Source organism: Pituophis catenifer, unplaced genomic scaffold (genome assembly GCF_029215685.1).
Source record: "Pituophis catenifer annectens isolate HBS135680 unplaced genomic scaffold, rPitCat1.0.hap2 SCAF_5, whole genome shotgun sequence".
NCBI classification, from domain to species: Eukaryota; Metazoa; Chordata; class Lepidosauria; order Squamata; family Colubridae; genus Pituophis; species Pituophis catenifer.
In genome coordinates, this window is record NW_027256885.1 from 4,721,978 (window position 1) to 4,793,570 (window position 71,593).

Below are 71,593 nucleotides of genomic sequence, written 5' to 3' on the forward strand. Positions count from 1 at the left end.
TGTTCAAAAGACTTGCAAGTTCTGTTTTTGTGCAAAACACTTGCAGGACCTGTTCTTGTGCAATACACTTTCAGACCCTGTTCTTGTGCAATATACTTGCAAGTTCTATTGTTGTGAAAAACACTTGCAGTCACTGTTCTTGTGCAAAACACTTGCAGGCCCTGTTGTTGTGCAAAACACTTGAAGACCCTGTTCTTGTGCAAAATACTTGCAGCCATTTTTCTTGTGCAAAACACTCGCAGTCCCTGTTCCTCTTTAAAAGACTGGTAGGGCTTGTTGTTGTGAACAACACTTGCAGGCCCTGTTCTTGTGCAAAATATTTGGAGGCCCTGTTCTTGCACAAAACACTTGGATACCCAGTTCCTGTGCAATACACTTTTAGACCCTCTTCTTGTGCAAAACATTTGCAGGCCCTGTTCTTGTGCAAACCACTTGCAGGCTCTGTTCTTGTGCAAAACCCTTGCAGGCCCTGTTCTTGTGCAAAACACTTGCAGGCCCTGGTCTTGTGCAATAAACTTTTACACCCTCTTCTTGTGCAAAACATTTGGAGGCCCTGTTCTTGTGCAAACCACTTGGATACCCAGTTCTTGTGCAAAACCCTTGCAGGCCCTGTTCTTGGTCAAAACAATTGCAGGACCTGTTCTTGTGCAAAACACTTGCAGGCCCTGTTCTTGTGCAATACACTTTTACACCCTCTTCTTGTGCAAAACATTTGGAGGCCCTGTTCTTGTGCAAACCACTTGGATACCCAGTTCTTGTGCAAAACCCTTGCAGGCCCTGTTCTTGGTCAAAACAATTGCAGGACCTGTTCTTGTGCAAAACACTTGCAGGCCCTGTTGTAGTGCAAAATATTTGCAACTTCTGTTCTTGTACAAAACACATGCAGGCTCTGTTCTTGTGTAATACACTTTTAGACCCTCTTCTTGTGCAAAACATTTGCAGGCCCTGTTCTTGTGCAAACCACTTGCAGCCTCTGTTCTTGTGCAAAACACTTGCAGGCCCTGGTCTTGTGCAAAACACTTGCAGGCCCTGTTGATGTGCAATACATGTACAGGCTCTGGTCTTTTGCAAAACACTTGCAGGACCTGTTTTTGTGCAAAACACTTGTAGGCCCTGTTCTTGTGCAAAACCCTTGCAGGCCCTGTTATTGTGCAATACACTTGCAGGCCCTGTTCTTGCACAAAACACTTGGATACCCAGTTCTTGTGCAATACACTTTTAGACCCTCTTCTTGTGCAAAACATTTGCAGGACCTGTTCTTGTGCAAAACATTTGCAGGCCCTGTTGTTGTGAAAAACACTTGTAGGACCTGTTCTTGTGCAAAATATTTGCGACTTCTGTTCTTGTGCAAAACACTTGCAGGCCCTGTTCTTGTGCAAAATATTTGCAACTTCTGTTCTTGTGCAAAAAACTTGCAGGCCCTGTTCTTTTGCAAAACACTTGCAGGCCCTGTTCTTGTGCAAAACACTTGCAGGCCCTGTTCTTGTGCAAAACACTTACAGGCTCTGGTCTTTTGCAAACCACCTGCAGGCCCTGTTCTTGTGCAAAACACTTGCAGACCCTGTTCTTGTGCAAAACACATGCATGCCCTGTTCTTGTGCAAAACCGTTGCAGGCCCTGTTCTTGTGCAAAACACTTGCAGGCCCTGTTGTTGTGCAAAACATTTGGAGGCCCTGTTTTTGTGCAATACACTTTTAGACCCTATTCTTCTGCAAAACATTTGCAGGCCCTGTTCTTGTGCAAAAGAATTGCAGGCCCTGTTCTTGTGCAAAACACTTGCAGGCCCTGTTCTTGTGCAAAACACTTGCAGGCCCTGTTCTTGTGCAATACACTTGCAGGCCCTGGTCTTGTGCAATAAACTTTTAGACCCTTGTCTTGTGCAAAACATTTGGAGGCCCTGTTCTTGTGCAAACCACTTGCAGCCTCTGTTGTTGTGCAAAACATTTGGAGGCCCTGTTCTTGTTCAAACCACTTGGATACCCAGTTCTTGTGCAAAACCCTTGCAGGCCCTGTTCTTGGTCAAAACAATTGCAGGACCTGTTGATGTGCAATACATGTACAGGCTCTGGTCTTTTGCAAAACACTTGCAGGCCCTGTTCTTGTGCAAAACCCTTGCAGGCCCTGTTCTTGTGCAATACACTTTTAGACCCTCTTCTTGTGCAAAACATTTGGAGGCCCTGTTCTTGTGCAATACACATTTAGACCCTATTCTTCTGCAAAACACTTGCAGGCCCTGTTCTTGTGCAAAACACTTGCAGGCCCTGTTCTTGTGCAAAATATTTGGAGCCCCTGTTCTTGCACAAAACACTTGGATACCCATGTGTTGTGCAATACACTATTAGACCCTCTTCTTCTGCAAAACATTTGCAGGCCCTGTTCTTGTGCAAAACACTTGCAGGCCCTGTTCTTGCACAAAACACTTGGATACCCAGTTGTTGTGAAATACACTTTTAGACCCTCTTCTTCTGCAAAACATTTGCAGGCCCTGTTCTTGTGCAAACCACTTGCAGCCTCTGTTCTTGTGCAAAACACTTGCAGGCCCTGGTCTTGTGCAAAACACTTGCAGGCCCTGTTGATGTGCAATACATGTACAGGCTCTGGTCTTTTGCAAAACACTTGCAGGACCTGTTTTTGTGCAAAACACTTGTAGGCCCTGTTCTTGTGCAAAACCCTTGCAGGCCCTGTTATTGTGCAATACACTTGCAGGCCCTGTTCTTGCACAAAACACTTGGATACCCAGTTCTTGTGCAATACACTTTTAGACCCTCTTCTTGTGCAAAACATTTGCAGGACCTGTTCTTGTGCAAAACATTTGGAGGCCCTGTTGTTGTGCAAAACACTTGCAGGCCCTGTTCTTTTGCAAAACACTTGGAGGCACTGTTATTGTGCAATGCACTTGCAGGCCCTGTTGTTGTGAAAAACACTTGTAGGACCTGTTCTTGTGCAAAATATTTGCGACTTCTGTTCTTGTGCAAAACACTTGCAGGCCCTGTTCTTGTGCAAAATATTTGCAACTTCTGTTCTTGTGCAAAACACTTGCAGGCCCTGTTCTTTTGCAAAACACTTGCAGGCCCTGTTCTTGTGCAAAACACTTGCAGGCCCTGTTCTTGTGCAATACGCTTTTAGACCCTCTTCTTGTGCAAAACATTTGCAGGCACTGTTCTTGTGCAAAACACTTGCAGGCCCTGTTCTTGTGCAAAACACTTACAGGCTCTGGTCTTTTGCAAACCACCTGCAGGCCCTGTTCTTGTGCAAAACACTTGCAGACCCTGTTCTTGTGCAAAACACATGCATGCCCTGTTCTTGTGCAAAACCGTTGCAGGCCCTGTTCTTGTGCAAAACACTTGCAGGCCCTGTTCTTGTGCAAAACACTTGGAGGCCCTGTTCTTGTGCAAAACAGTTGGAGGACCTGTTCTTGTGCAAAACACTTGCAGGCCCTGTTCTTGTGAAATACACTTTTAGACCCTCTTCTTGTGCAAAACATTTGCAGGCCCTGTTCTTGTGCAAACCACTTGCAGGCTCTCTTCTTGTGCAAAACCCTTGCAGGCCCTGTTCTTGTGCAATACAGTTTTAGACCCTTGTCTTGTGCAAAACATTTGGAGGCCCTGTTCTTGTGCAAACCACTTGCAGCCTCTGTTCTTGTGCAAAACACTTGCAGGCCCTGGTCTTGTGCAATAAACTTTTACACCCTCTTCTTGTGCAAAACATTTGGAGGCCCTGTTCTTGTGCAAACCACTTGGATACCCAGTTCTTGTGCAAAACCCTTGCAGGCCCTGTTCTTGGTCAAAACAATTGCAGGCCCTGTTCTTGTGCAAAACACTTGCAGGCCCTGTTCTTGTGTAATACACTTTTAGACCCTCTTCTTGTGCAAAACATTTGGAGGCCCTGTTCTTGTGCAAACCACTTGGATATCCAGTTCTTGTGCAAAACCCTTGCAGGCCCTGTTCTTGGTCAAAACAATTGGAGGACCTGTTCTTGGTCAAAACACTTGCAGGCCCTGTTCTTGTGCAATACACTTTCGAACCCTTTTCTTGTTCTAAACAGTTGCATGATCTTTTTTTGTTCAAAAGACTTGCAAGTTCTGTTTTTGTGCAAAACACTTGCAGGACCTGTTCTTGTGCAATACACTTTCAGACCCTGTTCTTGTGCAATATACTTGCAAGTTCTATTGTTGTGAAAAACACTTGCAGTCACTGTTCTTGTGCAAAACACTTGCAGGCCCTGTTGTTGTGCAAAACACTTGAAGACCCTGTTCTTGTGCAAAATACTTGCAGCCATTTTTCTTGTGCAAAACACTCGCAGTCCCTGTTCCTCTTTAAAAGACTGGTAGGGCTTGTTGTTGTGAACAACACTTGCAGGCCCTGTTCTTGTGCAAAACATTTGGAGGCCCTGTTCTTGCACAAAACACTTGGATACCCAGTTCTTGTGCAATACACTTTTAGACCCTCTTCTTCTGCAAAACATTTGGAGGCCCTGTTCTTGCACAAAACACTTGGATACCCAGTTCCTGTGCAATACACTTTTAGACCCTCTTCTTGTGCAAAAGATTTGCAGGCCCTGTTCTTGTGCAAACCACTTGCAGGCCCTGTTCTTGTGCAAAACCTTTGCAGGCCCTGTTCTTGGTCAAAACACTTGCAGGCTCTGTTTTTGTGCAAAACGCATGCAGGCACTCTTCTTGTGTAAAGATTTGCAGGCACTCTTCTTGTTCAACACACTTGCAGGTCATGTTCTTGTGCAAAACACTTACAGGCCCTTTTGTCGTGCAAAACACTTGCAGACCCTCTTCTTCTGCAACACACTTTCAGGCTTTGTTCTTGTTGAAAACACTTGCAGGCCTTGTTCTTGTGCAAAACACTTGCAGGCCCTGTTCTTGTGCAAAACACTTGCAGACCCTGTTCTTGTGCAATACACTTTTAGACCCTCTTCTTGTGCAAAACATTTGGAGGCCCTGTTCTTGCACAAAACACTTGGATACCCAGTTCTTGTGCAATACACTTTTAGACCCTCTTCTTGTGCAAAACATTTGAAGGCCCTGTTCTTATGCAAACCACTTGCAGGCCCTCTTCTTCTGCAAAACATTTGCAGGCCCTGTTCTTGTGCAAACCACTTGCAGCCTCTATTCTTGTGCAAAACACTTGCAGGCCCTGGTCTTGTGCAAAACACTTGCAGGCCCTGTTGATGTGCAATACATGTACAGGCTCTGGTCTTTTGCAAAACACTTGCAGGACCTGTTATTGTGCAAAACAATTGCACGACCTGTTCTTGTGCAAAACACTTCCAGGCCCTGTTCTTGTGCAATACACATTTAGACCCTGTTCTTGTGCAAAACATTTGGAGGCCCTGTTTTTGTGCAATACACTTTTAGACCCTATTCTTCTGCAAAACATTTGCAGGCCCTGTTCTTGTGCAAAAGAATTGCAGGCCCTGTTCTTGTGCAAAACACTTGCAGGCCCTGTTCTTGTGCAAAACACTTGCAGGCCCTGTTCTTGTGCAATACACTTTTAGACCCTTGTCTTGTGCAAAACATTTGGAGGCCCTGTTCTTGTGCAAACCACTTGCAGCCTCTGTTCTTGTGCAAAACACTTGCAGGCCCTGGTCTTGTGCAATAAAATTTTAGACCCTTGTCTTGTGCAAAACATTTGGAGGCCCTGTTCTTGTGCAAACCACTTGCAGCCTCTGTTCTTGTGCAAAACATTTGGAGGCCCTGTTCTTGTGCAAACCACTTGGATACCCAGTTCTTGTGCAAAACCCTTGCAGGCCCTGTTCTTGGTCAAAACAGTTGCAGGACCTGTTGATGTGCAATACATGTACAGGCTCTGGTCTTTTGCAAAACACTTGCAGGACCTGTTCTTGTGCAAAACACTTGCAGGCCCTGTTCTTGTGCAAAATATTTGCAACTTCTGTTCTTGTGCAAAACACTTGCAGGCCCTGTTCTTTTGCAAAACACTTGCAGGCCCTGTTCTTGTGCAAAACACTTGCAGGCCCTGTTCTTGTACAAACCACTTGCAGGACCTGTTCTTGTGCAAAACACTTGCAGGACCGGTTCTTGTGCAATACACTTTTAGACCCTCTTCTTGTGCAAAACATTTGGAGGCCCTGTTCTTGCACAAAACACTTGGATACCCAGTTCCTGTGCAATACACTTTTAGACCCTCTTCTTGTGCAAAACATTTGCAGGCCCTGTTCTTGTGCAAAACCCTTGCAGGCCCTGTTCTTGGTCAAAACACTTGCAGGCTCTGTTTTTGTGCAAAACGCATGCAGGCACTCTTCTTGTGTAAAGATTTGCAGGCACTCTTCTTGTTCAACACACTTGCAGGTCATGTTCTTGTGCAAAAGACTTTCAGGCTTTGTTGTTGTTGAAAACACTTGCAGACCCTGTTCTTGTGCAAACCACCTGCAGGCCCTGTTCTTGTACAAAACACTTGCAGACCCTGTTCTTCTGCAAAATACTTGCAGCCATTTTTCTTGTGCAAAACACTCGCAGTCCCTGTTCCTCTTTAAAAGACTGGTAGGGCTTGTTGTTGTGAACAACACTTGCAGGCCCTGTTCTTCTGCAATACACTTTCAGACCCTGTTCTTGTACAAAATAGTTGAAAGCTATGTTCTAGTGCAAAACACTTGCAGGCCCTCTTCTTCTGCAAAACACTTTCAGGCTTTGTTCTTGTGCAAAACACTTGCAGGCCCTGTTCTTGTGCAAAACACTTGCAGGCCCTGTTTTTGTGCAAAACGCATGCAGGCACTCTTCTTGTGTAAAGATTTGCAGGCACTCTTCTTGTTCAACACACTTGCAGGTCATGTTCTTGTGCAAAACACTTACAGGCCCTTTTGTCGTGCAAAACACTTGCAGACCCTCTTCTTCTGCAAAACACTTTCATGCTTTTTTCTTGTTGAAAACACTTGCAGGCCCTGTTCTTGTACAAACCACTTGCAGGACCTGTTCTTGTGCAAAACACTTGCAGGACCTGTTCTTGTGCAAAACAATTGCAGGACCTGTCCTTGTGCAAAACACTTCCAGGCCCTGTTCTTGTGCAATACAAATTTAGACCCTGTTCTTGTGCAAAACATTTGGAGGCCCTGTTTTTGTGCAATACACTTTTAGACCCTATTCTTCTGCAAAACATTTGCAGGCCCTGTTCTTGTGCAATACACTTTTAGACCCTCTTCTTCTGCAAAACATTTGCAGGCCCTGTTCTTGTGCAAACCACTTGCAGCCTCTGTTCTTGTGCAAAACACTTGCAGGCCCTGGTCTTGTGCAAAACACTTGCAGGCCCTGTTGATGTGCAATACATGTACAGGCTCTGGTCTTTTGCAAAACACTTGCAGGACCTGTTATTGTGCAAAACAATTGCACGACCTGTTCTTGTGGAAAACACTTCCACGCCCTGTTCTTGTGCAATACACATTTAGACCCTGTTCTTGTGCAAAACATTTGGAGGCCCTGTTGTTGTGCAATACACTTTTAGACCCTCTTCTTCTGCAAAACATTTGCAGGCCCTGTTCTTGTGCAAACCACTTGCAGCCTCTATTCTTGTGCAAAACACTTGCAGGCCCTGGTCTTGTGCAAAACACTTGCAGGCCCTGTTGATGTGCAATACATGTACAGGCTCTGGTCTTTTGCAAAACACTTGCAGGACCTGTTATTGTGCAAAACAATTGCACGACCTGTTCTTGTGCAAAACACTTCCAGGCCCTGTTCTTGTGCAATACACATTTAGACCCTGTTCTTGTGCAAAACATTTGGAGGCCCTGTTTTTGTGCAATACACTTTTAGACCCTATTCTTCTGCAAAACATTTGCAGGCCCTGTTCTTGTGCAAAAGAATTGCAGGCCCTGTTCTTGTGCAAAACACTTGCAGGCCCTGTTCTTGTGCAAAACACTTGCAGGCCCTGTTCTTGTGCAATACACTTTTAGACCCTTGTCTTGTGCAAAACATTTGGAGGCCCTGTTCTTGTGCAAACCACTTGCAGCCTCTGTTCTTGTGCAAAACACTTTTAGACCCTTGTCTTGTGCAAAACATTTGGAGGCCCTGTTCTTGTGCAATACACTTTTAGACCCTTGTCTTGTGCAAAACATTTGGAGGCCCTGTTCTTGTGCAAACCACTTGCAGCCTCTGTTCTTGTGCAAAACACTTGCAGGCCCTGGTCTTGTGCAATAAAATTTTAGACCCTTGTCTTGTGCAAAACATTTGGAGGCCCTGTTCTTGTGCAAACCACTTGCAGCCTCTGTTCTTGTGCAAAACATTTGGAGGCCCTGTTCTTGTGCAAACCACTTGGATACCCAGTTCTTGTGCAAAACCCTTGCAGGCCCTGTTCTTGGTCAAAACAGTTGCAGGACCTGTTGATGTGCAATACATGTACAGGCTCTGGTCTTTTGCAAAACACTTGCAGGACCTGTTCTTGTGCAAAACACTTGCAGGCCCTGTTCTTGTGCAAAATATTTGCAACTTCTGTTCTTGTGCAAAACACATGGAGGCACTGTTATTGTGCAATGCACTTGCAGGCCCTGTTGTTGTGAAAAACACTTGTAGGACCTGTTCTTGTGCAGTACACTTTCGAACCCTTTTCTTGTTCTAAACAGTTGCAGGCCCTGTTCTTGTGCAAAACACTTGCAGGCCCTGTTCTTGTGCAAAACACTTGCAGGCCCTGTTCTTGTGCAAAACACTTGCAGGCCCTGTTCTTGGTCCAAACACTTGCAGGCTCTGTTTTTGTGCAAACCACTGGCAGGCTCTGTTCTTGTTTAAAACATTTGTAGGCACTGTTTTTGGGCAAACCACTTGCAGGCCCTGTTCTTGTGCAAACCACTGGCAGGCCCTATTGTTGTGAAAAATACTTGCAGGCTCTGTTCTTGTGCAAAAAACTTGCAGTCCCTGTTTTTGTGCAAAACACTTGTAGGCCCTGTTGATGTGTAATCTATGTACAGGCTCTGTTCTTGTGCAAAACACTTGCAGGCCCTGTTGTAGTGCAAAATATTTGCAACTTCTGTTCTTGTGCAAAACACATGGAGGCACTGTTATTGTGCAATGCACTTGCAGGCCCTGTTGTTGTGAAAAACACTTGTAGGACCTGTTCTTGTGCAGTACACTTTCGAACCCTTTTCTTGTTCTAAACAGTTGCAGGCCCTGTTCTTGTGCAAAACACTTGCAGGCCCTGTTCTTGTGCAAAACACTTGCAGGCCCTGTTCTTGTGCAAAACACTTGCAGGCCCTGTTCTTGGTCCAAACACTTGCAGGCTCTGTTTTTGTGCAAACCACTGGCAGGCTCTGTTCTTGTTTAAAACATTTGTAGGCACTGTTTTTGGGCAAACCACTTGCAGGCCCTGTTCTGGTGCAAAATATTTGCAACTTCTGTTCCTCGGCAAAACACATGCAGGCCCTATTCTTGTGCAAACCACTTGCAGGCCCTGTTCTTGTGCAAACCACTGGCAGGCCCTATTGTTGTGAAAAATACTTGCAGGCTCTGTTCTTGTGCAAAAAACTTGCAGTCCCTGTTTTTGTGCAAAACACTTGTAGGCCCTGTTGATGTGTAATCTATGTACAGGCTCTGTTCTTTTGCAAAACACTTGTAGGATATGTTGATGTGCAATACATGTACAGGCTCTGGTCTTGTGCAAAACACTTGGAGGACATGTTCTTGTGCAAAACATTTGGAGGCCCTGTTCTTGCACAAAACACTTGGATACCCAGTTCTTGTGCAATACACTTTTACACCCTCTTCTTCTGCAAAACATTTGCAGGCCCCATTTTTGTGCAAAACAATTGCAGGACCTGTTCTTGTGCAAAACAGTTGCAGGCCCTGTTGTAGTGCAAAATATTTGCAACTTCAGTTCTTGTGCAAAACACTTGCAGGACCTTGTCTTGTGCAAAAAAATTGCAGGCCCTGTTCTTGTGCAATACACTTTTAGACCCTCTTCTTGTGCAAAACATTTGGAGGCCCTGTTCTTGCAGAAAACACTTGGATACCCAGTTCTTATGCAATACACTTTTAGACCCTCTTCTTGTGCAAAACATTTGAAGGCCCTGTTCTTGTGCAAACCACTTGCAGGCTCTGTTCTTGTGCAAAACACTTGCAGGACCTGCTCTTGTGCAAAACATTTGGAGGCCCTGTTCTTGCACAAAACACTTGGATACCCAGTTCTTGTGCAATACACTTTTAGACCCTCTTCTTCTGCAAAACATTTGGAGGCCCTGTTCTTGCACAAAACACTTGGATACCCAGTTCTTGTGCAATACACTTTTAGACCCTCTTCTTCTGCAAAACATTTGGAGGCCCTGTTCTTGCACAAAACACTTGGATACCCAGTTCCTGTGCAATACACTTTTAGACCCTCTTCTTGTGCAAAAGATTTGCAGGCCCTGTTCTTGTGCAAACCACTTGCAGGCCCTGTTCTTGTGCAAAACCTTTGCAGGCCCTGTTCTTGGTCAAAACACTTGCAGGCTCTGTTTTTGTGCAAAACGCATGCAGGCACTCTTCTTGTGTAAAGATTTGCAGGCACTCTTCTTGTTCAACACACTTGCAGGTCATGTTCTTGTGCAAAACACTTACAGGCCCTTTTGTCGTGCAAAACACTTGCAGACCCTCTTCTTCTGCAACACACTTTCAGGCTTTGTTCTTGTTGAAAACACTTGCAGGCCCTGTTCTTGTGCAAAACACTTGCAGGCCCTGTTCTTGTGCAAAACACTTGCAGACCCTGTTCTTGTGCAATACACTTTTAGACCCTCTTCTTGTGCAAAACATTTGGAGGCACAAAACACTTGGATACCCAGTTCTTGTGCAATACACTTTTAGACCCTCTTCTTGTGCAAAACATTTGAAGGCCCTGTTCTTATGCAAACCACTTGCAGGCTCTGTTTTTGTGCAAAACGCATGCAGGCACTCTTCTTGTGTAAAGATTTGCAGGCACTCTTCTTGTTCAACACACTTGCAGGTCATGTTCTTGTGCAAAACACTTACAGGCCCTTTTGTCGTGCAAAACACTTGCAGACCCTCTTCTTCTGCAAAACACTTTCAGGCTTTGTTCTTGTTGAAAACACTTGCAGGCCCTGTTCTTGTGCAAAACACTTGGAGGCACTGTTATTGTGCAATGCACTTGCAGGCCCTGTTGTTGTGGAAAACACTTGTAGGACCTGTTCTTGTGCAATACACTTTCGAACCCTTTTCTTGTTCTAAACAGTTGCATGATCTGTTTTTGTGCAAAAGACTTGCAAGTTCTGTTTTTGTGCAAAACAATTGCAGGACCTGTTCTTGTGCAATACACTTTTAGACCCTCTTCTTGTGCAAAACATTTGCAGGACCTGTTCTTGTGCAAAACACTTGCAGGCCCTGTTCTTGTGCAAAACACTTGCAGACCCTGTTCTTGTGCAATACATTTTTAGACCCTCTTCTTGTGCAAAACATTTGGAGGCCCTGTTCTTGCACAAAACACTTGGATACCCAGTTCTTGTGCAATACACTTTTAGACCCTCTTCTTGTGCAAAACATTTGAAGGCCCTGTTCTTATGCAAACCACTTGCAGGCTCTGTTTTTGTGCAAAACGCATGCAGGCACTCTTCTTGTGTAAAGATTTGCAGGCACTCTTCTTGTTCAACACACTTGCAGGTCATGTTCTTGTGCAAAACACTTGCAGGCCCTGTTCTTGTGCAAAATATTTGGAGGCCCTGTTCTTGCACAAAACACTTGGATACCCAGTTGTTGTGCAATACACTTTTAGACCCTCTTCTTCTGCAAAACATTTGCAGGCCCTGTTCTTGTGCAAACCACTTGCAGCCTCTGTTCTTGTGCAAAACACTTGCAGGCCCTGGTCTTGTGCAAAACAGTTGCAGGCCCTGTTGATGTGCAATACATGTACAGGCTCTGGTCTTTTGCAAAACACTTGCAGGCCCTGTTATTGTGCAATGCACTTGCAGGCCCTGTTGTTGTGAAAAACACTTGTAGGACCTGTTCTTGTGCAATACACTTTCGAACCCTTTTCTTGTTCTAAACAGTTGCATGATCTGTTCTTGTGCAAAACACTTGCAGGCCCTGTTCTTGTGCAAAATATTTGCAAATTCTGTTCTTGTGCAAAACAGTTGGAGGACCTGTTCTTGTGCAAAACCCTTGCAGGCCCTGTTCTTGTGCAATACACTTTTAGACCCTCTTCTTGTGCAAAACATTTGGAGGCCCTGTTCTTGCACAAAACACTTGGATACCCAGTTCCTGTGCAATACACTTTTAGACCCTCTTCTTGAGCAAAACATTTGCAGGCCCTGTTCTTGTTGAAACCACTTGCAGGCTCTCTTCTTGTGCAAAACCCTTGCAGGCCCTGTTCTTGTGCAATACACTTTTAGACCCTTGTCTTGTGCAAAACGTTTGGAGGCCCTGTTCTTGTGCAAAACACTTGCAGGCCCTGGTCTTGTGCAATAAACTTTTACACCCTCTTCTTGTGCAAAACATTTGGAGGCCCTGTTCTTGTGCAAACCACTTGGATACCCAGTTCTTGTGCAAAACCCTTGCAGGCCCTGTTGTAGTCCAAAATATTTGCAACTTCTGTTCTTGTGCAAAACACATGAAGGCCCTGTTTTTGTGCAAAACACATGCAGGCCCTGTTTTTGTGCAAAACACTTCCAGGCCCTGTTCTTGTGCAAAACACTTCCAGGCCCTGTTGTAGTGCAAAATATTTGCAACTTCTGTTCTTGTGCAAAACACATGCAGGCCCTGTTTTTGTGCAAAACACATGCAGGCCCTGTTTTTGTGCAAAACACTTCCAGGCCCTGTTCTTGTGCAAAACACTTCCAGGCCCTGTTGTAGTGCAAAATATTTGCAACTTCTGTTCTTGTGCAAAACACTTGCAGGCCCTGTTGATGTGCAATACATGTACAGGCTCTGGTCTTTTGCAAAACACTTGCAGGACCTGTTATTGTGCAAAACAATTGCACGACCTGTTCTTGTGCAATACACATTTAGACCCTGTTCTTGTGCAAAACATTTGGAGGCCCTGTTTTTGTGCAATACACTTTTAGACCCTATTCTTCTGCAAAACATTTGCAGGCCCTGTTCTTGTGCAAAAGAATTGCAGGCCCTGTTCTTGTGCAAAACACTTGCAGGCCCTGTTCTTGTGCAAAACACTTGCAGGCCCTGTTCTTGTGCAATACACTTTTAGACCCTTGTCTTGTGCAAAACATTTGGAGGCCCTGTTCTTGTGCAAACCACTTGCAGCCTCTGTTCTTGTGCAAAACACTTGCAGGCCCTGGTCTTGTGCAATAAACTTTTAGACCCTTGTCTTGTGCAAAACATTTGGAGGCCCTGTTCTTGTGCAAACCACTTGCAGCCTCTGTTCTTGTGCAAAACATTTGGAGGCCCTGTTCTTGTGCAAACCACTTGGATACCCAGTTCTTGTGCAAAACCCTTGCAGGCCCTGTTCTTGGTCAAAACAATTGCAGGACCTGTTGATGTGCAATACATGTACAGGCTCTGGTCTTTTGCAAAACACTTGCAGGACCTGTTCTTGTGCAAAACACTTGCAGGCCCTGTTCTTGTGCAAAATATTTGCAACTTCTGTTCTTGTGCAAAACACTTGCAGGCCCTGTTCTTTTGCAAAACACTTGCAGGCCCTGTTCTTGTGCAAAACACTTGCAGGCCCTGTTCTTGTGCAATACGCTTTTAGACCCTCTTCTTCTGCAAAACATTTGCAGGCCCTGTTCTTGTGCAAACCACTTGCAGGCCCTGTTGATGTGCAATACATGTACAGGCTCTGGTCTTTTGCAAAACACTTGCAGGACCTGTTCTTGTGCAAAACACTTGCAGGCCCTGTTTTTGTGCAAAACGCATGCAGGCACTCTTCTTGTGTAAAGATTTGCAGGCACTCTTCTTGTTCAACACACTTGCAGGTCATGTTCTTGTGCAAAACACTTACAGGCCCTTTTGTCGTGTAAAACACTTGCAGACCCTCTTCTTCTGCAAAACACTTTCAGGCTTTGTTCTTGTTGAAAACACTTGCAGGCCCTGTTCTTGTACAAACCACTTGCAGGACCTGTTCTTGTGCAAAACACTTGCAGGACCGGTTCTTGTGCAATACACTTTTAGACCCTCTTCTTGTGCAAAACATTTGGAGGCCCTGTTCTTGCACAAAACACTTGGATACCCAGTTCCTGTGCAATACACTTTTAGACCCTCTTCTTGTGCAAAACATTTGCAGGCCCTGTTCTTGTGCAAAACCCTTGCAGGCCCTGTTCTTGGTCAAAACACTTGCAGGCTCTGTTTTTGTGCAAAACGCATGCAGGCACTCTTCTTGTGTAAAGATTTGCAGGCACTCTTCTTGTTCAACACACTTGCAGGTCATGTTCTTGTGCAAAAGACTTTCAGGCTTTGTTCTTGTTGAAAACACTTGCAGACCCTGTTCTTGTGCAAACCACCTGCAGGCCCTGTTCTTGTACAAAACACTTGCAGACCCTGTTCTTCTGCAAAATACTTGCAGCCATTTTTCTTGTGCAAAACACTCGCAGTCCCTGTTCCTCTTTAAAAGACTGGTAGGGCTTGTTGTTGTGAACAACACTTGCAGGCCCTGTTCTTCTGCAATACACTTTCAGACCCTGTTCTTGTACAAAATAGTTGAAAGCTATGTTCTAGTGCAAAACACTTGCAGGCCCTCTTCTTCTGCAAAACACTTTCAGGCTTTGTTCTTGTGCAAAACACTTGCAGGCCCTGTTCTTGTGCAAAACACTTGCAGGCCCTGTTTTTGTGCAAAACGCATGCAGGCACTCTTCTTGTGTAAAGATTTGCAGGCACTCTTCTTGTTCAACACACTTGCAGGTCATGTTCTTGTGCAAAACACTTACAGGCCCTTTTGTCGTGCAAAACACTTGCAGACCCTCTTCTTCTGCAAAACACTTTCATGCTTTTTTCTTGTTGAAAACACTTGCAGGCCCTGTTCTTGTACAAACCACTTGCAGGACCTGTTCTTGTGCAAAACACTTGCAGGACCTGTTCTTCTGCAAAACAATTGCAGGACCTGTTCTTGTGCAAAACACTTCCAGGCCCTGTTCTTGTGCAATACACATTTAGACCCTGTTCTTGTGCAAAACATTTGGAGGCCCTGTTTTTGTGCAATACACTTTTAGACCCTATTCTTCTGCAAAACATTTGCAGGCCCTGTTCTTGTGCAATACACTTTTAGACCCTCTTCTTCTGCAAAACATTTGCAGGCCCTGTTCTTGTGCAAACCACTTGCAGCCTCTGTTCTTGTGCAAAACACTTGCAGGCCCTGGTCTTGTGCAAAACACTTGCAGGCCCTGTTGATGTGCAATACATGTACAGGCTCTGGTCTTTTGCAAAACACTTGCAGGACCTGTTATTGTGCAAAACAATTGCACGACCTGTTCTTGTGGAAAACACTTCCACGCCCTGTTCTTGTGCAATACACATTTAGACCCTGTTCTTGTGCAAAACATTTGGAGGCCCTGTTGTTGTGCAATACACTTTTAGACCCTCTTCTTCTGCAAAACATTTGCAGGCCCTGTTCTTGTGCAAACCACTTGCAGCCTCTATTCTTGTGCAAAACACTTGCAGGCCCTGGTCTTGTGCAAAACACTTGCAGGCCCTGTTGATGTGCAATACATGTACAGGCTCTGGTCTTTTGCAAAACACTTGCAGGACCTGTTATTGTGCAAAACAATTGCACGACCTGTTCTTGTGCAAAACACTTCCAGGCCCTGTTCTTGTGCAAAACATTTGGAGGCCCTGTTTTTGTGCAATACACTTTTAGACCCTATTCTTCTGCAAAACATTTGCAGGCCCTGTTCTTGTGCAAAAGAATTGCAGGCCCTGTTCTTGTGCAAAACACTTGCAGGCCCTGTTCTTGTGCAAAACACTTGCAGGCCCTGTTCTTGTGCAATACACTTTTAGACCCTTGTCTTGTGCAAAACATTTGGAGGCCCTGTTCTTGTGCAAACCACTTGCAGCCTCTGTTCTTGTGCAAAACACTTTTAGACCCTTGTCTTGTGCAAAACATTTGGAGGCCCTGTTCTTGTGCAATACACTTTTAGACCCTTGTCTTGTGCAAAACATTTGGAGGCCCTGTTCTTGTGCAAACCACTTGCAGCCTCTGTTCTTGTGCAAAACACTTGCAGGCCCTGGTCTTGTGCAATAAAATTTTAGACCCTTGTCTTGTGCAAAACATTTGGAGGCCCTGTTCTTGTGCAAACCACTTGCAGCCTCTGTTCTTGTGCAAAACATTTGGAGGCCCTGTTCTTGTGCAAACCACTTGCAGCCTCTGTTCTTGTGCAAAACACTTGCAGGCCCTGGTCTTGTGCAAAACACTTGCAGGCCCTGTTGATGTGCAATACATGTACAGGCTCTGGTCTTTTGCAAAACACTTGCAGGACCTGTTTTTGTGCAAAACACTTGTAGGCCCTGTTCTTGTGCAAAACCCTTGCAGGCCCTGTTATTGTGCAATACACTTGCAGGCCCTGTTCTTGCACAAAACACTTGGATACCCAGTTCTTGTGCAATACACTTTTAGACCCTCTTCTTGTGCAAAACATTTGCAGGACCTGTTCTTGTGCAAAACATTTGCAGGCCCTGTTGTTGTGAAAAACACTTGTAGGACCTGTTCTTGTGCAAAATATTTGCGACTTCTGTTCTTGTGCAAAACACTTGCAGGCCCTGTTCTTGTGCAAAATATTTGCAACTTCTGTTCTTGTGCAAAAAACTTGCAGGCCCTGTTCTTTTGCAAAACACTTGCAGGCCCTGTTCTTGTGCAAAACACGTGCAGGCCCTGTTCTTGTGCAATACGCTTTTAGACCCTCTTCTTGTGCAAAACATTTGCAGGCACTGTTCTTGTGCAAAACACTTGCAGGCCCTGTTCTTGTGCAAAACACTTACAGGCTCTGGTCTTTTGCAAACCACCTGCAGGCCCTGTTCTTGTGCAAAACACTTGCAGACCCTGTTCTTGTGCAAAACACATGCATGCCCTGTTCTTGTGCAAAACCGTTGCAGGCCCTGTTCTTGTGCAAAACACTTGCAGGCCCTGTTGTTGTGCAAAACATTTGGAGGCCCTGTTTTTGTGCAATACACTTTTAGACCCTATTCTTCTGCAAAACATTTGCAGGCCCTGTTCTTGTGCAAAAGAATGGCAGGCCCTGTTCTTGTGCAAAACACTTGCAGGCCCTGTTCTTGTGCAAAACACTTGCAGGCCCTGTTCTTGTGCAATACACTTGCAGGCCCTGGTCTTGTGCAATAAACTTTTAGACCCTTGTCTTGTGCAAAACATTTGGAGGCCCTGTTCTTGTGCAAACCACTTGCAGCCTCTGTTGTTGTGCAAAACATTTGGAGGCCCTGTTCTTGTTCAAACCACTTGGATACCCAGTTCTTGTGCAAAACCCTTGCAGGCCCTGTTCTTGGTCAAAACAATTGCAGGACCTGTTGATGTGCAATACATGTACAGGCTCTGGTCTTTTGCAAAACACTTGCAGGCCCTGTTCTTGTGCAAAACCCTTGCAGGCCCTGTTCTTGTGCAATACACTTTTAGACCCTCTTCTTGTGCAAAACATTTGGAGGCCCTGTTCTTGTGCAAAACACTTGCAGACCCTGTTCTTGTGCAATACACTTTTAGACCCTCTTCTTGTGCAAAACATTTGGAGGCCCTGTTCTTGCACAAAACACTTGGATACCCAGTTCTTGTGCAATACACTTTTAGACCCTCTTCTTGTGCAAAACATTTGAAGGCCCTGTTCTTATGCAAACCACTTGCAGGCTCTGTTTTTGTGCAAAACGCATGCAGGCACTCTTCTTGTGTAAAGATTTGCAGGCACTCTTCTTGTTCAACACACTTGCAGGTCATGTTCTTGTGCAAAACACTTACAGGCCCTGTTCTTGTGCAAAACACTTGCAGGCCCTGTTGTAGTGCAAAATATTTGCAACTTCTGTTCTTGTGCAAAACACATGGAGGCACTGTTATTGTGCAATGCACTTGCAGGCCCTGTTGTTGTGAAAAACACTTGTAGGACCTGTTCTTGTGCAGTACACTTTCGAACCCTTTTCTTGTTCTAAACAGTTGCATGATCTGTTCTTGTGCAAAACCCTTGCAGGCCCTGTTCTTGTGCAAAACACTTGGATACCCAGTTCCTGTGCAATACACTTTTAGACCCTCTTCTTGTGCAAAACATTTGGAGGCCCCGTTCTTGGTCAAAACACTTGCAGGCCCTGTTCTTGTGCAAAACACTTGCAGGCCCTGTTCTTGGTCCAAACACTTGCAGGCTCTGTTTTTGTGCAAACCACTGGCAGGCTCTGTTCTTGTTTAAAACATTTGTAGGCACTGTTTTTGGGCAAACCACTTGCAGGCCCTGTTCTGGTGCAAAATATTTGCAACTTCTGTTCCTCGGCAAAACACATGCAGGCCCTATTCTTGTGCAAACCACTTGCAGGCCCTGTTCTTGTGCAAACCACTGGCAGGCCCTATTGTTGTGAAAAATACTTGCAGGCTCTGTTCTTGTGCAAAAAACTTGCAGTCCCTGTTTTTGTGCAAAACACTTGTAGGCCCTGTTGATGTGTAATCTATGTACAGGCTCTGTTCTTTTGCAAAACACTTGCAGGATCTGTTGATGTGCAATACATGTACAGGCTCTGGTCTTGTGCAAAACACTTGCAGGACCTGTTCTTGTGCAAAACATTTGGAGGCCCTGTTCTTGCACAAAACACTTGGATACCCAGTTCTTGTGCAATACACTTTTACACCCTCTTCTTCTGCAAAACATTTGCAGGCCCCATTTTTGTGCAAAACAATTGCAGGACCTGTTCTTGTGCAAAACAGTTGCAGGCCCTGTTGTAGTGCAAAATATTTGCAACTTCAGTTCTTGTGCAAAACACTTGCAGGACCTTGTCTTGTGCAAAACACTTGGATACCCAGTTCTTGTGCAATACACTTTTAGACCCTCTTCTTGTGCAAAACATTTGAAGGCCCTGTTCTTATGCAAACCACTTGCAGGCCCTCTTCTTCTGCAAAACATTTGCAGGCCCTGTTCTTGTGCAAACCACTTGCAGCCTCTATTCTTGTGCAAAACACTTGCAGGCCCTGGTCTTGTGCAAAACACTTGCAGGCCCTGTTGATGTGCAATACATGTACAGGCTCTGGTCTTTTGCAAAACACTTGCAGGACCTGTTATTGTGCAAAACAATTGCACGACCTGTTCTTGTGCAAAACACTTCCAGGCCCTGTTCTTGTGCAATACACATTTAGACCCTGTTCTTGTGCAAAACATTTGGAGGCCCTGTTTTTGTGCAATACACTTTTAGACCCTATTCTTCTGCAAAACATTTGCAGGCCCTGTTCTTGTGCAAAGGAATTGCAGGCCCTGTTCTTGTGCAAAACACTTGCAGGCCCTGTTCTTGTGCAAAACACTTGCAGGCCCTGTTCTTGTGCAATACACTTTTAGACCCTTGTCTTGTGCAAAACATTTGGAGGCCCTGTTCTTGTGCAAACCACTTGCAGCCTCTGTTCTTGTGCAAAACACTTGCAGGCCCTGGTCTTGTGCAATAAAATTTTAGACCCTTGTCTTGTGCAAAACATTTGGAGGCCCTGTTCTTGTGCAAACCACTTGCAGCCTCTGTTCTTGTGCAAAACATTTGGAGGCCCTGTTCTTGTGCAAACCACTTGGATACCCAGTTCTTGTGCAAAACCCTTGCAGGCCCTGTTCTTGGTCAAAACAGTTGCAGGACCTGTTGATGTGCAATACATGTACAGGCTCTGGTCTTTTGCAAAACACTTGCAGGACCTGTTCTTGTGCAAAACACTTGCAGGCCCTGTTCTTGTGCAAAATATTTGCAACTTCTGTTCTTGTGCAAAACACTTGCAGGCCCTGTTCTTTTGCAAAACACTTGCAGGCCCTGTTCTTGTGCAAAACACTTGGATACCCAGTTCTTGTGCAATACACTTTTAGACCCTCTTCTTGTGCAAAACATTTGAAGGCCCTGTTCTTATGCAAACCACTTGCAGGCTCTGTTTTTGTGCAAAACGCATGCAGGCACTCTTCTTGTGTAAAGATTTGCAGGCACTCTTCTTGTTCAACACACTTGCAGGTCATGTTCTTGTGCAAAACACTTACAGGCCCTTTTGTCGTGCAAAACACTTGCAGACCCTCTTCTTCTGCAACACACTTTCAGGCTTTGTTCTTGTTGAAAACACTTGCAGGCCCTGTTCTTGTGCAAAACCCTTGCAGGCCCTGTTCTTGTGCAATACACTTTTAGACCCTCTTCTTGTGCAAAACATTTGGAGGCCCTGTTCTTGTGCAATACACATTTAGACCCTATTCTTCTGCAAAACACTTGCAGGCCCTGTTCTTGTGCAAAACACTTGCAGGCCCTGTTCTTGTGCAAAATATTTGGAGCCCCTGTTCTTGCACAAAACACTTGGATACCCATGTGTTGTGCAATACACTATTAGACCCTCTTCTTCTGCAAAACATTTGCAGGCCCTGTTCTTGTGCAAAACACTTGCAGGCCCTGTTCTTGCACAAAACACTTGGATACCCAGTTGTTGTGAAATACACTTTTAGACCCTCTTCTTCTGCAAAACATTTGCAGGCCCTGTTCTTGTGCAAACCACTTGCAGCCTCTGTTCTTGTGCAAAACACTTGCAGGACCTTGTCTTGTGCAAAACACTTGGATACCCAGTTCTTGTGCAATACACTTTTAGACCCTCTTCTTGTGCAAAACATTTGAAGGCCCTGTTCTTATGCAAACCACTTGCAGGCCCTCTTCTTCTGCAAAACATTTGCAGGCCCTGTTCTTGTGCAAACCACTTGCAGCCTCTATTCTTGTGCAAAACACTTGCAGGCCCTGGTCTTGTGCAAAACACTTGCAGGCCCTGTTGATGTGCAATACATGTACAGGCTCTGGTCTTTTGCAAAACACTTGCAGGACCTGTTATTGTGCAAAACAATTGCACGACCTGTTCTTGTGCAAAACACTTCCAGGCCCTGTTCTTGTGCAATACACATTTAGACCCTGTTCTTGTGCAAAACATTTGGAGGCCCTGTTTTTGTGCAATACACTTTTAGACCCTATTCTTCTGCAAAACATTTGCAGGCCCTGTTCTTGTGCAATACACTTTTAGACCCTCTTCTTCTGCAAAACATTTGCAGGCCCTGTTCTTGTGCAAACCACTTGCAGCCTCTGTTCTTGTGCAAAACACTTGCAGGCCCTGGTCTTGTGCAAAACACTTGCAGGCCCTGTTGATGTGCAATACATGTACAGGCTCTGGTCTTTTGCAAAACACTTGCAGGACCTGTTATTGTGCAAAACAATTGCACGACCTGTTCTTGTGGAAAACACTTCCACGCCCTGTTCTTGTGCAATACACATTTAGACCCTGTTCTTGTGCAAAACATTTGGAGGCCCTGTTGTTGTGCAATACACTTTTAGACCCTCTTCTTCTGCAAAACATTTGCAGGCCCTGTTCTTGTGCAAACCACTTGCAGCCTCTATTCTTGTGCAAAACACTTGCAGGCCCTGGTCTTGTGCAAAACACTTGCAGGCCCTGTTGATGTGCAATACATGTACAGGCTCTGGTCTTTTGCAAAACACTTGCAGGACCTGTTATTGTGCAAAACAATTGCACGACCTGTTCTTGTGCAAAACACTTCCAGGCCCTGTTCTTGTGCAATACACATTTAGACCCTGTTCTTGTGCAAAACATTTGGAGGCCCTGTTTTTGTGCAATACACTTTTAGACCCTATTCTTCTGCAAAACATTTGCAGGCCCTGTTCTTGTGCAAAAGAATTGCAGGCCCTGTTCTTGTGCAAAACACTTGCAGGCCCTGTTCTTGTGCAAAACACTTGCAGGCCCTGTTCTTGTGCAATACACTTTTAGACCCTTGTCTTGTGCAAAACATTTGGAGGCCCTGTTCTTGTGCAAACCACTTGCAGCCTCTGTTCTTGTGCAAAACACTTTTAGACCCTTGTCTTGTGCAAAACATTTGGAGGCCCTGTTCTTGTGCAATACACTTTTAGACCCTTGTCTTGTGCAAAACATTTGGAGGCCCTGTTCTTGTGCAAACCACTTGCAGCCTCTGTTCTTGTGCAAAACACTTGCAGGCCCTGGTCTTGTGCAATAAAATTTTAGACCCTTGTCTTGTGCAAAACATTTGGAGGCCCTGTTCTTGTGCAAACCACTTGCAGCCTCTGTTCTTGTGCAAAACATTTGGAGGCCCTGTTCTTGTGCAAACCACTTGGATACCCAGTTCTTGTGCAAAACCCTTGCAGGCCCTGTTCTTGGTCAAAACAGTTGCAGGACCTGTTGATGTGCAATACATGTACAGGCTCTGGTCTTTTGCAAAACACTTGCAGGACCTGTTCTTGTGCAAAACACTTGCAGGCCCTGTTCTTGTGCAAAATATTTGCAACTTCTGTTCTTGTGCAAAACACTTGCAGGCCCTGTTCTTTTGCAAAACACTTGCAGGCCCTGTTCTTGTGCAAAACACTTGCAGGCCCTGTTCTTGTGCAATACGCTTTTAGACCCTCTTCTTCTGCAAAACATTTAAAGGCCCTGTTCTTGTGCAAACCACTTGCAGGCCCTGTTGATGTGCAATACATGTACAGGCTCTGGTCTTTTGCAAAACACTTGCAGGACCTGTTCTTGTGCAAAACACTTGCAGGCCCTGTTTTTGTGCAAAACGCATGCAGGCACTCTTCTTGTGTAAAGATTTGCAGGCACTCTTCTTGTTCAACACACTTGCAGGTCATGTTCTTGTGCAAAACACTTACAGGCCCTTTTGTCGTGTAAAACACTTGCAGACCCTCTTCTTCTGCAAAACACTTTCAGGCTTTGTTCTTGTTGAAAACACTTGCAGGCCCTGTTCTTGTACAAACCACTTGCAGGACCTGTTCTTGTGCAAAACACTTGCAGGACCGGTTCTTGTGCAATACACTTTTAGACCCTCTTCTTGTGCAAAACATTTGGAGGCCCTGTTCTTGCACAAAACACTTGGATACCCAGTTCCTGTGCAATACACTTTTAGACCCTCTTCTTGTGCAAAACATTTGCAGGCCCTGTTCTTGTGCAAAACCCTTGCAGGCCCTTTTGTCGTGCAAAACACTTGCAGACCCTCTTCTTCTGCAAAACACTTTCAGGCTTTGTTCTTCTTGAAAACACTTGCAGGCCCTGTTCTTGTACAAACCACTTGCAGGACCTGTTCTTGTGCAAAACACTTGCAGGACCTGTTCTTGTGCAAAACACTTGCAGGCCCTGTTCTTGTGCAAAACACTTGCAGGCCCTGTTCTTGTGCAAAACCCTTGCAGGCCCTTTTGTCGTGCAAAACACTTGCAGACCCTCTTCTTCTGCAAAACACTTTCAGGCTTTGTTCTTGTTGAAAACACTTGCAGGCCCTGTTCTTGTGCAAAACACTTGCAGGCCCTGTTCTTGTGCAAAACACTTGCAGACCCTGTTCTTGTGCAATACACTTTTAGACCCTCTTCTTGTGCAAAACATTTGGAGGCCCTGTTCTTGCACAAAACACTTGGATACCCAGTTCTTGTGCAATACACTTTTAGACCCTCTTCTTGTGCAAAACATTTGAAGGCCCTGTTCTTATGCAAACCACTTGCAGGCTCTGTTTTTGTGCAAAACGCACGCAGGCACTCTTCTTGTGTAAAGATTTGCAGGCACTCTTCTTGTTCAACACACTTGCAGGTCATGTTCTTGTGCAAAACACTTACAGGCCCTGTTCTTGTGCAAAACACTTGCAGGCCCTGTTGTAGTGCAAAATATTTGCAACTTCTGTTCTTGTGCAAAACACATGGAGGCACTGTTATTGTGCAATGCACTTGCAGGCCCTGTTGTTGTGAAAAACACTTGTAGGACCTGTTCTTGTGCAGTACACTTTCGAACCCTTTTCTTGTTCTAAACAGTTGCAGGCCCTGTTCTTGTGCAAAACACTTGCAGGCCCTGTTCTTGTGCAAAACACTTGCAGGCCCTGTTCTTGTGCAAAACACTTGCAGGCCCTGTTCTTGGTCCAAACACTTGCAGGCTCTGTTTTTGTGCAAACCACTGGCAGGCTCTGTTCTTGTTTAAAACATTTGTAGGCACTGTTTTTGGGCAAACCACTTGCAGGCCCTGTTCTTGTGCAAACCACTGGCAGGCCCTATTGTTGTGAAAAATACTTGCAGGCTCTGTTCTTGTGCAAAAAACTTGCAGTCCCTGTTTTTGTGCAAAACACTTGTAGGCCCTGTTGATGTGTAATCTATGTACAGGCTCTGTTCTTGTGCAAAACACTTGCAGGCCCTGTTGTAGTGCAAAATATTTGCAACTTCTGTTCTTGTGCAAAACACATGGAGGCACTGTTATTGTGCAATGCACTTGCAGGCCCTGTTGTTGTGAAAAACACTTGTAGGACCTGTTCTTGTGCAGTACACTTTCGAACCCTTTTCTTGTTCTAAACAGTTGCAGGCCCTGTTCTTGTGCAAAACACTTGCAGGCCCTGTTCTTGTGCAAAACACTTGCAGGCCCTGTTCTTGTGCAAAACACTTGCAGGCCCTGTTCTTGGTCCAAACACTTGCAGGCTCTGTTTTTGTGCAAACCACTGGCAGGCTCTGTTCTTGTTTAAAACATTTGTAGGCACTGTTTTTGGGCAAACCACTTGCAGGCCCTGTTCTGGTGCAAAATATTTGCAACTTCTGTTCCTCGGCAAAACACATGCAGGCCCTATTCTTGTGCAAACCACTTGCAGGCCCTGTTCTTGTGCAAACCACTGGCAGGCCCTATTGTTGTGAAAAATACTTGCAGGCTCTGTTCTTGTGCAAAAAACTTGCAGTCCCTGTTTTTGTGCAAAACACTTGTAGGCCCTGTTGATGTGTAATCTATGTACAGGCTCTGTTCTTTTGCAAAACACTTGTAGGATATGTTGATGTGCAATACATGTACAGGCTCTGGTCTTGTGCAAAACACTTGGAGGACATGTTCTTGTGCAAAACATTTGGAGGCCCTGTTCTTGCACAAAACACTTGGATACCCAGTTCTTGTGCAATACACTTTTACACCCTCTTCTTCTGCAAAACATTTGCAGGCCCCATTTTTGTGCAAAACAATTGCAGGACCTGTTCTTGTGCAAAACAGTTGCAGGCCCTGTTGTAGTGCAAAATATTTGCAACTTCAGTTCTTGTGCAAAACACTTGCAGGACCTTGTCTTGTGCAAAAAAATTGCAGGCCCTGTTCTTGTGCAATACACTTTTAGACCCTCTTCTTGTGCAAAACATTTGGAGGCCCTGTTCTTGCAGAAAACACTTGGATACCCAGTTCTTATGCAATACACTTTTAGACCCTCTTCTTGTGCAAAACATTTGAAGGCCCTGTTCTTGTGCAAACCACTTGCAGGCTCTGTTCTTGTGCAAAACACTTGCAGGACCTGCTCTTGTGCAAAACATTTGGAGGCCCTGTTCTTGCACAAAACACTTGGATACCCAGTTCTTGTGCAATACACTTTTAGACCCTCTTCTTCTGCAAAACATTTGGAGGCCCTGTTCTTGCACAAAACACTTGGATACCCAGTTCTTGTGCAATACACTTTTAGACCCTCTTCTTCTGCAAAACATTTGGAGGCCCTGTTCTTGCACAAAACACTTGGATACCCAGTTCCTGTGCAATACACTTTTAGACCCTCTTCTTGTGCAAAAGATTTGCAGGCCCTGTTCTTGTGCAAACCACTTGCAGGCCCTGTTCTTGTGCAAAACCTTTGCAGGCCCTGTTCTTGGTCAAAACACTTGCAGGCTCTGTTTTTGTGCAAAACGCATGCAGGCACTCTTCTTGTGTAAAGATTTGCAGGCACTCTTCTTGTTCAACACACTTGCAGGTCATGTTCTTGTGCAAAACACTTACAGGCCCTTTTGTCGTGCAAAACACTTGCAGACCCTCTTCTTCTGCAACACACTTTCAGGCTTTGTTCTTGTTGAAAACACTTGCAGGCCCTGTTCTTGTGCAAAACACTTGCAGGCCCTGTTCTTGTGCAAAACACTTGCAGACCCTGTTCTTGTGCAATACACTTTTAGACCCTCTTCTTGTGCAAAACATTTGGAGGCACAAAACACTTGGATACCCAGTTCTTGTGCAATACACTTTTAGACCCTCTTCTTGTGCAAAACATTTGAAGGCCCTGTTCTTATGCAAACCACTTGCAGGCTCTGTTTTTGTGCAAAACGCATGCAGGCACTCTTCTTGTGTAAAGATTTGCAGGCACTCTTCTTGTTCAACACACTTGCAGGTCATGTTCTTGTGCAAAACACTTACAGGCCCTTTTGTCGTGCAAAACACTTGCAGACCCTCTTCTTCTGCAAAACACTTTCAGGCTTTGTTCTTGTTGAAAACACTTGCAGGCCCTGTTCTTGTGCAAAACACTTGGAGGCACTGTTATTGTGCAATGCACTTGCAGGCCCTGTTGTTGTGGAAAACACTTGTAGGACCTGTTCTTGTGCAATACACTTTCGAACCCTTTTCTTGTTCTAAACAGTTGCATGATCTGTTTTTGTGCAAAAGACTTGCAAGTTCTGTTTTTGTGCAAAACAATTGCAGGACCTGTTCTTGTGCAATACACTTTTAGACCCTCTTCTTGTGCAAAACATTTGCAGGACCTGTTCTTGTGCAAAACACTTGCAGGCCCTGTTCTTGTGCAAAACACTTGCAGACCCTGTTCTTGTGCAATACATTTTTAGACCCTCTTCTTGTGCAAAACATTTGGAGGCCCTGTTCTTGCACAAAACACTTGGATACCCAGTTCTTGTGCAATACACTTTTAGACCCTCTTCTTGTGCAAAACATTTGAAGGCCCTGTTCTTATGCAAACCACTTGCAGGCTCTGTTTTTGTGCAAAACGCATGCAGGCACTCTTCTTGTGTAAAGATTTGCAGGCACTCTTCTTGTTCAACACACTTGCAGGTCATGTTCTTGTGCAAAACACTTGCAGGCCCTGTTCTTGTGCAAAATATTTGGAGGCCCTGTTCTTGCACAAAACACTTGGATACCCAGTTGTTGTGCAATACACTTTTAGACCCTCTTCTTCTGCAAAACATTTGCAGGCCCTGTTCTTGTGCAAACCACTTGCAGCCTCTGTTCTTGTGCAAAACACTTGCAGGCCCTGGTCTTGTGCAAAACAGTTGCAGGCCCTGTTGATGTGCAATACATGTACAGGCTCTGGTCTTTTGCAAAACACTTGCAGGCCCTGTTATTGTGCAATGCACTTGCAGGCCCTGTTGTTGTGAAAAACACTTGTAGGACCTGTTCTTGTGCAATACACTTTCGAACCCTTTTCTTGTTCTAAACAGTTGCATGATCTGTTCTTGTGCAAAACACTTGCAGGCCCTGTTCTTGTGCAAAATATTTGCAAATTCTGTTCTTGTGCAAAACAGTTGGAGGACCTGTTCTTGTGCAAAACCCTTGCAGGCCCTGTTCTTGTGCAATACACTTTTAGACCCTCTTCTTGTGCAAAACATTTGGAGGCCCTGTTCTTGCACAAAACACTTGGATACCCAGTTCCTGTGCAATACACTTTTAGACCCTCTTCTTGAGCAAAACATTTGCAGGCCCTGTTCTTGTTGAAACCACTTGCAGGCTCTCTTCTTGTGCAAAACCCTTGCAGGCCCTGTTCTTGTGCAATACACTTTTAGACCCTTGTCTTGTGCAAAACGTTTGGAGGCCCTGTTCTTGTGCAAAACACTTGCAGGCCCTGGTCTTGTGCAATAAACTTTTACACCCTCTTCTTGTGCAAAACATTTGGAGGCCCTGTTCTTGTGCAAACCACTTGGATACCCAGTTCTTGTGCAAAACCCTTGCAGGCCCTGTTGTAGTCCAAAATATTTGCAACTTCTGTTCTTGTGCAAAACACATGAAGGCCCTGTTTTTGTGCAAAACACATGCAGGCCCTGTTTTTGTGCAAAACACTTCCAGGCCCTGTTCTTGTGCAAAACACTTCCAGGCCCTGTTGTAGTGCAAAATATTTGCAACTTCTGTTCTTGTGCAAAACACATGCAGGCCCTGTTTTTGTGCAAAACACATGCAGGCCCTGTTTTTGTGCAAAACACTTCCAGGCCCTGTTCTTGTGCAAAACACTTCCAGGCCCTGTTGTAGTGCAAAATATTTGCAACTTCTGTTCTTGTGCAAAACACTTGCAGGCCCTGTTGATGTGCAATACATGTACAGGCTCTGGTCTTTTGCAAAACACTTGCAGGACCTGTTATTGTGCAAAACAATTGCACGACCTGTTCTTGTGCAAAACACTTCCAGGCCCTGTTCTTGTGCAATACACATTTAGACCCTGTTCTTGTGCAAAACATTTGGAGGCCCTGTTTTTGTGCAATACACTTTTAGACCCTATTCTTCTGCAAAACATTTGCAGGCCCTGTTCTTGTGCAAAAGAATTGCAGGCCCTGTTCTTGTGCAAAACACTTGCAGGCCCTGTTCTTGTGCAAAACACTTGCAGGCCCTGTTCTTGTGCAATACACTTTTAGACCCTTGTCTTGTGCAAAACATTTGGAGGCCCTGTTCTTGTGCAAACCACTTGCAGCCTCTGTTCTTGTGCAAAACACTTGCAGGCCCTGGTCTTGTGCAATAAACTTTTAGACCCTTGTCTTGTGCAAAACATTTGGAGGCCCTGTTCTTGTGCAAACCACTTGCAGCCTCTGTTCTTGTGCAAAACATTTGGAGGCCCTGTTCTTGTGCAAACCACTTGGATACCCAGTTCTTGTGCAAAACCCTTGCAGGCCCTGTTCTTGGTCAAAACAATTGCAGGACCTGTTGATGTGCAATACATGTACAGGCTCTGGTCTTTTGCAAACCACTTGCAGGACCTGTTCTTGTGCAAAACACTTGCAGGACCGGTTCTTGTGCAATACACTTTTAGACCCTCTTCTTGTGCAAAACATTTGGAGGCCCTGTTCTTGCACAAAACACTTGGATACCCAGTTCCTGTGCAATACACTTTTAGACCCTCTTCTTGTGCAAAACATTTGCAGGCCCTGTTCTTGTGCAAAACCCTTGCAGGCCCTGTTCTTGGTCAAAACATTTGGAGGCCCTGTTCTTGTGCAAACCACTTGGATACCCAGTTCTTGTGCAAAACCCTTGCAGGCCCTGTTCTTGGTCAAAACAATTGCAGGACCTGTTGATGTGCAATACATGTACAGGCTCTGGTCTTTTGCAAAACACTTGCAGGACCTGTTCTTGTGCAAAACACTTGCAGGCCCTGTTCTTGTGCAAAATATTTGCAACTTCTGTTCTTGTGCAAAACACTTGCAGGCCCTGTTCTTTTGCAAAACACTTGCAGGCCCTGTTCTTGTGCAAAACACTTGCAGGCCCTGTTCTTGTGCAATACGCTTTTAGACCCTCTTCTTCTGCAAAACATTTGCAGGCCCTGTTCTTGTGCAAACCACTTGCAGGCCCTGTTGATGTGCAATACATGTACAGGCTCTGGTCTTTTGCAAAACACTTGCAGGACCTGTTCTTGTGCAAAACACTTGCAGGCCCTGTTTTTGTGCAAAACGCATGCAGGCACTCTTCTTGTGTAAAGATTTGCAGGCACTCTTCTTGTTCAACACACTTGCAGGTCATGTTCTTGTGCAAAACACTTACAGGCCCTTTTGTCGTGTAAAACACTTGCAGACCCTCTTCTTCTGCAAAACACTTTCAGGCTTTGTTCTTGTTGAAAACACTTGCAGGCCCTGTTCTTGTACAAACCACTTGCAGGACCTGTTCTTGTGCAAAACACTTGCAGGACCGGTTCTTGTGCAATACACTTTTAGACCCTCTTCTTGTGCAAAACATTTGGAGGCCCTGTTCTTGCACAAAACACTTGGATACCCAGTTCCTGTGCAATACACTTTTAGACCCTCTTCTTGTGCAAAACATTTGCAGGCCCTGTTCTTGTGCAAAACCCTTGCAGGCCCTGTTCTTGGTCAAAACACTTGCAGGCTCTGTTTTTGTGCAAAACGCATGCAGGCACTCTTCTTGTGTAAAGATTTGCAGGCACTCTTCTTGTTCAACACACTTGCAGGTCATGTTCTTGTGCAAAAGACTTTCAGGCTTTGTTCTTGTTGAAAACACTTGCAGACCCTGTTCTTGTGCAAACCACCTGCAGGCCCTGTTCTTGTACAAAACACTTGCAGACCCTGTTCTTCTGCAAAATACTTGCAGCCATTTTTCTTGTGCAAAACACTCGCAGTCCCTGTTCCTCTTTAAAAGACTGGTAGGGCTTGTTGTTGTGAACAACACTTGCAGGCCCTGTTCTTCTGCAATACACTTTCAGACCCTGTTCTTGTACAAAATAGTTGAAAGCTATGTTCTAGTGCAAAACACTTGCAGGCCCTCTTCTTCTGCAAAACACTTTCAGGCTTTGTTCTTGTGCAAAACACTTGCAGGCCCTGTTCTTGTGCAAAACACTTGCAGGCCCTGTTTTTGTGCAAAACGCATGCAGGCACTCTTCTTGTGTAAAGATTTGCAGGCACTCTTCTTGTTCAACACACTTGCAGGTCATGTTCTTGTGCAAAACACTTACAGGCCCTTTTGTCGTGCAAAACACTTGCAGACCCTCTTCTTCTGCAAAACACTTTCATGCTTTTTTCTTGTTGAAAACACTTGCAGGCCCTGTTCTTGTACAAACCACTTGCAGGCCCTGTTGTTGTGCAAAACACTTGCAGGACCTGTTCTTCTGCAAAACAATTGCAGGACCTGTTCTTGTGCAAAACACTTCCAGGCCCTGTTCTTGTGCAATACACATTTAGACCCTGTTCTTGTGCAAAACATTTGGAGGCCCTGTTTTTGTGCAATACACTTTTAGACCCTATTCTTCTGCAAAACATTTGCAGGCCCTGTTCTTGTGCAATACACTTTTAGACCCTCTTCTTCTGCAAAACATTTGCAGGCCCTGTTCTTGTGCAAACCACTTGCAGCCTCTGTTCTTGTGCAAAACACTTGCAGGCCCTGGTCTTGTGCAAAACACTTGCAGGCCCTGTTGATGTGCAATACATGTACAGGCTCTGGTCTTTTGCAAAACACTTGCAGGACCTGTTATTGTGCAAAACAATTGCACGACCTGTTCTTGTGGAAAACACTTCCACGCCCTGTTCTTGTGCAATACACATTTAGACCCTGTTCTTGTGCAAAACATTTGGAGGCCCTGTTGTTGTGCAATACACTTTTAGACCCTCTTCTTCTGCAAAACATTTGCAGGCCCTGTTCTTGTGCAAACCACTTGCAGCCTCTATTCTTGTGCAAAACACTTGCAGGCCCTGGTCTTGTGCAAAACACTTGCAGGCCCTGTTGATGTGCAATACATGTACAGGCTCTGGTCTTTTGCAAAACACTTGCAGGACCTGTTATTGTGCAAAACAATTGCACGACCTGTTCTTGTGCAAAACACTTCCAGGCCCTGTTCTTGTGCAAAACATTTGGAGGCCCTGTTTTTGTGCAATACACTTTTAGACCCTATTCTTCTGCAAAACATTTGCAGGCCCTGTTCTTGTGCAAAAGAATTGCAGGCCCTGTTCTTGTGCAAAACACTTGCAGGCCCTGTTCTTGTGCAAAACACTTGCAGGCCCTGTTCTTGTGCAATACACTTTTAGACCCTTGTCTTGTGCAAAACATTTGGAGGCCCTGTTCTTGTGCAAACCACTTGCAGCCTCTGTTCTTGTGCAAAACACTTTTAGACCCTTGTCTTGTGCAAAACATTTGGAGGCCCTGTTCTTGTGCAATACACTTTTAGACCCTTGTCTTGTGCAAAACATTTGGAGGCCCTGTTCTTGTGCAAACCACTTGCAGCCTCTGTTCTTGTGCAAAACACTTGCAGGCCCTGGTCTTGTGCAATAAAATTTTAGACCCTTGTCTTGTGCAAAACATTTGGAGGCCCTGTTCTTGTGCAAACCACTTGCAGCCTCTGTTCTTGTGCAAAACATTTGGAGGCCCTGTTCTTGTGCAAACCACTTGCAGCCTCTGTTCTTGTGCAAAACACTTGCAGGCCCTGGTCTTGTGCAAAACACTTGCAGGCCCTGTTGATGTGCAATACATGTACAGGCTCTGGTCTTTTGCAAAACACTTGCAGGACCTGTTTTTGTGCAAAACACTTGTAGGCCCTGTTCTTGTGCAAAACCCTTGCAGGCCCTGTTATTGTGCAATACACTTGCAGGCCCTGTTCTTGCACAAAACACTTGGATACCCAGTTCTTGTGCAATACACTTTTAGACCCTCTTCTTGTGCAAAACATTTGCAGGACCTGTTCTTGTGCAAAACATTTGCAGGCCCTGTTGTTGTGAAAAACACTTGTAGGACCTGTTCTTGTGCAAAATATTTGCGACTTCTGTTCTTGTGCAAAACACTTGCAGGCCCTGTTCTTGTGCAAAATATTTGCAACTTCTGTTCTTGTGCAAAAAACTTGCAGGCCCTGTTCTTTTGCAAAACACTTGCAGGCCCTGTTCTTGTGCAAAACACGTGCAGGCCCTGTTCTTGTGCAATACGCTTTTAGACCCTCTTCTTGTGCAAAACATTTGCAGGCACTGTTCTTGTGCAAAACACTTGCAGGCCCTGTTCTTGTGCAAAACACTTACAGGCTCTGGTCTTTTGCAAACCACCTGCAGGCCCTGTTCTTGTGCAAAACACTTGCAGACCCTGTTCTTGTGCAAAACACATGCATGCCCTGTTCTTGTGCAAAACCGTTGCAGGCCCTGTTCTTGTGCAAAACACTTGCAGGCCCTGTTGTTGTGCAAAACATTTGGAGGCCCTGTTTTTGTGCAATACACTTTTAGACCCTATTCTTCTGCAAAACATTTGCAGGCCCTGTTCTTGTGCAAAAGAATGGCAGGCCCTGTTCTTGTGCAAAACACTTGCAGGCCCTGTTCTTGTGCAAAACACTTGCAGGCCCTGTTCTTGTGCAATACACTTGCAGGCCCTGGTCTTGTGCAATAAACTTTTAGACCCTTGTCTTGTGCAAAACATTTGGAGGCCCTGTTCTTGTGCAAACCACTTGCAGCCTCTGTTGTTGTGCAAAACATTTGGAGGCCCTGTTCTTGTTCAAACCACTTGGATACCCAGTTCTTGTGCAAAACCCTTGCAGGCCCTGTTCTTGGTCAAAACAATTGCAGGACCTGTTGATGTGCAATACATGTACAGGCTCTGGTCTTTTGCAAAACACTTGCAGGCCCTGTTCTTGTGCAAAACCCTTGCAGGCCCTGTTCTTGTGCAATACACTTTTAGACCCTCTTCTTGTGCAAAACATTTGGAGGCCCTGTTCTTGTGCAAAACACTTGCAGGCCCTGTTCTTGTGCAAAATATTTGGAGCCCCTGTTCTTGCACAAAACACTTGGATACCCATGTGTTGTGCAATACACTATTAGACCCTCTTCTTCTGCAAAACATTTGCAGGCCCTGTTCTTGTGCAAAACACTTGCAGGCCCTGTTCTTGCACAAAACACTTGGATACCCAGTTGTTGTGAAATACACTTTTAGACCCTCTTCTTCTGCAAAACATTTGCAGGCCCTGTTCTTGTGCAAACCACTTGCAGCCTCTGTTCTTGTGCAAAACACTTGCAGGCCCTGGTCTTGTGCAAAACACTTGCAGGCCCTGTTGATGTGCAATACATGTACAGGCTCTTGTCTTTTGCAAAACACTTGCAGGACCTGTTTTTGTGCAAAACACTTGTAGGCCCTGTTCTTGTGCAAAACCCTTGCAGGCCCTGTTATTGTGCAATACACTTGCAGGCCCTGTTCTTGCACAAAACACTTGGATACCCAGTTCTTGTGCAATACACTTTTAGACCCTCTTCTTGTGCAAAACATTTGCAGGACCTGTTCTTGTGCAAAACATTTGGAGGCCCTGTTGTTGTGCAAAACACTTGCAGGCCCTGTTCTTTTGCAAAACACTTGGAGGCACTGTTATTGTGCAATGCACTTGCAGGCCCTGTTGTTGTGAAAAACACTTGTAGGACCTGTTCTTGTGCAAAATATTTGCGACTTCTGTTCTTGTGCAAAACACTTGCAGGCCCTGTTCTTGTGCAAAATATTTGCAACTTCTGTTCTTGTGCAAAACACTTGCAGGCCCTGTTCTTTTGCAAAACACTTGCAGGCCCTGTTCTTGTGCAAAACACTTGCAGGCCCTGTTCTTGTGCAATACGCTTTTAGACCCTCTTCTTGTGCAAAACATTTGCAGGCACTGTTCTTGTGCAAAACACTTGCAGGCCCTGTTCTTGTGCAAAACACTTACAGGCTCTGGTCTTTTGCAAACCACCTGCAGGCCCTGTTCTTGTGCAAAACACTTGCAGACCCTGTTCTTGTGCAAAACACATGCATGCCCTGTTCTTGTGCAAAACCGTTGCAGGCCCTGTTCTTGTGCAAAACACTTGCAGGCCCTGTTCTTGTGCAAAACACTTGGAGGCCCTGTTCTTGTGCAAAACAGTTGGAGGACCTGTTCTTGTGCAAAACACTTGCAGGCCCTGTTCTTGTGAAATACACTTTTAGACCCTCTTCTTGTGCAAAACATTTGCAGGCCCTGTTCTTGTGCAAACCACTTGCAGGCTCTCTTCTTGTGCAAAACCCTTGCAGGCCCTGTTCTTGTGCAATACAGTTTTAGACCCTTGTCTTGTGCAAAACATTTGGAGGCCCTGTTCTTGTGCAAACCACTTGCAGCCTCTGTTCTTGTGCAAAACACTTGCAGGCCCTGGTCTTGTGCAATAAACTTTTACACCCTCTTCTTGTGCAAAACATTTGGAGGCCCTGTTCTTGTGCAAACCACTTGGATACCCAGTTCTTGTGCAAAACCCTTGCAGGCCCTGTTCTTGGTCAAAACAATTGCAGGCCCTGTTCTTGTGCAAAACACTTGCAGGCCCTGTTCTTGTGTAATACACTTTTAGACCCTCTTCTTGTGCAAAACATTTGGAGGCCCTGTTCTTGTGCAAACCACTTGGATATCCAGTTCTTGTGCAAAACCCTTGCAGGCCCTGTTCTTGGTCAAAACAATTGGAGGACCTGTTCTTGGTCAAAACACTTGCAGGCCCTGTTCTTGTGCAATACACTTTCGAACCCTTTTCTTGTTCTAAACAGTTGCATGATCTTTTTTTGTTCAAAAGACTTGCAAGTTCTGTTTTTGTGCAAAACACTTGCAGGACCTGTTCTTGTGCAATACACTTTCAGACCCTGTTCTTGTGCAATATACTTGCAAGTTCTATTGTTGTGAAAAACACTTGCAGTCACTGTTCTTGTGCAAAACACTTGCAGGCCCTGTTGTTGTGCAAAACACTTGAAGACCCTGTTCTTGTGCAAAATACTTGCAGCCATTTTTCTTGTGCAAAACACTCGCAGTCCCTGTTCCTCTTTAAAAGACTGGTAGGGCTTGTTGTTGTGAACAACACTTGCAGGCCCTGTTCTTGTGCAAAATATTTGGAGGCCCTGTTCTTGCACAAAACACTTGGATACCCAGTTCCTGTGCAATACACTTTTAGACCCTCTTCTTGTGCAAAACATTTGCAGGACCTGTTCTTGTGCAAACCACTTGCAGGCTCTGTTCTTGTGCAAAACCCTTGCAGGCCCTGTTCTTGTGCAAAACACTTGCAGGCCCTGGTCTTGTGCAATAAACTTTTACACCCTCTTCTTGTGCAAAACATTTGGAGGCCCTGTTCTTGTGCAAACCACTTGGATACCCAGTTCTTGTGCAAAACCCTTGCAGGCCCTGTTCTTGGTCAAAACAATTGCAGGACCTGTTCTTGTGCAAAACACTTGCAGGCCCTGTTCTTGTGTAATACACTTTTAGACCCTCTTCTTGTGCAAAACATTTGGAGGCCCTGTTCTTGTGCAAACCACTTGGATACCCAGTTCTTGTGCAAAACCCTTGCAGGCCCTGTTCTTGGTCAAAACAATTGCAGGACCTGTTCTTGTGCAAAACACTTGGAGGCCCTGTTGTAGTGCAAAATATTTGCAACTTCTGTTCTTGTACAAAACACTTGGATACCCAGTTCTTGTGCAATACACTTTTAGACCCTCTTCTTGTGCAAAACATTTGAAGGCCCTGTTCTTATGCAAACCACTTGCAGGCTCTGTTTTTGTGCAAAACGCATGCAGGCACTCTTCTTGTGTAAAGATTTGCAGGCACTCTTCTTGTTCAACACACTTGCAGGTCATGTTCTTGTGCAAAACACTTACAGGCCCTGTTCCTGTGCAAAACACTTGCAGGCCCTGTTGTAGTGCAAAATATTTGCAACTTCTGTTCTTGTGCCAAACACATGGAGGCACTGTTATTGTGCAATGCACTTGCAGGCCCTGTTGTTGTGAAAAACACTTGTAGGACCTGTTCTTGTGCAGTACACTTTCGAACCCTTTTCTTGTTCTAAACAGTTGCATGATCTGTTCTTGTGCAAAACCCTTGCAGGCCCTGTTCTTGTGCAAAACACTTGCAGGCCCTGTTCTTGTGCAAAACACTTGCAGGACCTGTTCTTGTGCAAAACACTTGGATACCCAGTTCCTGTGCAATACACTTTTAGACCCTCTTCTTGTGCAAAACATTTGGAGGCCCCGTTCTTGGTCAAAACACTTGCAGGCCCTGTTCTTGTGCAAAACACTTGCAGGCCCTGTTCTTGGTCCAAACACTTGCAGGCTCTGTTTTTGTGCAAACCACTGGCAGGCTCTGTTCTTGTTTAAAACATTTGTAGGCACTGTTTTTGGGCAAACCACTTGCAGGCCCTGTTCTGGTGCAAAATATTTGCAACTTCTGTTCCTCGGCAAAACACATGCAGGCCCTATTCTTGTGCAAACCACTTGCAGGCCCTGTTCTTGTGCAAACCACTGGCAGGCCCTATTGTTGTGAAAAATACTTGCAGGCTCTGTTCTTGTGCAAAAAACTTGCAGTCCCTGTTTTTGTGCAAAACACTTGCAGGCCCTGTTCTTGCACAAAACACTTGGATACCCAGTTGTTGTGAAATACACTTTTAGACCCTCTTCTTCTGCAAAACATTTGCAGGCCCTGTTCTTGTGCAAACCACTTGCAGCCTCTGTTCTTGTGCAAAACACTTGCAGGCCCTGGTCTTGTGCAAAACACTTGCAGGCCCTGTTGATGTGCAATACATGTACAGGCTCTGGTCTTTTGCAAAACACTTGCAGGACCTGTTTTTGTGCAAAACACTTGTAGGCCCTGTTCTTGTGCAAAACCCTTGCAGGCCCTGTTATTGTGCAATACACTTGCAGGCCCTGTTCTTGCACAAAACACTTGGATACCCAGTTCTTGTGCAATACACTTTTAGACCCTCTTCTTGTGCAAAACATTTGCAGGACCTGTTCTTGTGCAAAACATTTGCAGGCCCTGTTGTTGTGAAAAACACTTGTAGGACCTGTTCTTGTGCAAAATATTTGCGACTTCTGTTCTTGTGCAAAACACTTGCAGGCCCTGTTCTTGTGCAAAATATTTGCAACTTCTGTTCTTGTGCAAAAAACTTGCAGGCCCTGTTCTTTTGCAAAACACTTGCAGGCCCTGTTCTTGTGCAAAACACGTGCAGGCCCTGTTCTTGTGCAATACGCTTTTAGACCCTCTTCTTGTGCAAAACATTTGCAGGCACTGTTCTTGTGCAAAACACTTGCAGGCCCTGTTCTTGTGCAAAACACTTACAGGCTCTGGTCTTTTGCAAACCACCTGCAGGCCCTGTTCTTGTGCAAAACACTTGCAGACCCTGTTCTTGTGCAAAACACATGCATGCCCTGTTCTTGTGCAAAACCGTTGCAGGCCCTGTTCTTGTGCAAAACACTTGCAGGCCCTGTTGTTGTGCAAAACATTTGGAGGCCCTGTTTTTGTGCAATACACTTTTAGACCCTATTCTTCTGCAAAACATTTGCAGGCCCTGTTCTTGTGCAAAAGAATGGCAGGCCCTGTTCTTGTGCAAAACACTTGCAGGCCCTGTTCTTGTGCAAAACACTTGCAGGCCCTGTTCTTGTGCAATACACTTGCAGGCCCTGGTCTTGTGCAATAAACTTTTAGACCCTTGTCTTGTGCAAAACATTTGGAGGCCCTGTTCTTGTGCAAACCACTTGCAGCCTCTGTTGTTGTGCAAAACATTTGGAGGCCCTGTTCTTGTTCAAACCACTTGGATACCCAGTTCTTGTGCAAAACCCTTGCAGGCCCTGTTCTTGGTCAAAACAATTGCAGGACCTGTTGATGTGCAATACATGTACAGGCTCTGGTCTTTTGCAAAACACTTGCAGGCCCTGTTCTTGTGCAAAACCCTTGCAGGCCCTGTTCTTGTGCAATACACTTTTAGACCCTCTTCTTGTGCAAAACATTTGGAGGCCCTGTTCTTGTGCAAAACACTTGCAGGCCCTGTTCTTGTGCAAAATATTTGGAGCCCCTGTTCTTGCACAAAACACTTGGATACCCATGTGTTGTGCAATACACTATTAGACCCTCTTCTTCTGCAAAACATTTGCAGGCCCTGTTCTTGTGCAAAACACTTGCAGGCCCTGTTCTTGCACAAAACACTTGGATACCCAGTTGTTGTGAAATACACTTTTAGACCCTCTTCTTCTGCAAAACATTTGCAGGCCCTGTTCTTGTGCAAACCACTTGCAGCCTCTGTTCTTGTGCAAAACACTTGCAGGCCCTGGTCTTGTGCAAAACACTTGCAGGCCCTGTTGATGTGCAATACATGTACAGGCTCTTGTCTTTTGCAAAACACTTGCAGGACCTGTTTTTGTGCAAAACACTTGTAGGCCCTGTTCTTGTGCAAAACCCTTGCAGGCCCTGTTATTGTGCAATACACTTGCAGGCCCTGTTCTTGCACAAAACACTTGGATACCCAGTTCTTGTGCAATACACTTTTAGACCCTCTTCTTGTGCAAAACATTTGCAGGACCTGTTCTTGTGCAAAACATTTGGAGGCCCTGTTGTTGTGCAAAACACTTGCAGGCCCTGTTCTTTTGCAAAACACTTGGAGGCACTGTTATTGTGCAATGCACTTGCAGGCCCTGTTGTTGTGAAAAACACTTGTAGGACCTGTTCTTGTGCAAAATATTTGCGACTTCTGTTCTTGTGCAAAACACTTGCAGGCCCTGTTCTTGTGCAAAATATTTGCAACTTCTGTTCTTGTGCAAAACACTTGCAGGCCCTGTTCTTTTGCAAAACACTTGCAGGCCCTGTTCTTGTGCAAAACACTTGCAGGCCCTGTTCTTGTGCAATACGCTTTTAGACCCTCTTCTTGTGCAAAACATTTGCAGGCACTGTTCTTGTGCAAAACACTTGCAGGCCCTGTTCTTGTGCAAAACACTTACAGGCTCTGGTCTTTTGCAAACCACCTGCAGGCCCTGTTCTTGTGCAAAACACTTGCAGACCCTGTTCTTGTGCAAAACACATGCATGCCCTGTTCTTGTGCAAAACCGTTGCAGGCCCTGTTCTTGTGCAAAACACTTGCAGGCCCTGTTCTTGTGCAAAACACTTGGAGGCCCTGTTCTTGTGCAAAACAGTTGGAGGACCTGTTCTTGTGCAAAACACTTGCAGGCCCTGTTCTTGTGAAATACACTTTTAGACCCTCTTCTTGTGCAAAACATTTGCAGGCCCTGTTCTTGTGCAAACCACTTGCAGGCTCTCTTCTTGTGCAAAACCCTTGCAGGCCCTGTTCTTGTGCAATACAGTTTTAGACCCTTGTCTTGTGCAAAACATTTGGAGGCCCTGTTCTTGTGCAAACCACTTGCAGCCTCTGTTCTTGTGCAAAACACTTGCAGGCCCTGGTCTTGTGCAATAAACTTTTACACCCTCTTCTTGTGCAAAACATTTGGAGGCCCTGTTCTTGTGCAAACCACTTGGATACCCAGTTCTTGTGCAAAACCCTTGCAGGCCCTGTTCTTGGTCAAAACAATTGCAGGCCCTGTTCTTGTGCAAAACACTTGCAGGCCCTGTTCTTGTGTAATACACTTTTAGACCCTCTTCTTGTGCAAAACATTTGGAGGCCCTGTTCTTGTGCAAACCACTTGGATATCCAGTTCTTGTGCAAAACCCTTGCAGGCCCTGTTCTTGGTCAAAACAATTGGAGGACCTGTTCTTGGTCAAAACACTTGCAGGCCCTGTTCTTGTGCAATACACTTTCGAACCCTTTTCTTGTTCTAAACAGTTGCATGATCTTTTTTTGTTCAAAAGACTTGCAAGTTCTGTTTTTGTGCAAAACACTTGCAGGACCTGTTCTTGTGCAATACACTTTCAGACCCTGTTCTTGTGCAATATACTTGCAAGTTCTATTGTTGTGAAAAACACTTGCAGTCACTGTTCTTGTGCAAAACACTTGCAGGCCCTGTTGTTGTGCAAAACACTTGAAGACCCTGTTCTTGTGCAAAATACTTGCAGCCATTTTTCTTGTGCAAAACACTCGCAGTCCCTGTTCCTCTTTAAAAGACTGGTAGGGCTTGTTGTTGTGAACAACACTTGCAGGCCCTGTTCTTGTGCAAAATATTTGGAGGCCCTGTTCTTGCACAAAACACTTGGATACCCAGTTCCTGTGCAATACACTTTTAGACCCTCTTCTTGTGCAAAACATTTGCAGGCCCTGTTCTTGTGCAAACCACTTGCAGGCTCTGTTCTTGTGCAAAACCCTTGCAGGCCCTGTTCTTGTGCAAAACACTTGCAGGCCCTGGTCTTGTGCAATAAACTTTTACACCCTCTTCTTGTGCAAAACATTTGGAGGCCCTGTTCTTGTGCAAACCACTTGGATACCCAGTTCTTGTGCAAAACCCTTGCAGGCCCTGTTCTTGGTCAAAACAATTGCAGGACCTGTTCTTGTGCAAAACACTTGCAGGCCCTGTTCTTGTGTAATACACTTTTAGACCCTCTTCTTGTGCAAAACATTTGGAGGCCCTGTTCTTGTGCAAACCACTTGGATACCCAGTTCTTGTGCAAAACCCTTGCAGGCCCTGTTCTTGGTCAAAACAATTGCAGGACCTGTTCTTGTGCAAAACACTTGGAGGCCCTGTTGTAGTGCAAAATATTTGCAACTTCTGTTCTTGTACAAAACACTTGGATACCCAGTTCTTGTGCAATACACTTTTAGACCCTCTTCTTGTGCAAAACATTTGAAGGCCCTGTTCTTATGCAAACCACTTGCAGGCTCTGTTTTTGTGCAAAACGCATGCAGGCACTCTTCTTGTGTAAAGATTTGCAGGCACTCTTCTTGTTCAACACACTTGCAGGTCATGTTCTTGTGCAAAACACTTACAGGCCCTGTTCTTGTGCAAAACACTTGCAGGCCTTGTTGTAGTGCAAAATATTTGCAACTTCTGTTCTTGTGCCAAACACATGGAGGCACTGTTATTGTGCAATGCACTTGCAGGCCCTGTTGTTGTGAAAAACACTTGTAGGACCTGTTCTTGTGCAGTACACTTTCGAACCCTTTTCTTGTTCTAAACAGTTGCATGATCTGTTCTTGTGCAAAACCCTTGCAGGCCCTGTTCTTGTGCAAAACACTTGCAGGCCCTGTTCTTGTGCAAAACACTTGCAGGACCTGTTCTTGTGCAAAACACTTGGATACCCAGTTCCTGTGCAATACACTTTTAGACCCTCTTCTTGTGCAAAACATTTGGAGGCCCCGTTCTTGGTCAAAACACTTGCAGGCCCTGTTCTTGTGCAAAACACTTGCAGGCCCTGTTCTTGGTCCAAACACTTGCAGGCTCTGTTTTTGTGCAAACCACTGGCAGGCTCTGTTCTTGTTTAAAACATTTGTAGGCACTGTTTTTGGGCAAACCACTTGCAGGCCCTGTTCTGGTGCAAAATATTTGCAACTTCTGTTCCTCGGCAAAACACATGCAGGCCCTATTCTTGTGCAAACCACTTGCAGGCCCTGTTCTTGTGCAAACCACTGGCAGGCCCTATTGTTGTGAAAAATACTTGCAGGCTCTGTTCTTGTGCAAAAAACTTGCAGTCCCTGTTTTTGTGCAAAACACTTGTAGGCCCTGTTGATGTGTAATCTATGTACAGGCTCTGTTCTTTTGCAAAACACTTGTAGGATATGTTGATGTGCAATACATGTACAGGCTCTGGTCTTGTGCAAAACACTTGGAGGACATGTTCTTGTGCAAAACATTTGGAGGCCCTGTTCTTGCACAAAACACTTGGATACCCAGTTCTTGTGCAATACACTTTTACACCCTCTTCTTCTGCAAAACATTTGCAGGCCCCATTTTTGTGCAAAACAATTGCAGGACCTGTTCTTGTGCAAAACAGTTGCAGGCCCTGTTGTAGTGCAAAATATTTGCAACTTCAGTTCTTGTGCAAAACACTTGCAGGACCTTGTCTTGTGCAAAAAAATTGCAGGCCCTGTTCTTGTGCAATACACTTTTAGACCCTCTTCTTGTGCAAAACATTTGGAGGCCCTGTTCTTGCACAAAACACTTGGATACCCAGTTCTTATGCAATACACTTTTAGACCCTCTTCTTGTGCAAAACATTTGAAGGCCCTGTTCTTGTGCAAACCACTTGCAGGCTCTGTTCTTGTGCAAAACACTTGCAGGACCTGCTCTTGTGCAAAACATTTGGAGGCCCTGTTCTTGCACAAAACACTTGGATACCCAGTTCTTGTGCAATACACTTTTAGACCCTCTTCTTCTGCAAAACATTTGGAGGCCCTGTTCTTGCACAAAACACTTGGATACCCAGTTCTTGTGCAATACACTTTTAGACCCTCTTCTTCTGCAAAACATTTGGAGGCCCTGTTCTTGCACAAAACACTTGGATACCCAGTTCCTGTGCAATACACTTTTAGACCCTCTTCTTGTGCAAAAGATTTGCAGGCCCTGTTCTTGTGCAAACCACTTGCAGGCCCTGTTCTTGTGCAAAACCTTTGCAGGCCCTGTTCTTGGTCAAAACACTTGCAGGCTCTGTTTTTGTGCAAAACGCATGCAGGCACTCTTCTTGTGTAAAGATTTGCAGGCACTCTTCTTGTTCAACACACTTGCAGGTCATGTTCTTGTGCAAAACACTTACAGGCCCTTTTGTCGTGCAAAACACTTGCAGACCCTCTTCTTCTGCAACACACTTTCAGGCTTTGTTCTTGTTGAAAACACTTGCAGGCCTTGTTCTTGTGCAAAACACTTGCAGACCCTGTTCTTGTGCAATACACTTTTAGACCCTCTTCTTGTGCAAAACATTTGGAGGCCCTGTTCTTGCACAAAACACTTGGATACCCAGTTCTTGTGCAATACACTTTTAGACCCTCTTCTTGTGCAAAACATTTGAAGGCCCTGTTCTTATGCAAACCACTTGCAGGCCCTCTTCTTCTGCAAAACATTTGCAGGCCCTGTTCTTGTGCAAACCACTTGCAGCCTCTATTCTTGTGCAAAACACTTGCAGGCCCTGGTCTTGTGCAAAACACTTGCAGGCCCTGTTGATGTGCAATACATGTACAGGCTCTGGTCTTTTGCAAAACACTTGCAGGACCTGTTATTGTGCAAAACAATTGCACGACCTGTTCTTGTGCAAAACACTTCCAGGCCCTGTTCTTGTGCAATACACATTTAGACCCTGTTCTTGTGCAAAACATTTGGAGGCCCTGTTTTTGTGCAATACACTTTTAGACCCTATTCTTCTGCAAAACATTTGCAGGCCCTGTTCTTGTGCAAAAGAATTGCAGGCCCTGTTCTTGTGCAAAACACTTGCAGGCCCTGTTCTTGTGCAAAACACTTGCAGGCCCTGTTCTTGTGCAATACACTTTTAGACCCTTGTCTTGTGCAAAACATTTGGAGGCCCTGTTCTTGTGCAAACCACTTGCAGCCTCTGTTCTTGTGCAAAACACTTGCAGGCCCTGGTCTTGTGCAATAAAATTTTAGACCCTTGCCTTGTGCAAAACATTTGGAGGCCCTGTTCTTGTGCAAACCACTTGCAGCCTCTGTTCTTGTGCAAAACATTTGGAGGCCCTGTTCTTGTGCAAACCACTTGGATACCCAGTTCTTGTGCAAAACCCTTGCAGGCCCTGTTCTTGGTCAAAACAGTTGCAGGACCTGTTGATGTGCAATACATGTACAGGCTCTGGTCTTTTGCAAAACACTTGCAGGACCTGTTCTTGTGCAAAACACTTGCAGGCCCTGTTCTTGTGCAAAATATTTGCAACTTCTGTTCTTGTGCAAAACACTTGCAGGCCCTGTTCTTTTGCAAAACACTTGCAGGCCCTGTTCTTGTGCAAAACACTTGGATACCCAGTTCTTGTGCAATACACTTTTAGACCCTCTTCTTGTGCAAAACATTTGAAGGCCCTGTTCTTATGCAAACCACTTGCAGGCTCTGTTTTTGTGCAAAACGCATGCAGGCACTCTTCTTGTGTAAAGATTTGCAGGCACTCTTCTTGTTCAACACACTTGCAGGTCATGTTCTTGTGCAAAACACTTACAGGCCCTTTTGTCGTGCAAAACACTTGCAGACCCTCTTCTTCTGCAACACACTTTCAGGCTTTGTTCTTGTTGAAAACACTTGCAGGCCCTGTTCTTGTGCAAAACACTTGCAGGCCCTGTTCTTGTGCAAAACACTTGCAGACCCTGTTCTTGTGCAATACACTTTTAGACCCTCTTCTTGTGCAAAACATTTGGAGGCACAAAACACTTGGATACCCAGTTCTTGTGCAATACACTTTTAGACCCTCTTCTTGTGCAAAACATTTGAAGGCCCTGTTCTTATGCAAACCACTTGCAGGCTCTGTTTTTGTGCAAAACGCATGCAGGCACTCTTCTTGTGTAAAGATTTGCAGGCACTCTTCTTGTTCAACACACTTGCAGGTCATGTTCTTGTGCAAAACACTTACAGGCCCTTTTGTCGTGCAAAACACTTGCAGACCCTCTTCTTCTGCAAAACACTTTCAGGCTTTGTTCTTGTTGAAAACACTTGCAGGCCCTGTTCTTGTGCAAAACACTTGGAGGCACTGTTATTGTGCAATGCACTTGCAGGCCCTGTTGTTGTGGAAAACACTTGTAGGACCTGTTCTTGTGCAATACACTTTCGAACCCTTTTCTTGTTCTAAACAGTTGCATGATCTGTTTTTGTGCAAAAGACTTGCAAGTTCTGTTTTTGTGCAAAACAATTGCAGGACCTGTTCTTGTGCAATACACTTTTAGACCCTCTTCTTGTGCAAAACATTTGCAGGACCTGTTCTTGTGCAAAACACTTGCAGGCCCTGTTCTTGTGCAAAACACTTGCAGACCCTGTTCTTGTGCAATACATTTTTAGACCCTCTTCTTGTGCAAAACATTTGGAGGCCCTGTTCTTGCACAAAACACTTGGATACCCAGTTCTTGTGCAATACACTTTTAGACCCTCTTCTTGTGCAAAACATTTGAAGGCCCTGTTCTTATGCAAACCACTTGCAGGCTCTGTTTTTGTGCAAAACGCATGCAGGCACTCTTCTTGTGTAAAGATTTGCAGGCACTCTTCTTGTTCAACACACTTGCAGGTCATGTTCTTGTGCAAAACACTTGCAGGCCCTGTTCTTGTGCAAAATATTTGGAGGCCCTGTTCTTGCACAAAACACTTGGATACCCAGTTGTTGTGCAATACACTTTTAGACCCTCTTCTTCTGCAAAACATTTGCAGGCCCTGTTCTTGTGCAAACCACTTGCAGCCTCTGTTCTTGTGCAAAACACTTGCAGGCCCTGGTCTTGTGCAAAACAGTTGCAGGCCCTGTTGATGTGCAATACATGTACAGGCTCTGGTCTTTTGCAAAACACTTGCAGGCCCTGTTATTGTGCAATGCACTTGCAGGCCCTGTTGTTGTGAAAAACACTTGTAGGACCTGTTCTTGTGCAATACACTTTCGAACCCTTTTCTTGTTCTAAACAGTTGCATGATCTGTTCTTGTGCAAAACACTTGCAGGCCCTGTTCTTGTGCAAAATATTTGCAAATTCTGTTCTTGTGCAAAACAGTTGGAGGACCTGTTCTTGTGCAAAACCCTTGCAGGCCCTGTTCTTGTGCAATACACTTTTAGACCCTCTTCTTGTGCAAAACATTTGGAGGCCCTGTTCTTGCACAAAACACTTGGATACCCAGTTCCTGTGCAATACACTTTTAGACCCTCTTCTTGAGCAAAACATTTGCAGGCCCTGTTCTTGTTGAAACCACTTGCAGGCTCTCTTCTTGTGCAAAACCCTTGCAGGCCCTGTTCTTGTGCAATACACTTTTAGACCCTTGTCTTGTGCAAAACGTTTGGAGGCCCTGTTCTTGTGCAAAACACTTGCAGGCCCTGGTCTTGTGCAATAAACTTTTACACCCTCTTCTTGTGCAAAACATTTGGAGGCCCTGTTCTTGTGCAAACCACTTGGATACCCAGTTCTTGTGCAAAACCCTTGCAGGCCCTGTTGTAGTCCAAAATATTTGCAACTTCTGTTCTTGTGCAAAACACATGAAGGCCCTGTTTTTGTGCAAAACACATGCAGGCCCTGTTCTTTTGCAAAACACTTGCAGGCCCTGTTCTTGTGCAAAACACTTGTAGGCCCTGTTCTTGTGCAATACGCTTTTAGACCCTCTTCTTGTGCAAAACATTTGCAGGCACTGTTCTTGTGCAAAACACTTGCAGGCCCTGTTCTTGTGCAAAACACTTACAGGCTCTGGTCTTTTGCAAACCACCTGCAGGCCCTGTTCTTGTGCAAAACACTTGCAGACCCTGTTCTTGTGCAAAACACATGCATGCCCTGTTCTTGTGCAAAACCGTTGCAGGCCCTGTTCTTGTGCAAAACACTTGCAGGCCCTGTTGTTGTGCAAAACATTTGGAGGCCCTGTTTTTGTGCAATACACTTTTAGACCCTATTCTTCTGCAAAACATTTGCAGGCCCTGTTCTTGTGCAAAAGAATTGCAGGCCCTGTTCTTGTGCAAAACACTTGCAGGCCCTGTTCTTGTGCAAAACACTTGCAGGCCCTGTTCTTGTGCAATACACTTGCAGGCCCTGGTCTTGTGCAATAAACTTTTAGACCCTTGTCTTGTGCAAAACATTTGGAGGCCCTGTTCTTGTGCAAACCACTTGCAGCCTCTGTTGTTGTGCAAAACATTTGGAGGCCCTGTTCTTGTGCAAACCACTTGGATACCCAGTTCTTGTGCAAAACCCTTGCAGGCCCTGTTCTTGGTCAAAACAATTGCAGGACCTGTTGATGTGCAATACATGTACAGGCTCTGGTCCTTTGCAAAACACTTGCAGGCCCTGTTCTTGTGCAAAACCCTTGCAGGCCCTGTTCTTGTGCAATACACTTTTAGACCCTCTTCTTGTGCAAAACATTTGGAGGCCCTGTTCTTGTGCAATACACATTTAGACCCTATTCTTCTGCAAAACACTTGCAGGCCCTGTTCTTGTGCAAAACACTTGCAGGCCCTGTTCTTGTGCAAAATATTTGGAGCCCCTGTTCTTGCACAAAACACTTGGATACCCATGTGTTGTGCAATACACTATTAGACCCTCTTCTTCTGCAAAACATTTGCAGGCCCTGTTCTTGTGCAAAACACTTGCAGGCCCTGTTCTTGCACAAAACACTTGGATACCCAGTTGTTGTGAAATACACTTTTAGACCCTCTTCTTCTGCAAAACATTTGCAGGCCCTGTTCTTGTGCAAACCACTTGCAGCCTCTGTTCTTGTGCAAAACACTTGCAGGCCCTGGTCTTGTGCAAAACACTTGCAGGCCCTGTTGATGTGCAATACATGTACAGGCTCTGGTCTTTTGCAAAACACTTGCAGGACCTGTTTTTGTGCAAAACACTTGTAGGCCCTGTTCTTGTGCAAAACCCTTGCAGGCCCTGTTATTGTGCAATACACTTGCAGGCCCTGTTCTTGCACAAAACACTTGGATACCCAGTTCTTGTGCAATACACTTTTAGACCCTCTTCTTGTGCAAAACATTTGCAGGACCTGTTCTTGTGCAAAACATTTGGAGGCCCTGTTGTTGTGCAAAACACTTGCAGGCCCTGTTCTTTTGCAAAACACTTGGAGGCACTGTTATTGTGCAATGCACTTGCAGGCCCTGTTGTTGTGAAAAACACTTGTAGGACCTGTTCTTGTGCAAAATATTTGCGACTTCTGTTCTTGTGCAAAACACTTGCAGGCCCTGTTCTTGTGCAAAATATTTGCAACTTCTGTTCTTGTGCAAAACACTTGCAGGCCCTGTTCTTTTGCAAAACACTTGCAGGCCCTGTTCTTGTGCAAAACACTTGCAGGCCCTGTTCTTGTGCAATACGCTTTTAGACCCTCTTCTTGTGCAAAACATTTGCAGGCACTGTTCTTGTGCAAAACACTTGCAGACCCTGTTCTTGTGCAAAACACTTACAGGCTCTGGTCTTTTGCAAACCACCTGCAGGCCCTGTTCTTGTGCAAAACACTTGCAGACCCTGTTCTTGTGCAAAACACATGCATGCCCTGTTCTTGTGCAAAACCGTTGCAGGCCCTGTTCTTGTGCAAAACACTTGCAGGCCCTGTTCTTGTGAAATACACTTTTAGACCCTCTTCTTGTGCAAACCACTTGCAGCCTCTGTTCTTGTGCAAAACACTTGCAGGCCCTGGTCTTGTGCAATAAACTTTTACACCCTCTTCTTGTGCAAAACATTTGGAGGCCCTGTTCTTGTGCAAACCACTTGGATACCCAGTTCTTGTGCAAAACCCTTGCAGGCCCTGTTCTTGGTCAAAACAATTGCAGGCCCTGTTCTTGTGCAAAACACTTGCAGGCCCTGTTCTTGTGTAATACACTTTTAGACCCTCTTCTTGTGCAAAACATTTGGAGGCCCTGTTCTTGTGCAAACCACTTGGATATCCAGTTCTTGTGCAAAACCCTTGCAGGCCCTGTTCTTGGTCAAAACAATTGGAGGACCTGTTCTTGGTCAAAACACTTGCAGGCCCTGTTCTTGTGCAATACACTTTCGAACCCTTTTCTTGTTCTAAACAGTTGCATGATCTTTTTTTGTTCAAAAGACTTGCAAGTTCTGTTTTTGTGCAAAACACTTGCAGGACCTGTTCTTGTGCAATACACTTTCAGACCCTGTTCTTGTGCAATATACTTGCAAGTTCTATTGTTGTGAAAAACACTTGCAGTCACTGTTCTTGTGCAAAACACTTGCAGGCCCTGTTGTTGTGCAAAACACTTGAAGACCCTGTTCTTGTGCAAAATACTTGCAGCCATTTTTCTTGTGCAAAACACTCGCAGTCCCTGTTCCTCTTTAAAAGACTGGTAGGGCTTGTTCTTGTGAACAACACTTGCAGGCCCTGTTCTTGTGCAAAATATTTGGAGGCCCTGTTCTTGCACAAAACACTTGGATACCCAGTTCCTGTGCAATACACTTTTAGACCCTCTTCTTGTGCAAAACATTTGCAGGCCCTGTTCTTGTGCAAACCACTTGCAGGCTCTGTTCTTGTGCAAAACCCTTGCAGGCCCTGTTCTTGTGCAAAACACTTGCAGGCCCTGGTCTTGTGCAATAAACTTTTACACCCTCTTCTTGTGCAAAACATTTGGAGGCCCTGTTCTTGTGCAAACCACTTGGATACCCAGTTCTTGTGCAAAACCCTTGCAGGCCCTGTTCTTGGTCAAAACAATTGCAGGACCTGTTCTTGTGCAAAACACTTGCAGGCCCTGTTCTTGTGTAATACACTTTTAGACCCTCTTCTTGTGCAAAACATTTGGAGGCCCTGTTCTTGTGCAAACCACTTGGATACCCAGTTCTTGTGCAAAACCCTTGCAGGCCCTGTTCTTGGTCAAAACAATTGCAGGACCTGTTCTTGTGCAAAACACTTGGAGGCCCTGTTGTAGTGCAAAATATTTGCAACTTCTGTTCTTGTACAAAACACATGCAGGCTCTGTTCTTGTGTAATACACTTTTAGACCCTCTTCTTGTGCAAAACATTTGGAGGCCCTGTTCTTGTGCAAACCACTTGGATATCCAGTTCTTGTGCAAAACCCTTGCAGGCCCTGTTCTTGGTCAAAACAATTGCAGGACCTGTTCTTGTGCAAAACACTTGCAGGACCTGTTCTTGTGCAATACACTTTTAGACCCTCTTCTTGTGCAAAACATTTGGAGGCCCTATTTTTGTGCAAAACATTTGGAGGACCTGTTCTTGTGCAAAACACTTGCAGGCCCTGTTGTAGTGCAAAATATTTGCAACTTCTGTTCTTGTGCAAAACACTTGCAGGCCCTGTTCTTGTGCAATACACTTTTAGACCCTCTTCTTGTGCAAAACATTTGCAGGCCCTGTTCTTGTGCAAACCACTTGCAGGCTCTGTTTTTGTGCCATACACTGTTTATTGGACCCGTGTCCCTCCTGGTTGGTGCTGGCCTCCCGGGAGGTTACACGAGGCTGGCTCCAGGGGATTATAAGTGCTTCTCTGAGTGAGGGTGCCTTTCCTGCCGCCTTGAAAGAGGCGGTAGTGAGGCCCCTCCTCAAGAAGCCTTCCCTGGACCCGGCTGAATTAGCCAACTATCGTCCAGTCTCCAACCTTCGTTTTGTGGCGAAGGTTGTTGAGAGTGTGGTGGCACGACAACTTCCCCGGCACCTGGATGAAGCTATCTATCTAGACCCGTACCAGTCGGGCTTCAGGCAGGGGTACAGCACTGAAACGGCATTGGTCGCGTTGGTGGATGATCTCTGGAGGGCTCGGGACAGGGGCTGCTCCTCTGTCCTAGTCCTATTAGACCTCTCGGCGGCTTTTGATACCATCGATCATGGTATCATGCTGCAGCGGTTGAGGGGGTTAGGAATAGGGGGCACCGTTTTGCGGTGGTTCTCCTCCTTCCTCTCCGACCGCTCGCAGTTTGTGTTGGCAGGGGGACAGAGGTCGACCTCGAGGCATCTCGCATGGGGAGTGCCGCAAGGGTCGGTCCTCTCGCCTCTCCTGTTCAACATTTATGTGAAGCCGCTGGGTGAGATCATCCGTGGTTTCAGGGTGAAGTGTCATCTGTACGCTGACGATACTCAGCTGTACATCTCCACCCCAGACCACCCCAACGATGCCCTTGATGTGATGTCCCGCTGCCTGGAGGCCGTGCGGGCCTGGATGGGGAGGAACAGGCTCAGACTCAACCCCTCCAAGACCGAGTGGCTGTGGCTTCCGGCGCCCCGATATAGTCAGCAGGTGCCATCGCTGACTATTGGGGGTGAATCTTTGCCCCCCACAGAGAGGGCTCGCAATCTGGGTGTCCTCCTGGACGCACGGCTGTCTTTAGAAGAGCACATGACGGCCGTGGCCAGGGGGGCCTTTTATCAGGTTCGCCTGATTCGCCAGTTGCAGCCCTTTCTGGATCGGGACGCCTTGCGCACGGTCACTCACGCCCTTGTCACCTCCCGGTTGGACTATTGTAATGCTCTCTACATGGGGCTCCCCTTGAAGAGCACTCGGAGGCTCCAACTGGTCCAGAATGCGGCCGCGCGGGTGGTTATGGGTGCAACTCGTTGTGCCCACGTGACACCCCTCCTGCGCGAGCTGCACTGGCTCCCAGTGGTCTTCCGGGTGCGATTCAAGGTGTTGGTTACCACCTTTAAAGCGCTCCATGGCATAGGACCCGGGTACCTTCGAGACCGACTTCTGCCACCAATAGCCTCCCACCGACCAGTCCGCTCCCACAGAGAGGGTCTCCTCCGGGTGCCATCAGCCAAGTTATGTCGGCTGGCGACACCCAGGGGGAGGGCCTTCTCTGTGGGAGCCCCAGCCCTGTGGAATGAACTGCCCCCCGAAATACGAAAGATTTCCGACCTCCGGGTGTTTCGCTGCGCTCTGAAGACCCTGTTGTTCCGCCAGGCAGGGCTATTAACATAACGTTTTAAATTGGGGTATTTTAAATTTCTGGGATTTTAATTGGAGCCTAATTATTTAATGATTTTAAATTTTAAATTGTTGTTGTGTTTTTTGTGTTTTTAAATAGGCTGTACACCGCCCTGAGTCCTTCGGGAGAAGGGCGGTATAGAAATAAAATTATTATTATTATTATTATTATTATTACACCCTCTTCTTCTGCAAAACATTTGCAGGCCCTATTTTTGTGCAAAACAATTGCAGGACCTGTTCTTGTGCAAAAAAAATTCAGGCCCTATTGTACTGCAAAATATTTGCAACTTCTGTTCTTGTGCAAAACACTTGCAGGCCCTGTTCTTGTGCAATACACTTTTAGACCCTCTTCTTGTGCAAAACATTTGCAGGCCCTATTTTTGTGCAAAACATTTGGAGGACCTGTTCTTGTGCAAAACACTTGCAGGCCCTGTTGTAGTGCAAAATATTTGCAACTTCTGTTCTTGTGCAAAACACTTGCAGGCCCTGTTCTTGTGCAATACAATTTTAGACCCTCTTCTTGTGCAAAACATTTGCAGGCCCTGTTCTTGTGCAAACCACTTGCAGGCTCTGTTCTTGTGCAAAACACTTGCAGGCCCTGTTCTTGTGCAAAACACTTGCAGGCCCTGTTTTTGTGCAAAACGCATGCAGGCACTCTTCTTGTGTAAAGATTTGCAGGCACTCTTCTTGTTCAACACACTTGCATGTCATGTTCTTGTGCAAAACACTTACAGGCCCTTTTGTCATGCAAAACACTTGCAGACCCTCTTCTTCTGCAAAACACTTTCAAGCTTTGTTCTTGTTGAAAGCACTTGCAGGCCCTGTTCTTGTGCAAAACTCTTGCAGCCCCTGTTCTTGTGCAAAACACTTGTAGGCCCTGTTCTTGTTCAAAACACTTGCAGGCCCTGTTGTTGTGAAAAACACTTGCAGGCCCTGTTCTTGTGCAAAATATTTGGAGGCCCTGTTCTTGCACAAAACACTTGGATACCCAGTTGTTGTGCAATACACTTTTAGACCCTCTTCTTCTGCAAAACATTTGCAGGCCCTGTTCTTGTGCAAAACACTTGCAGCCTCTGTTCTTGTGCAAAACACTTGCAGGCCCTGGTCTTGTGCAAAACACTTGCAGGCCCTGTTGATGTGCAATACATGTACAGGCTCTGGTCTTTTGCAAAACACTTGCAGGCCCTGTTCTTGTGCAAACCACTTGCAGGCCCTGTTCTTGTGCAAAACCTTTGCAGGCCCTGTTCTTGGTCAAAACACTTGCAGGCTCTGTTTTTGTGCAAAACGCATGCAGGCACTCTTCTTGTGTAAAGATTTGCAGGCACTCTTCTTGTTCAACACACTTGCAGGTCATGTTCTTGTGCAAAACACTTACAGGCCCTTTTGTCGTGCAAAACACTTGCAGACCCTCTTCTTCTGCAACACACTTTCAGGCTTTGTTCTTGTTGAAAACACTTGCAGGCCCTGTTCTTGTGCAAAACACTTGCAGGCCCTGTTCTTGTGCAAAACACTTGCAGACCCTGTTCTTGTGCAATACACTTTTAGACCCTCTTCTTGTGCAAAACATTTGGAGGCCCTGTTCTTGCACAAAACACTTGGATACCCAGTTCTTGTGCAATACACTTTTAGACCCTCTTCTTGTGCAAAACATTTGAAGGCCCTGTTCTTATGCAAACCACTTGCAGGCTCTGTTTTTGTGCAAAACGCATGCAGGCACTCTTCTTGTGTAAAGATTTGCAGGCACTCTTCTTGTTCAACACACTTGCAGGTCATGTTCTTGTGCAAAACACTTACAGGCCCTGTTCTTGTGCAAAACACTTGCAGGCCCTGTTGTAGTGCAAAATATTTGCAACTTCTGTTCTTGTGCAAAACACATGGAGGCACTGTTATTGTGCAATGCACTTGCAGGCCCTGTTGTTGTGAAAAACACTTGTAGGACCTGTTCTTGTGCAGTACACTTTCGAACCCTTTTCTTGTTCTAAACAGTTGCATGATCTGTTCTTGTGCAAAACCCTTGCAGGCCCTGTTCTTGTGCAAAACACTTGGATACCCAGTTCCTGTGCAATACACTTTTAGACCCTCTTCTTGTGCAAAACATTTGGAGGCCCCGTTCTTGGTCAAAACACTTGCAGGCCCTGTTCTTGTGCAAAACACTTGCAGGCCCTGTTCTTGGTCCAAACACTTGCAGGCTCTGTTTTTGTGCAAACCACTGGCAGGCTCTGTTCTTGTTTAAAACATTTGTAGGCACTGTTTTTGGGCAAACCACTTGCAGGCCCTGTTCTGGTGCAAAATATTTGCAACTTCTGTTCCTCGGCAAAACACATGCAGGCCCTATTCTTGTGCAAACCACTTGCAGGCCCTGTTCTTGTGCAAACCACTGGCAGGCCCTATTGTTGTGAAAAATACTTGCAGGCTCTGTTCTTGTGCAAAAAACTTGCAGTCCCTGTTTTTGTGCAAAACACTTGTAGGCCCTGTTGATGTGTAATCTATGTACAGGCTCTGTTCTTTTGCAAAACACTTGCAGGATCTGTTGATGTGCAATACATGTACAGGCTCTGGTCTTGTGCAAAACACTTGCAGGACCTGTTCTTGTGCAAAACATTTGGAGGCCCTGTTCTTGCACAAAACACTTGGATACCCAGTTCTTGTGCAATACACTTTTACACCCTCTTCTTCTGCAAAACATTTGCAGGCCCCATTTTTGTGCAAAACAATTGCAGGACCTGTTCTTGTGCAAAACAGTTGCAGGCCCTGTTGTAGTGCAAAATATTTGCAACTTCAGTTCTTGTGCAAAACACTTGCAGGACCTTGTCTTGTGCAAAACACTTGGATACCCAGTTCTTGTGCAATACACTTTTAGACCCTCTTCTTGTGCAAAACATTTGAAGGCCCTGTTCTTATGCAAACCACTTGCAGGCCCTCTTCTTCTGCAAAACATTTGCAGGCCCTGTTCTTGTGCAAACCACTTGCAGCCTCTATTCTTGTGCAAAACACTTGCAGGCCCTGGTCTTGTGCAAAACACTTGCAGGCCCTGTTGATGTGCAATACATGTACAGGCTCTGGTCTTTTGCAAAACACTTGCAGGACCTGTTATTGTGCAAAACAATTGCACGACCTGTTCTTGTGCAAAACACTTCCAGGCCCTGTTCTTGTGCAATACACATTTAGACCCTGTTCTTGTGCAAAACATTTGGAGGCCCTGTTTTTGTGCAATACACTTTTAGACCCTATTCTTCTGCAAAACATTTGCAGGCCCTGTTCTTGTGCAAAAGAATTGCAGGCCCTGTTCTTGTGCAAAACACTTGCAGGCCCTGTTCTTGTGCAAAACACTTGCAGGCCCTGTTCTTGTGCAATACACTTTTAGACCCTTGTCTTGTGCAAAACATTTGGAGGCCCTGTTCTTGTGCAAACCACTTGCAGCCTCTGTTCTTGTGCAAAACACTTGCAGGCCCTGGTCTTGTGCAATAAAATTTTAGACCCTTGTCTTGTGCAAAACATTTGGAGGCCCTGTTCTTGTGCAAACCACTTGCAGCCTCTGTTCTTGTGCAAAACATTTGGAGGCCCTGTTCTTGTGCAAACCACTTGGATACCCAGTTCTTGTGCAAAACCCTTGCAGGCCCTGTTCTTGGTCAAAACAGTTGCAGGACCTGTTGATGTGCAATACATGTACAGGCTCTGGTCTTTTGCAAAACACTTGCAGGACCTGTTCTTGTGCAAAACACTTGCAGGCCCTGTTCTTGTGCAAAATATTTGCAACTTCTGTTCTTGTGCAAAACACTTGCAGGCCCTGTTCTTTTGCAAAACACTTGCAGGCCCTGTTCTTGTGCAAAACACTTGGATACCCAGTTCTTGTGCAATACACTTTTAGACCCTCTTCTTGTGCAAAACATTTGAAGGCCCTGTTCTTATGCAAACCACTTGCAGGCTCTGTTTTTGTGCAAAACGCATGCAGGCACTCTTCTTGTGTAAAGATTTGCAGGCACTCTTCTTGTTCAACACACTTGCAGGTCATGTTCTTGTGCAAAACACTTACAGGCCCTTTTGTCGTGCAAAACACTTGCAGACCCTCTTCTTCTGCAACACACTTTCAGGCTTTGTTCTTGTTGAAAACACTTGCAGGCCCTGTTCTTGTGCAAAACACTTGCAGGCCCTGTTCTTGTGCAAAACACTTGCAGACCCTGTTCTTGTGCAATACACTTTTAGACCCTCTTCTTGTGCAAAACATTTGGAGGCACAAAACACTTGGATACCCAGTTCTTGTGCAATACACTTTTAGACCCTCTTCTTGTGCAAAACATTTGAAGGCCCTGTTCTTATGCAAACCACTTGCAGGCTCTGTTTTTGTGCAAAACGCATGCAGGCACTCTTCTTGTGTAAAGATTTGCAGGCACTCTTCTTGTTCAACACACTTGCAGGTCATGTTCTTGTGCAAAACACTTACAGGCCCTTTTGTCGTGCAAAACACTTGCAGACCCTCTTCTTCTGCAAAACACTTTCAGGCTTTGTTCTTGTTGAAAACACTTGCAGGCCCTGTTCTTGTGCAAAACACTTGGAGGCACTGTTATTGTGCAATGCACTTGCAGGCCCTGTTGTTGTGGAAAACACTTGTAGGACCTGTTCTTGTGCAATACACTTTCGAACCCTTTTCTTGTTCTAAACAGTTGCATGATCTGTTTTTGTGCAAAAGACTTGCAAGTTCTGTTTTTGTGCAAAACAATTGCAGGACCTGTTCTTGTGCAATACACTTTTAGACCCTCTTCTTGTGCAAAACATTTGCAGGACCTGTTCTTGTGCAAAACACTTGCAGGCCCTGTTCTTGTGCAAAACACTTGCAGACCCTGTTCTTGTGCAATACATTTTTAGACCCTCTTCTTGTGCAAAACATTTGGAGGCCCTGTTCTTGCACAAAACACTTGGATACCCAGTTCTTGTGCAATACACTTTTAGACCCTCTTCTTGTGCAAAACATTTGAAGGCCCTGTTCTTATGCAAACCACTTGCAGGCTCTGTTTTTGTGCAAAACGCATGCAGGCACTCTTCTTGTGTAAAGATTTGCAGGCACTCTTCTTGTTCAACACACTTGCAGGTCATGTTCTTGTGCAAAACACTTGCAGGCCCTGTTCTTGTGCAAAATATTTGGAGGCCCTGTTCTTGCACAAAACACTTGGATACCCAGTTGTTGTGCAATACACTTTTAGACCCTCTTCTTCTGCAAAACATTTGCAGGCCCTGTTCTTGTGCAAACCACTTGCAGCCTCTGTTCTTGTGCAAAACACTTGCAGGCCCTGGTCTTGTGCAAAACAGTTGCAGGCCCTGTTGATGTGCAATACATGTACAGGCTCTGGTCTTTTGCAAAACACTTGCAGGCCCTGTTATTGTGCAATGCACTTGCAGGCCCTGTTGTTGTGAAAAACACTTGTAGGACCTGTTCTTGTGCAATACACTTTCGAACCCTTTTCTTGTTCTAAACAGTTGCATGATCTGTTCTTGTGCAAAACACTTGCAGGCCCTGTTCTTGTGCAAAATATTTGCAAATTCTGTTCTTGTGCAAAACAGTTGGAGGACCTGTTCTTGTGCAAAACCCTTGCAGGCCCTGTTCTTGTGCAATACACTTTTAGACCCTCTTCTTGTGCAAAACATTTGGAGGCCCTGTTCTTGCACAAAACACTTGGATACCCAGTTCCTGTGCAATACACTTTTAGACCCTCTTCTTGAGCAAAACATTTGCAGGCCCTGTTCTTGTTGAAACCACTTGCAGGCTCTCTTCTTGTGCAAAACCCTTGCAGGCCCTGTTCTTGTGCAATACACTTTTAGACCCTTGTCTTGTGCAAAACGTTTGGAGGCCCTGTTCTTGTGCAAAACACTTGCAGGCCCTGGTCTTGTGCAATAAACTTTTACACCCTCTTCTTGTGCAAAACATTTGGAGGCCCTGTTCTTGTGCAAACCACTTGGATACCCAGTTCTTGTGCAAAACCCTTGCAGGCCCTGTTGTAGTCCAAAATATTTGCAACTTCTGTTCTTGTGCAAAACACATGAAGGCCCTGTTTTTGTGCAAAACACATGCAGGCCCTGTTCTTTTGCAAAACACTTGCAGGCCCTGTTCTTGTGCAAAACACTTGCAGGCCCTGTTCTTGTGCAATACGCTTTTAGACCCTCTTCTTGTGCAAAACATTTGCAGGCACTGTTCTTGTGCAAAACACTTGCAGGCCCTGTTCTTGTGCAAAACACTTACAGGCTCTGGTCTTTTGCAAACCACCTGCAGGCCCTGTTCTTGTGCAAAACACTTGCAGACCCTGTTCTTGTGCAAAACACATGCATGCCCTGTTCTTGTGCAAAACCGTTGCAGGCCCTGTTCTTGTGCAAAACACTTGCAGGCCCTGTTGTTGTGCAAAACATTTGGAGGCCCTGTTTTTGTGCAATACACTTTTAGACCCTATTCTTCTGCAAAACATTTGCAGGCCCTGTTCTTGTGCAAAAGAATTGCAGGCCCTGTTCTTGTGCAAAACACTTGCAGGCCCTGTTCTTGTGCAAAACACTTGCAGGCCCTGTTCTTGTGCAATACACTTGCAGGCCCTGGTCTTGTGCAATAAACTTTTAGACCCTTGTCTTGTGCAAACATTTGGAGGCCCTGTTCTTGTGCAAACCACTTGCAGCCTCTGTTGTTGTGCAAAACATTTGGAGGCCCTGTTCTTGTGCAAACCACTTGGATACCCAGTTCTTGTGCAAAACCCTTGCAGGCCCTGTTCTTGGTCAAAACAATTGCAGGACCTGTTGATGTGCAATACATGTACAGGCTCTGGTCTTTTGCAAAACACTTGCAGGCCCTGTTCTTGTGCAAAACCCTTGCAGGCCCTGTTCTTGTGCAATACACTTTTAGACCCTCTTCTTGTGCAAAACATTTGGAGGCCCTGTTCTTGTGCAATACACATTTAGACCCTATTCTTCTGCAAAACACTTGCAGGCCCTGTTCTTGTGCAAAACACTTGCAGGCCCTGTTCTTGTGCAAAATATTTGGAGCCCCTGTTCTTGCACAAAACACTTGGATACCCATGTGTTGTGCAATACACTATTAGACCCTCTTCTTCTGCAAAACATTTGCAGGCCCTGTTCTTGTGCAAAACACTTGCAGGCCCTGTTCTTGCACAAAACACTTGGATACCCAGTTGTTGTGAAATACACTTTTAGACCCTCTTCTTCTGCAAAACATTTGCAGGCCCTGTTCTTGTGCAAACCACTTGCAGCCTCTGTTCTTGTGCAAAACACTTGCAGGCCCTGGTCTTGTGCAAAACACTTGCAGGCCCTGTTGATGTGCAATACATGTACAGGCTCTGGTCTTTTGCAAAACACTTGCAGGACCTGTTTTTGTGCAAAACACTTGTAGGCCCTGTTCTTGTGCAAAACCCTTGCAGGCCCTGTTATTGTGCAATACACTTGCAGGCCCTGTTCTTGCACAAAACACTTGGATACCCAGTTCTTGTGCAATACACTTTTAGACCCTCTTCTTGTGCAAAACATTTGCAGGACCTGTTCTTGTGCAAAACATTTGGAGGCCCTGTTGTTGTGCAAAACACTTGCAGGCCCTGTTCTTTTGCAAAACACTTGGAGGCACTGTTATTGTGCAATGCACTTGCAGGCCCTGTTGTTGTGAAAAACACTTGTAGGACCTGTTCTTGTGCAAAATATTTGCGACTTCTGTTCTTGTGCAAAACACTTGCAGGCCCTGTTCTTGTGCAAAATATTTGCAACTTCTGTTCTTGTGCAAAACACTTGCAGGCCCTGTTCTTTTGCAAAACACTTGCAGGCCCTGTTCTTGTGCAAAACACTTGCAGGCCCTGTTCTTGTGCAATACGCTTTTAGACCCTCTTCTTGTGCAAAACATTTGCAGGCACTGTTCTTGTGCAAAACACTTGCAGACCCTGTTCTTGTGCAAAACACTTACAGGCTCTGGTCTTTTGCAAACCACCTGCAGGCCCTGTTCTTGTGCAAAACACTTGCAGACCCTGTTCTTGTGCAAAACACATGCATGCCCTGTTCTTGTGCAAAACCGTTGCAGGCCCTGTTCTTGTGCAAAACACTTGCAGGCCCTGTTCTTGTGCAAAACACTTGGAGGCCCTGTTCTTGTGCAAAACAGTTGGAGGACCTGTTCTTGTGCGAAACACTTGCAGGCCCTGTTCTTGTGAAATACACTTTTAGACCCTCTTCTTGTGCAAACCACTTGCAGCCTCTGTTCTTGTGCAAAACACTTGCAGGCCCTGGTCTTGTGCAATAAACTTTTACACCCTCTTCTTGTGCAAAACATTTGGAGGCCCTGTTCTTGTGCAAACCACTTGGATACCCAGTTCTTGTGCAAAACCCTTGCAGGCCCTGTTCTTGGTCAAAACAATTGCAGGCCCTGTTCTTGTGCAAAACACTTGCAGGCCCTGTTCTTGTGTAATACACTTTTAGACCCTCTTCTTGTGCAAAACATTTGGAGGCCCTGTTCTTGTGCAAACCACTTGGATATCCAGTTCTTGTGCAAAACCCTTGCAGGCCCTGTTCTTGGTCAAAACAATTGGAGGACCTGTTCTTGGTCAAAACACTTGCAGGCCCTGTTCTTGTGCAATACACTTTCGAACCCTTTTCTTGTTCTAAACAGTTGCATGATCTTTTTTTGTTCAAAAGACTTGCAAGTTCTGTTTTTGTGCAAAACACTTGCAGGACCTGTTCTTGTGCAATACACTTTCAGACCCTGTTCTTGTGCAATATACTTGCAAGTTCTATTGTTGTGAAAAACACTTGCAGTCACTGTTCTTGTGCAAAACACTTGCAGGCCCTGTTGTTGTGCAAAACACTTGAAGACCCTGTTCTTGTGCAAAATACTTGCAGCCATTTTTCTTGTGCAAAACACTCGCAGTCCCTGTTCCTCTTTAAAAGACTGGTAGGGCTTGTTCTTGTGAACAACACTTGCAGGCCCTGTTCTTGTGCAAAATATTTGGAGGCCCTGTTCTTGCACAAAACACTTGGATACCCAGTTCCTGTGCAATACACTTTTAGACCCTCTTCTTGTGCAAAACATTTGCAGGCCCTGTTCTTGTGCAAACCACTTGCAGGCTCTGTTCTTGTGCAAAACCCTTGCAGGCCCTGTTCTTGTGCAAAACACTTGCAGGCCCTGGTCTTGTGCAATAAACTTTTACACCCTCTTCTTGTGCAAAACATTTGGAGGCCCTGTTCTTGTGCAAACCACTTGGATACCCAGTTCTTGTGCAAAACCCTTGCAGGCCCTGTTCTTGGTCAAAACAATTGCAGGACCTGTTCTTGTGCAAAACACTTGCAGGCCCTGTTCTTGTGTAATACACTTTTAGACCCTCTTCTTGTGCAAAACATTTGGAGGCCCTGTTCTTGTGCAAACCACTTGGATACCCAGTTCTTGTGCAAAACCCTTGCAGGCCCTGTTCTTGGTCAAAACAATTGCAGGACCTGTTCTTGTGCAAAACACTTGGAGGCCCTGTTGTAGTGCAAAATATTTGCAACTTCTGTTCTTGTACAAAACACATGCAGGCTCTGTTCTTGTGTAATACACTTTTAGACCCTCTTCTTGTGCAAAACATTTGGAGGCCCTGTTCTTGTGCAAACCACTTGGATATCCAGTTCTTGTGCAAAACCCTTGCAGGCCCTGTTCTTGGTCAAAACAATTGCAGGACCTGTTCTTGTGCAAAACACTTGCAGGACCTGTTCTTGTGCAATACACTTTTAGACCCTCTTCTTGTGCAAAACATTTGGAGGCCCTATTTTTGTGCAAAACATTTGGAGGACCTGTTCTTGTGCAAAACACTTGCAGGCCCTGTTGTAGTGCAAAATATTTGCAACTTCTGTTCTTGTGCAAAACACTTGCAGGCCCTGTTCTTGTGCAATACACTTTTAGACCCTCTTCTTGTGCAAAACATTTGCAGGCCCTGTTCTTGTGCAAACCACTTGCAGGCTCTGTTTTTGTGCCATACACTGTTTATTGGACCCGTGTCCCTCCTGGTTGGTGCTGGCCTCCCGGGAGGTTACACGAGGCTGGCTCCAGGGGATTATAAGTGCTTCTCTGAGTGAGGGTGCCTTTCCTGCCGCCTTGAAAGAGGCGGTAGTGAGGCCCCTCCTCAAGAAGCCTTCCCTGGACCCGGCTGAATTAGCCAACTATCGTCCAGTCTCCAACCTTCGTTTTGTGGCGAAGGTTGTTGAGAGTGTGGTGGCACGACAACTTCCCCGGCACCTGGATGAAGCTATCTATCTAGACCCGTACCAGTCGGGCTTCAGGCAGGGGTACAGCACTGAAACGGCATTGGTCGCGTTGGTGGATGATCTCTGGAGGGCTCGGGACAGGGGCTGCTCCTCTGTCCTAGTCCTATTAGACCTCTCGGCGGCTTTTGATACCATCGATCATGGTATCATGCTGCAGCGGTTGAGGGGGTTAGGAATAGGGGGCACCGTTTTGCGGTGGTTCTCCTCCTTCCTCTCCGACCGCTCGCAGTTTGTGTTGGCAGGGGGACAGAGGTCGACCTCGAGGCATCTCGCATGGGGAGTGCCGCAAGGGTCGGTCCTCTCGCCTCTCCTGTTCAACATTTATGTGAAGCCGCTGGGTGAGATCATCCGTGGTTTCAGGGTGAAGTGTCATCTGTACGCTGACGATACTCAGCTGTACATCTCCACCCCAGACCACCCCAACGATGCCCTTGATGTGATGTCCCGCTGCCTGGAGGCCGTGCGGGCCTGGATGGGGAGGAACAGGCTCAGACTCAACCCCTCCAAGACCGAGTGGCTGTGGCTTCCGGCGCCCCGATATAGTCAGCAGGTGCCATCGCTGACTATTGGGGGTGAATCTTTGCCCCCCACAGAGAGGGCTCGCAATCTGGGTGTCCTCCTGGACGCACGGCTGTCTTTAGAAGAGCACATGACGGCCGTGGCCAGGGGGGCCTTTTATCAGGTTCGCCTGATTCGCCAGTTGCAGCCCTTTCTGGATCGGGACGCCTTGCGCATGGTCACTCACGCCCTTGTCACCTCCCGGTTGGACTATTGTAATGCTCTCTACATGGGGCTCCCCTTGAAGAGCACTCGGAGGCTCCAACTGGTCCAGAATGCGGCCGCGCGGGTGGTTATGGGTGCAACTCGTTGTGCCCACGTGACACCCCTCCTGCGCGAGCTGCACTGGCTCCCAGTGGTCTTCCGGGTGCGATTCAAGGTGTTGGTTACCACCTTTAAAGCGCTCCATGGCATAGGACCCGGGTACCTTCGAGACCGACTTCTGCCACCAATAGCCTCCCACCGACCAGTCCGCTCCCACAGAGAGGGTCTCCTCCGGGTGCCATCAGCCAAGTTATGTCGGCTGGCGACACCCAGGGGGAGGGCCTTCTCTGTGGGAGCCCCAGCCCTGTGGAATGAACTGCCCCCCGAAATACGAAAGATTTCCGACCTCCGGGTGTTTCGCTGCGCTCTGAAGACCCTGTTGTTCCGCCAGGCAGGGCTATTAACATAACGTTTTAAATTGGGGTATTTTAAATTTCTGGGATTTTAATTGGAGCCTAATTATTTAATGATTTTAAATTTTAAATTGTTGTTGTGTTTTTTGTGTTTTTAAATAGGCTGTACACCGCCCTGAGTCCTTCGGGAGAAGGGCGGTATAGAAATAAAATTATTATTATTATTATTATTATTATTACACCCTCTTCTTCTGCAAAACATTTGCAGGCCCTATTTTTGTGCAAAACAATTGCAGGACCTGTTCTTGTGCAAAAAAAATTCAGGCCCTATTGTACTGCAAAATATTTGCAACTTCTGTTCTTGTGCAAAACACTTGCAGGCCCTGTTCTTGTGCAATACACTTTTAGACCCTCTTCTTGTGCAAAACATTTGCAGGCCCTATTTTTGTGCAAAACATTTGGAGGACCTGTTCTTGTGCAAAACACTTGCAGGCCCTGTTGTAGTGCAAAATATTTGCAACTTCTGTTCTTGTGCAAAACACTTGCAGGCCCTGTTCTTGTGCAATACAATTTTAGACCCTCTTCTTGTGCAAAACATTTGCAGGCCCTGTTCTTGTGCAAACCACTTGCAGGCTCTGTTCTTGTGCAAAACACTTGCAGGCCCTGTTCTTGTGCAAAACACTTGCAGGCCCTGTTTTTGTGCAAAACGCATGCAGGCACTCTTCTTGTGTAAAGATTTGCAGGCACTCTTCTTGTTCAACACACTTGCATGTCATGTTCTTGTGCAAAACACTTACAGGCCCTTTTGTCATGCAAAACACTTGCAGACCCTCTTCTTCTGCAAAACACTTTCAAGCTTTGTTCTTGTTGAAAGCACTTGCAGGCCCTGTTCTTGTGCAAAACTCTTGCAGCCCCTGTTCTTGTGCAAAACACTTGTAGGCCCTGTTCTTGTTCAAAACACTTGCAGGCCCTGTTGTTGTGAAAAACACTTGCAGGCCCTGTTCTTGTGCAAAATATTTGGAGGCCCTGTTCTTGCACAAAACACTTGGATACCCAGTTGTTGTGCAATACACTTTTAGACCCTCTTCTTCTGCAAAACATTTGCAGGCCCTGTTCTTGTGCAAAACACTTGCAGCCTCTGTTCTTGTGCAAAACACTTGCAGCCCCTGTTCTTGTGCAAAACACTTGTAGGCCCTGTTCTTGTTCAAAACACTTGCAGGCCCTGTTGTTGTGAAAAACACTTGCAGGCCCTGTTCTTGTGCAAAATATTTGGAGGCCCTGTTCTTGCACAAAACACTTGGATACCCAGTTGTTGTGCAATACACTTTTAGACCCTCTTCTTGTGCAAAACATTTGCAGGCCCTGTTCTTGTGCAAACCACTTGCAGGCTCTGTTCTTGTGCAAAACACTTGCAGGCCCTGTTCTTGTGCAAAACACTTGCAGGCCCTGTTTTTGTGCAAAACGCATGCAGGCACTCTTCTTGTGTAAAGATTTGCAGGCACTCTTCTTGTTCAACACACTTGCAGGTCATGTTCTTGTGCAAAACACTTACAGGCCCTTTTGTCGTGTAAAACACTTGCAGACCCTCTTCTTCTGCAAAACACTTTCAGGCTTTGTTCTTGTTGAAAACACTTGCAGGCCCTGTTCTTGTACAAACCACTTGCAGGACCTGTTCTTGTGCAAAACACTTGCAGGACCGGTTCTTGTGCAATACACTTTTAGACCCTCTTCTTGTGCAAAACATTTGGAGGCCCTGTTCTTGCACAAAACACTTGGATACCCAGTTCCTGTGCAATACACTTTTAGACCCTCTTCTTGTGCAAAACATTTGCAGGCCCTGTTCTTGTGCAAAACCCTTGCAGGCCCTGTTCTTGGTCAAAACACTTGCAGGCTCTGTTTTTGTGCAAAACGCATGCAGGCACTCTTCTTGTGTAAAGATTTGCAGGCACTCTTCTTGTTCAACACACTTGCAGGTCATGTTCTTGTGCAAAAGACTTTCAGGCTTTGTTGTTGTTGAAAACACTTGCAGACCCTGTTCTTGTGCAAACCACCTGCAGGCCCTGTTCTTGTACAAAACACTTGCAGACCCTGTTCTTCTGCAAAATACTTGCAGCCATTTTTCTTGTGCAAAACACTCGCAGTCCCTGTTCCTCTTTAAAAGACTGGTAGGGCTTGTTGTTGTGAACAACACTTGCAGGCCCTGTTCTTCTGCAATACACTTTCAGACCCTGTTCTTGTACAAAATAGTTGAAAGCTATGTTCTAGTGCAAAACACTTGCAGGCCCTCTTCTTCTGCAAAACACTTTCAGGCTTTGTTCTTGTGCAAAACACTTGCAGGCCCTGTTCTTGTGCAAAACACTTGCAGGCCCTGTTTTTGTGCAAAACGCATGCAGGCACTCTTCTTGTGTAAAGATTTGCAGGCACTCTTCTTGTTCAACACACTTGCAGGTCATGTTCTTGTGCAAAACACTTACAGGCCCTTTTGTCGTGCAAAACACTTGCAGACCCTCTTCTTCTGCAAAACACTTTCATGCTTTTTTCTTGTTGAAAACACTTGCAGGCCCTGTTCTTGTACAAACCACTTGCAGGACCTGTTCTTGTGCAAAACACTTGCAGGACCTGTTCTTGTGCAAAACAATTGCAGGACCTGTCCTTGTGCAAAACACTTCCAGGCCCTGTTCTTGTGCAATACAAATTTAGACCCTGTTCTTGTGCAAAACATTTGGAGGCCCTGTTTTTGTGCAATACACTTTTAGACCCTATTCTTCTGCAAAACATTTGCAGGCCCTGTTCTTGTGCAATACACTTTTAGACCCTCTTCTTCTGCAAAACATTTGCAGGCCCTGTTCTTGTGCAAACCACTTGCAGCCTCTGTTCTTGTGCAAAACACTTGCAGGCCCTGGTCTTGTGCAAAACACTTGCAGGCCCTGTTGATGTGCAATACATGTACAGGCTCTGGTCTTTTGCAAAACACTTGCAGGACCTGTTATTGTGCAAAACAATTGCACGACCTGTTCTTGTGGAAAACACTTCCACGCCCTGTTCTTGTGCAATACACATTTAGACCCTGTTCTTGTGCAAAACATTTGGAGGCCCTGTTGTTGTGCAATACACTTTTAGACCCTCTTCTTCTGCAAAACATTTGCAGGCCCTGTTCTTGTGCAAACCACTTGCAGCCTCTATTCTTGTGCAAAACACTTGCAGGCCCTGGTCTTGTGCAAAACACTTGCAGGCCCTGTTGATGTGCAATACATGTACAGGCTCTGGTCTTTTGCAAAACACTTGCAGGACCTGTTATTGTGCAAAACAATTGCACGACCTGTTCTTGTGCAAAACACTTCCAGGCCCTGTTCTTGTGCAATACACATTTAGACCCTGTTCTTGTGCAAAACATTTGGAGGCCCTGTTTTTGTGCAATACACTTTTAGACCCTATTCTTCTGCAAAACATTTGCAGGCCCTGTTCTTGTGCAAAAGAATTGCAGGCCCTGTTCTTGTGCAAAACACTTGCAGGCCCTGTTCTTGTGCAAAACACTTGCAGGCCCTGTTCTTGTGCAATACACTTTTAGACCCTTGTCTTGTGCAAAACATTTGGAGGCCCTGTTCTTGTGCAAACCACTTGCAGCCTCTGTTCTTGTGCAAAACACTTTTAGACCCTTGTCTTGTGCAAAACATTTGGAGGCCCTGTTCTTGTGCAATACACTTTTAGACCCTTGTCTTGTGCAAAACATTTGGAGGCCCTGTTCTTGTGCAAACCACTTGCAGCCTCTGTTCTTGTGCAAAACACTTGCAGGCCCTGGTCTTGTGCAATAAAATTTTAGACCCTTGTCTTGTGCAAAACATTTGGAGGCCCTGTTCTTGTGCAAACCACTTGCAGCCTCTGTTCTTGTGCAAAACATTTGGAGGCCCTGTTCTTGTGCAAACCACTTGGATACCCAGTTCTTGTGCAAAACCCTTGCAGGCCCTGTTCTTGGTCAAAACAGTTGCAGGACCTGTTGATGTGCAATACATGTACAGGCTCTGGTCTTTTGCAAAACACTTGCAGGACCTGTTCTTGTGCAAAACACTTGCAGGCCCTGTTCTTGTGCAAAATATTTGCAACTTCTGTTCTTGTGCAAAACACTTGCAGGCCCTGTTCTTTTGCAAAACACTTGCAGGCCCTGTTCTTGTGCAAAACACTTGCAGGCCCTGTTCTTGTGCAATACGCTTTTAGACCCTCTTCTTCTGCAAAACATTTGCAGGCCCTGTTCTTGTGCAAACCACTTGCAGGCCCTGTTGATGTGCAATACATGTACAGGCTCTGGTCTTTTGCAAAACACTTGCAGGACCTGTTCTTGTGCAAAACACTTGCAGGCCCTGTTTTTGTGCAAAACGCATGCAGGCACTCTTCTTGTGTAAAGATTTGCAGGCACTCTTCTTGTTCAACACACTTGCAGGTCATGTTCTTGTGCAAAACACTTACAGGCCCTTTTGTCGTGTAAAACACTTGCAGACCCTCTTCTTCTGCAAAACACTTTCAGGCTTTGTTCTTGTTGAAAACACTTGCAGGCCCTGTTCTTGTACAAACCACTTGCAGGCCCTGTTCTTGTGCAAAACACTTGCAGACCCTGTTCTTGTGCAATACACTTTTAGACCCTCTTCTTGTGCAAAACATTTGGAGGCACAAAACACTTGGATACCCAGTTCTTGTGCAATACACTTTTAGACCCTCTTCTTGTGCAAAACATTTGAAGGCCCTGTTCTTATGCAAACCACTTGCAGGCTCTGTTTTTGTGCAAAACGCATGCAGGCACTCTTCTTGTGTAAAGATTTGCAGGCACTCTTCTTGTTCAACACACTTGCAGGTCATGTTCTTGTGCAAAACACTTACAGGCCCTTTTGTCGTGCAAAACACTTGCAGACCCTCTTCTTCTGCAAAACACTTTCAGGCTTTGTTCTTGTTGAAAACACTTGCAGGCCCTGTTCTTGTGCAAAACACTTGGAGGCACTGTTATTGTGCAATGCACTTGCAGGCCCTGTTGTTGTGGAAAACACTTGTAGGACCTGTTCTTGTGCAATACACTTTCGAACCCTTTTCTTGTTCTAAACAGTTGCATGATCTGTTTTTGTGCAAAAGACTTGCAAGTTCTGTTTTTGTGCAAAACAATTGCAGGACCTGTTCTTGTGCAATACACTTTTAGACCCTCTTCTTGTGCAAAACATTTGCAGGACCTGTTCTTGTGCAAAACACTTGCAGGCCCTGTTCTTGTGCAAAACACTTGCAGACCCTGTTCTTGTGCAATACATTTTTAGACCCTCTTCTTGTGCAAAACATTTGGAGGCCCTGTTCTTGCACAAAACACTTGGATACCCAGTTCTTGTGCAATACACTTTTAGACCCTCTTCTTGTGCAAAACATTTGAAGGCCCTGTTCTTATGCAAACCACTTGCAGGCTCTGTTTTTGTGCAAAACGCATGCAGGCACTCTTCTTGTGTAAAGATTTGCAGGCACTCTTCTTGTTCAACACACTTGCAGGTCATGTTCTTGTGCAAAACACTTGCAGGCCCTGTTCTTGTGCAAAATATTTGGAGGCCCTGTTCTTGCACAAAACACTTGGATACCCAGTTGTTGTGCAATACACTTTTAGACCCTCTTCTTCTGCAAAACATTTGCAGGCCCTGTTCTTGTGCAAACCACTTGCAGCCTCTGTTCTTGTGCAAAACACTTGCAGGCCCTGGTCTTGTGCAAAACAGTTGCAGGCCCTGTTGATGTGCAATACATGTACAGGCTCTGGTCTTTTGCAAAACACTTGCAGGCCCTGTTATTGTGCAATGCACTTGCAGGCCCTGTTGTTGTGAAAAACACTTGTAGGACCTGTTCTTGTGCAATACACTTTCGAACCCTTTTCTTGTTCTAAACAGTTGCATGATCTGTTCTTGTGCAAAACACTTGCAGGCCCTGTTCTTGTGCAAAATATTTGCAAATTCTGTTCTTGTGCAAAACAGTTGGAGGACCTGTTCTTGTGCAAAACCCTTGCAGGCCCTGTTCTTGTGCAATACACTTTTAGACCCTCTTCTTGTGCAAAACATTTGGAGGCCCTGTTCTTGCACAAAACACTTGGATACCCAGTTCCTGTGCAATACACTTTTAGACCCTCTTCTTGAGCAAAACATTTGCAGGCCCTGTTCTTGTTGAAACCACTTGCAGGCTCTCTTCTTGTGCAAAACCCTTGCAGGCCCTGTTCTTGTGCAATACACTTTTAGACCCTTGTCTTGTGCAAAACGTTTGGAGGCCCTGTTCTTGTGCAAAACACTTGCAGGCCCTGGTCTTGTGCAATAAACTTTTACACCCTCTTCTTGTGCAAAACATTTGGAGGCCCTGTTCTTGTGCAAACCACTTGGATACCCAGTTCTTGTGCAAAACCCTTGCAGGCCCTGTTGTAGTCCAAAATATTTGCAACTTCTGTTCTTGTGCAAAACACATGAAGGCCCTGTTTTTGTGCAAAACACATGCAGGCCCTGTTCTTTTGCAAAACACTTGCAGGCCCTGTTCTTGTGCAAAACACTTGCAGGCCCTGTTCTTGTGCAATACGCTTTTAGACCCTCTTCTTGTGCAAAACATTTGCAGGCACTGTTCTTGTGCAAAACACTTGCAGGCCCTGTTCTTGTGCAAAACACTTACAGGCTCTGGTCTTTTGCAAACCACCTGCAGGCCCTGTTCTTGTGCAAAACACTTGCAGACCCTGTTCTTGTGCAAAACACATGCATGCCCTGTTCTTGTGCAAAACCGTTGCAGGCCCTGTTCTTGTGCAAAACACTTGCAGGCCCTGTTGTTGTGCAAAACATTTGGAGGCCCTGTTTTTGTGCAATACACTTTTAGACCCTATTCTTCTGCAAAACATTTGCAGGCCCTGTTCTTGTGCAAAAGAATTGCAGGCCCTGTTCTTGTGCAAAACACTTGCAGGCCCTGTTCTTGTGCAAAACACTTGCAGGCCCTGTTCTTGTGCAATACACTTGCAGGCCCTGGTCTTGTGCAATAAACTTTTAGACCCTTGTCTTGTGCAAACATTTGGAGGCCCTGTTCTTGTGCAAACCACTTGCAGCCTCTGTTGTTGTGCAAAACATTTGGAGGCCCTGTTCTTGTGCAAACCACTTGGATACCCAGTTCTTGTGCAAAACCCTTGCAGGCCCTGTTCTTGGTCAAAACAATTGCAGGACCTGTTGATGTGCAATACATGTACAGGCTCTGGTCTTTTGCAAAACACTTGCAGGCCCTGTTCTTGTGCAAAACCCTTGCAGGCCCTGTTCTTGTGCAATACACTTTTAGACCCTCTTCTTGTGCAAAACATTTGGAGGCCCTGTTCTTGTGCAATACACATTTAGACCCTATTCTTCTGCAAAACACTTGCAGGCCCTGTTCTTGTGCAAAACACTTGCAGGCCCTGTTCTTGTGCAAAATATTTGGAGCCCCTGTTCTTGCACAAAACACTTGGATACCCATGTGTTGTGCAATACACTATTAGACCCTCTTCTTCTGCAAAACATTTGCAGGCCCTGTTCTTGTGCAAAACACTTGCAGGCCCTGTTCTTGCACAAAACACTTGGATACCCAGTTGTTGTGAAATACACTTTTAGACCCTCTTCTTCTGCAAAACATTTGCAGGCCCTGTTCTTGTGCAAACCACTTGCAGCCTCTGTTCTTGTGCAAAACACTTGCAGGCCCTGGTCTTGTGCAAAACACTTGCAGGCCCTGTTGATGTGCAATACATGTACAGGCTCTGGTCTTTTGCAAAACACTTGCAGGACCTGTTTTTGTGCAAAACACTTGTAGGCCCTGTTCTTGTGCAAAACCCTTGCAGGCCCTGTTATTGTGCAATACACTTGCAGGCCCTGTTCTTGCACAAAACACTTGGATACCCAGTTCTTGTGCAATACACTTTTAGACCCTCTTCTTGTGCAAAACATTTGCAGGACCTGTTCTTGTGCAAAACATTTGGAGGCCCTGTTGTTGTGCAAAACACTTGCAGGCCCTGTTCTTTTGCAAAACACTTGGAGGCACTGTTATTGTGCAATGCACTTGCAGGCCCTGTTGTTGTGAAAAACACTTGTAGGACCTGTTCTTGTGCAAAATATTTGCGACTTCTGTTCTTGTGCAAAACACTTGCAGGCCCTGTTCTTGTGCAAAATATTTGCAACTTCTGTTCTTGTGCAAAACACTTGCAGGCCCTGTTCTTTTGCAAAACACTTGCAGGCCCTGTTCTTGTGCAAAACACTTGCAGGCCCTGTTCTTGTGCAATACGCTTTTAGACCCTCTTCTTGTGCAAAACATTTGCAGGCACTGTTCTTGTGCAAAACACTTGCAGACCCTGTTCTTGTGCAAAACACTTACAGGCTCTGGTCTTTTGCAAACCACCTGCAGGCCCTGTTCTTGTGCAAAACACTTGCAGACCCTGTTCTTGTGCAAAAC